The sequence below is a fragment of the Triticum aestivum genome, chromosome 3D (genome assembly GCF_018294505.1).
Source record: "Triticum aestivum cultivar Chinese Spring chromosome 3D, IWGSC CS RefSeq v2.1, whole genome shotgun sequence".
Lineage (NCBI taxonomy): Eukaryota > Viridiplantae > Streptophyta > Magnoliopsida > Poales > Poaceae > Triticum > Triticum aestivum.
In genome coordinates, this window is record NC_057802.1 from 619,350,642 (window position 1) to 619,422,730 (window position 72,089).

Consider the following 72,089-nt stretch of genomic DNA (forward strand, 5'->3'; position numbering starts at 1 on the left):
GCTTCAATCTCAGTTGGGGTAAGAAGATTTTGATGAGGTGGAAGGATGTCTTCTTCTTCTGTTCCTGGAGCTTGGTCCTCCATGGCCTTCTTGATCCCATCCTCCTTATTGATCTCCCCGGATTCTTCTCTCTTCAACTCTATCTTCATTAGCCAAGCATCTTTACCCTCATTTTTGGAGGAGGGAGACGACATGATGCCTGGCCTTGACAACTCTAGCAGAAAACAGCTCGAAACAAAAACAGAGGTGCGTGATACGTTGGTAAAAACCTTCGGGAGATTATATAATGAATTTTTACCAACCAAAAGAAGTATCGTGCAAGAAAACAGAGTCCGGAGAGCGCACGAGGTGCCCACGAGGCAGGGGAGCGCGCCCAAGGGGGTAGGGCGCGCCTCCCACCCTCGTGGAATCCTCGTGTCCTTCCCGGACTGCTTCTTATTTTCCTATTTTCTTAAATATTCCAAAACGGATAAAAATTGCCATTAGGACTGTTTTGGAGTTGGTTTACTTACCGTACCACATACCTATTCCTTTTCAGAGTCTGAAACGTTTTGGAAAGTGTCCCTTATGTATTCCTCCCGGGTTACGGTTTCAATAACATTAGTTTCAACATTTATTGGATACCTGAAATATAATGTTTGATTCTTTGACCGTTTACCACCTTCGGATTTGTGCCTTCGAAGTTGTTGATTTTTTATGGCACCGAGACGATAGACCTCCTCGATAATGTAAGGACCTTCCCATTTAGAGAGAAGCTTTCCTGCAAAAAATCTTAAACGAGAGTTGAGTAGCAACACATAATCACCTACATTAAACTCACGCTTTTGTATCCTTTTGTCATGCCATCTTTTAACTTTTTCTTTGAACAACTTGGCATTCTCATAGGTCTGGGTTCTCCATTCATCAAGTGAGCTAATGTCAAATAACCTCTTCTCACCGGCAAGTTTGAAATCATAATTGAGCTCTTTAATAGCTCAATATGCCTTATGTTCTAGTTCGAGAGGGGAGTGACATGCTTTTCCATAAACCATTTTATACGGAGACATACCCATAGGATTTTTATATGCAGTTCTATAGGCCCATAATGCATCATCAAGTTTCTTAGACCAATTCTTCCTAGATCTATTAACAGTCTTTTGCAAAATTAATTTGACCTCTCTATTACTCAATTCTAGTTGACCACTAGACTGTGGGTGATAAGGAGATGCAATTCTATGATTAACGTCATACTTAGCAAGCATTTTATGGAAAGCACCATGAATAAAATGTGAACCGCCATCAGTCATTAAATATCTAGGGACTCCAAACCTCGGAAAAATAACTTCTTTAAGCATCTTAATAGAGGTGTTGTGATCGGCACTACTAGTTGGAATAGCTTCTACCCACTTAGTAACGTAATCAACAGCAACTAAAATATGTGTATACCCATTAGAGGAAGGAAACGGTCCCATATAATCAAAGCCCCAAACATCAAATGGTTCAATAACAAGTGAATAATTCATAGGCATTTCCTGACGTCTACTGATATTACCAATTCTTTGACATTCATCATAAGATACGACAAACTTACGAGCATCCTTGAAGAGAGTAGGCCAATAAAAACCAGATTGCAATGCCTTATGTGCAGTTCTGTCTCCAGCGTGGTGCCCTCCATAAGCCTCGGAGTGACACTTGCGTAGGATCTGTTCCTGTTCATGCTCAGGTACACAACGTCTAATAACACCACCTACTCCTTCTTTATAAAGATGTGGGTCATCCCAGAAGTAATGTCTTAAATCATAGAAAAACCTTTTCTTTTGCTGGTATGTGAAACTAGGTGGTATAAATTTAGCAACAATGTAATTGGCATAGTCAGCATACCATGGAGTAGTACGAGAAGCATTTGTGACAGCTAATTGTTCATCAGGAAAGCTATCATCAATAGGTAGTGGGTCATCAAGAACATTCTCTAACCTAGACAAGTTGTCTGCAACTGGGTTCTCAGCTCCCTTTGTATCAATAATATGTAAATCAAATTCTTGTAGCAAGAGAACCCATCTAATAAGTATAGGTTTAGCATCTTTCTTTTCCATAAGATATTTAATAGCAGCATGATCAGTGTGAATAGTTACTTTAGAATCAACAATATAAGGTCTGAACTTATCACAAGCAAATACAACTGCTAAGAATTCTTTTTCAGTAGTAGCATAATTTCTCTGGGCACTGTCTAGAGTTTTACTAGCATATTGAATAACATTTAGCTTCTTATCAACTCTTTGTCCTAGAACAGCACCTACAGCATAATCACTAGCATCACACATAATTTCGAAGGGTAAATTCCAATCAGGTGGCTGAACGATAGATGCAGAAATCAAAGCTTTCTTAAGTATTTCAAATGCTTCTACACAATCATCATCAAAGACAAAAGGGATATCTTTTTGTAATAGATTAGTCAGAGGCCGAGAAATTTTTGAGAAGTCCTTAATGAACCTCCTATAAAAACTGGCATGACCAAGGAAACTTCTTATACCTTTGATGTCCTTAGGACACGACATCTTTTCAATAGCATCAACTTTAGCTTTATCAACTTCAATACCTCTTTCAGAAATTTTATGCCCCAAGACAATACCTTCATTAACCATAAAGTGGCATTTCTCCAAATTCAAGACAAGATTAGTTTCTTCACATCTCTGCAAAACTCGATCAAGGTTGCTCAAGCAATCATCAAAAGAGGATCCATAAACGGAGAAATCATCTATGAAAACCTCACAAATCTTTTCACAAAAATCAGAGAATATAGCCATCATGCATCTTTGAAAGGTAGCAGGCGCATTACATAATCCAAAAGGCATACGTCTATAAGCAAAAGTACCGAAAGGGCAAGTAAAAGTGGTTTTTCCTTGATCCTCAGCTGACACAGGTATTTGAGAGAAACCAGGGTAACCATCTAGAAAGCAAAAATGTGTATGTTTGGATAATCTTTCTAGCATTTGATCAATAAAAGGCAAAGGGTAATGATCTTTTTTAGTAGCTTTATTTAATTTGCGGAAATCAATTACCATCCTATAACCTGTGATAATTCTTTGCGGGATCAATTCATCTTTATCATTAGGAACGACAGTAATACCTCCCTTCTTAGGGACACAATGGACAAGACTTACCACTTCTTTCATCTTAGGATTTAGCCGTCGTTGGTGATCAATAACCGGTTTGGCATCTTTCTCCAAATTTATTTTGTGTTGACGCAGAGTGGGACTAATGCCCTTAAGATCATCAAGAGTATATCCAATAGCAGCACGATGCTTCTTCAGAGTTTTCAATAATTTCTCTTCCTCCTTCTCTAAAAGGTTAGCACTAATAATAACAGGATATATCTTCTTTTCATCAAGATAAGCATATTTAAGAGTATCTAGTAATAGTTTAAGCTCGAACACGGGATCACCCTTGGGTGGAGGAGGATCCCCTAGGATTTCCACAGGCAAGTTGTGTTTTAGAATAGGCCCCTGTTTAAAGAATACTTCATCTATTTCCCTTCTTTCATTCATAAACATATCATTTTCATGATCAAGCAAATATTGTTCTAAAGGATCATTAGGAGGCACGGCAATAGAAGCAAGACCAATAATTTCATCCTTATTAGGCAATTCCTCATTGTGGGGTTGTCTACGAAATTTGGCAAAGTTAAATTCATGAGGCATATCTTCCAAACCAATAGTAACAATATCCTTTTCGCAGTCTATCCTAGCATTAACAGTGTTCAAGAAGGGTCTACCAAATATAATGGGACAAAGTTATCTTGTGGGGAACCAAGAACAAGAAAATCAGCAGGATATTTAACCTTCCCACACAAGACTTCAACATCTCTAACAATCCCAATTGGTGAAATAGTATCTCTATTGGCAAGCTTAATGGTAACATCGATTTCTTCTATCTCAGCAGGTGCAATATCATGCATAATTTCTTGATATAAAGAATGAGGTATTGCACTAGCACTAGCACCCATATCGCATAAGCCGTGATAACAATGATCTCCTATTTTGACAGAAATAACAGGCATGCCTACAACAGGTCTATGTTTATCTTTATCACCAGGTTTAGCAATTCTAGCAGTTTCCTCATAGAAATAAATAACATGCCCATCAATATTATCAGCCAAGAAATCTTTAACCATATCAATATTAGGTTCAACTTTAACTTGCTTAGGGGGTTTGTGTGTCCTAATATTACTTTTGTTGACTACAGGTGAAGCTTTAGCATGATCCTTTATTCTAACAGGGAAATGTGGTTTCTCAACATAGGCAGTAGGAACAATAGGATCATTGTAAGTGATAGTCTTTTCTTCAACTTTGATAGGTGCAACTACTTTTACTTCAACGGGAGGATTATATTTAAACCACTTCTCCTTAGGGAGATCAACATGAGTAGCAAATGATTCACAGAAAGAAGCTACTATCTCAGAGTCAAGTCCATATTTAGTGCTAAATTCACGGAAAGCATCGGTATCCATAAAAGATTTAACACAATCAAACTTACGTGTTATACCTGACTCTTTACCTTCGTCGAGATCCCAATCTTCAGAGTTGCATTTAATTTTTCCAATAAATCCCATTTGAATTCAATAGTCTTCATCATAAAAGAGCCAGTACAAGCAGTATCGAGCATGGAGCGATTATTGAGAGAAAGCCGAGCATAAATTTTTTGAATAATCATTTCTCTTGAGAGCTCATGATTGGGGCATGAATATAACATTGACTTAAGCCTCCCCGAAGCTTGAGCGATGCTTTCTTCTTCGCGAGGCCAAAAATTATACATATAATTACGATCACGATGAACAAGATGCATAGGATAAAACTTCTGATGAAATTCCAATTTCAATCGTTTGTAGTTCCATGATCCCATATCATCACATAGCCTATATACACTACAGGAAACAGGTAATTTGCTGTCTGTGGATCACAGACGGCAAAGACCTAAATCCAGACGGCAAAGATTTTGCCGTCAGGAAGCAGACGGCAAACTCAGACGGCAAAGATAAGTCGGCAAAGAATACTTTGCCGTCAGCTTTTCATCGGGAAGACGGCAAAATCTTTGTCATCAGCCAACTACAAATTTGCCGTTTGGCCTGAAAATACCATACAGCAAAGAATGCGGGGTTTGTCGTCAGTCAAAACGTTTGTTTTACCGTCATCCGGACTAACCCACAGACGGCAAAGATAGTTTTTTTTATTTTTTTTAAAGAAAAATGACGCTAGTCAAAGTGTTCGGTGGTCGGTTGCTGCTCCGGTGAGCTCGAGAAGAAGGGAAGCAGAGAGGAGGGCAGCTGCTGCTTCGGTGGTCGCCGGAGTTGCCAACTCCGGCAACCGCTGCCTCTGGCGGAGGAGCTCTGGCACTCGGGGAAGAGAGGAGGAGGCTGGGGAGGCTCAGGCGCGACGGGGTCCGGCGAGGGGCGGCCACAGCGTGTATCGGCGAGGGGCGTCCACGGCAGGGTCCGGCGAGTGACGGCCGCGGCATAGTCTGACGAGGGGCGGAGAGGAGGATGTACAACATCAGGAGCTCGTCGGCGTCGCCTCCGGACCCGCACCTGAAGCCGTCGTCATCGCCGGCCGCCGCTGCTCTAGGGGTGCTACTTCTCCGACGGTGCCGTTGCTACTTCCGTGGCGCTGAAGGGAGAGGGGGAGACAGAGGAGATGGTAGAAAGAGAGGGAGGAGGGGAGATGCATGGCGGGGTCCGGCAAGGGGCTTCAACGGGGACCCGACGAGGGGCGGCAGCGTGGGAGTCCATCGAGGCAGCGGCGTGGGAGTCCGGCAAGGCAGCGACGAGGGGCGCTGCAGTGCTTCTGTGGAGAAGAAAAAGAGGTCGAGTGGGTTGGGCTGTACGTGCACGTGGGGTTGGTTGGGGCTAGCTGGTGCATGCGATGCGTGGTGGGGGCTGCTGCCCCGCCACGTCATCGATCCAGGGGATGTTGGTTCCAGCCAATAGGAACACAGCAAAACATTTGTGTTTGTTTAGCCTATTAATGTTAACCAAATAAACATGTTAAAATATAGTAAAATTTCCCAAATTTGTTCCACACCTTCTAGGACTTGTAAAGTTGCACCACGCCAAATTTCATATCATTTAGACCTTGTTTACATTTTCAAAAAAATTAAAAAGTCTATACAGTTAACCATGGGCTGTGTTTTCTCTTTGCCGTCTGCGATTTTCCTTACAGACGGCAAAGAGCTCACCTTGCCGTCTGTAAAACAAAAACGCAGATGACAAAGATTTTGCCATCTGCATTTTTTTTAAGGGACGGCAACATAAGCTCTTTGCGTTTGTATGAAAAATCACAGATGGCAAAGATACTTTGCCATCAGCCATTCTTTGCCGTCTGCAGATGTCGGCAAAGTTGGTCTTTGTCGTCTGCCCCGACGAAATGCTGACGGCAAAGAGCAGAACAGACGGCATGATTGGGGCATGAATATAACATTGACTTAAGCCTCCCCGAAGCTTGAGCGATGATTTCTCCTCCGCGAGGCCAAAAATTATACATATAATTACGATCACGATGAACAAGATGCATAGGGTAAAACTTCTGATGAAATTCCAATTTCAATCGTTTATAGTTCCATGATCTCATATCATCACATGGCCTATACCATGTCAATGCCTCTCCCTTCAAAGATAAAGGGAAGACCTTCTTCTTGATAACATCATCGGGCATATCTGCAAGCTTAAATAATCCACAAACTTAATCCACATAGATTAGGTGTAAATCGGGATGCAATGTTCAATCTCCTGTAAAAGGATTAGCCAGCAGTTTCTCTATCATACCCGAAGGAATTTCAAAGTAGACATTTTCAGTAGATTCAGTAGGTTGAGGAGCAACTATTTGCTCTACTGGTCGGGGTGAAGATACCCCGAACAAGCCCCTCAAAGGATTACTTTTCATAGTGACAAGTGACAGTAAATTTCAGCACACTATAAAAAAATTTCCTTACCAAATTCCACTTACCAAAGGCGCTTCACTCCCCGGCAACGGCGCCAGAAAAGAGTCTTGATGACCCACAAGTGTAGGGGATCTATCGTAGTCTTTCGATAAGTAAGAGTGTCGAACCCAACGAGGAGCAGAAGGAAATGACAAGCGGTTTTCAGTAAGGTATTCTCTGCAAGCACTGAAATTATTGGTAACAAATAGTTTGTGATAAGGTAATTTGTAACGGGTAACAAGTAAAGAGTGTAAATAAAGTGCAGCAAGGTGGCCCAATCCTTTTTGTAGCAAAGGACAAGCCTGGACAAACTCTTATATAGAGAAAAGCGCTCCCGAGGACACATGGGAATTATCGTCAAGCTAGTTTTCATCATGCTCATGTGATTCGCATTCGGTACTTTGATAATTTGATATGTGGGTGGACCGGTGCTTGGGTGATGTCCTTACTTTGACTAGCATCCCACTTATGATTAACTCCTATTGCAAGCATCCGCAACTACAAAAGAAGTACTAAGGTTAACCTAACCATAGCATGAAACATATGGATCCAAATCAGCCCCTTACGAAGCAACGCATAAACTAGGGTTTAAGCTTCTGTCACTCTAGCAACCCATCATCTACTTATTACTTCCCAATGCCTTCCTCTAGGCCCAAACAATGGTGAAGTGTCATGTAGTCGATGTTCACATAACACCACTAGAGGAAAGACAACATACATCTCATCAAAATATCGAACGAATACCAAATTCACATGACTACTTATAGCAAGACTTCTCCCATGTCCTCGGGAACAAACGTAACTACTCACAAATCATATTCATGTTCATAATCAGAGGGGTATTAATATGCATAATGGATCTGAACATATAATCTTCCACCAAGTAAACCAACTAGCATCAACTACAAGGAGTAATCAACACTACTAGCAACCTACAGGTACCAATCTGAGGTTTTAGAACAAAGATTGGATACAAGAGATGAACTAGGGGTTGAGAGGAGATGGTGCTGGTGAAGATGTTGATGAAGATTGACCCCCTCCCGATGAGAGGATCCTTGGTGATGATGATGGTGACGATTTCCCCCTCCCGGAGGGAAGTGTCCCCGGCAGAACAGCTCTGCCGGAGCCCTAGATTGGTTCCGCCAAGGTTCCGTCTCGTGGCGGCGGAGTTTCTTCCCGAAAGCTTGCTTATGATTTTTTTCTCGGACGAAAGACTTCATATAGCAGAAGATGGGCACCGGAGGCCTGCCAGGGGGCCCACGAGGCAGGGGGGCGCGCCCAGGTGGGTAGGGCGCGCCTCCCACCCTCGTGTCTAGGGTGTGGCCCCCCTCTGGTAGTTTCTTTCACCAGTATTTTTTATTAATTCCAAAAATGACTTCCGTGGAGTTTCAGGACTTTTGGAGCTATGCAGAATAGGTCTCTAATATTTGCTCCTTTTCCAGCCCAGAATTCCAGCTGCCGGCATTCTCCCTCTTCATGTAATCCTTGTAAAATAGGAGAGAATAGTCATAAGTATTGTGATACAATGTGTAATAACAGCCCATAATGCAATAAATATTGATATAAAAGCATGATGCAAAATGGACGTATCATTTGACCGATAAAGATCTTCGTAGAATATGTGGGAGCCAATATGAACATCCAGGTTCCGCTATTGGTTATTGACCGGAGACATGTCTCGGTCATGTCTACATAGTTCTCGAACCCGTAGGGTCCGCACGCTTAACGTTCGGTGATGATCGGTATTATGAGTTTATGTGTTTTGATGAACCGAAGGTAGTTCAGAGTCCCGGATTTGATCACGGACATGACGAGGAGCCTCGGAATGGTCGAGACGTAAAGATCAATATATTGGAAGCCTATGTTTGGACATCAGAATGGTTCCGGATGAGTTCGGGCATTTTCCGGAGTACCGGGAGGTTACGGGAACCCCCCGGGGAGTATATGGGCCTTATTGGGCTTTAGGGGAAAGAGAGAGGGGCTGCCTAGGGCAGGCTGCGCGCCCCCCAAGGCCTAGTCCGAATTGGACTAGGGGGGAGGGGCGGCGCCCCCTCCTTCCTTCTCTTCTCTCCTTCCCTTCCTTCTCTCCTACTCCTACTTGGAAAGGGGGGGATCCTACTCCCGGTGGGAGTAGGACTCCCTAGGGCGCGCCATAGTAGAGGGCCAGCCCTCCCCCTCCTCCACTCCTTTATATACGGGGGAGGGGGGCACCCCATAGACACACAAGTTGATCATTGATCTCTTAGCCGTGTGCGGTGCCCCCCTCCACCATAATCCACTTTGGTCATATCGTAGTTGTGCTTAGGCGAAGCCCTGTTCCGGTAGCATCATCATCACCGTCATCACGCCGTCGTGCTGACGAAGCTCTCCCTCGACACTCTGCTGGATCGTGAGTTCGTGGGACGTCACCGAGCCGAACGTGTGCAGATCGCGGAGGTGTCGTACCTTCGGTGCTAGGATCGGTCGATCATGAAGACGTACGACTACATCAACCGTGTTGTCATAACGCTTCCGCTTACAGTCTACGAGGGTACGTGGACAACACTCTTCCCTCTCGTTGATATGCATCACCATGATCTTGCGTGTGCGTAGGAATTTTTTTGAAATTACTGCGTTCCCCAATAGGGAGAGCCCCTAGAGGAGGAGGGGAGGTGGGGGAGAGGCACCCGGGGCAAAAAACTCTGGGCCGTGTCCGAAATAGGAGGGTCTTCTTTGATGCCCTCCTATACTGAGGCACCTTCTGAGTCTGAGGAGGAGGAGTATGTTCCTGATGGAGAGGAGGAGGAGGGCGAGGAGGAGGAGGAGGCCAAGGAGGAGGAGGCCGAGGAGGGTGAGGAGGAGGAGGGCGAGGAGGGTGGTCGAGGGGAGGTTGACCCCGAGTTGTGGGGTGACTTGCCGCCGGGTGCTCCAAAGGGGTGGTTGCGTGGTACTGCCGGAGTACGTACACCACCTTCTATCGAGGCACACAAGTGGCTCATTGAACCTGCAGGGACAGAGTAAGTGCCTCTCAATCATATTTTCAACACATGACAACATTTTCTTATTGTACACATGCCAATCCTTTGATTCTTTTGCAGGAACTGGATCCTTCACGAAAAGGGCCGTAAACCGAACGGCCTTATCACTGTCCTATTGAAGGAGTTTTGGTCGGGCCAATTCTGCCCGCGGCCAGACAGGGACCCAGAGCTGCGGGTTTTGGCCACGAGTTGGGCCCACTACGAGGCTTACAGCCACGCGGAGTACGGGACGGCCGCTAAGGAAGTGATCACCAAATTTTGGGTAAGTTCTCTTCTGAATCACTTGTCTTCAGTTTCGTTCATAGTTTATCATTGAATCACTCAACTCATGCCTTGTTTGCTTCTGGTTTATGCATGCTTGCAGCAACTCTATAGAGTTCTTGACAAGCACAAGGCCAGAGCCGACGTGGTCTTGCTTGCGGCTGCGAAGAAGAAAGCTCATCAGTTGCAGTACGAGGTGCACTGGGTTGCCGTCTCACAGTACGACCACACCTACCTTCATCAAAAGATGACCAAAACTCAAGCGCAGAGGCAACGACTTACCTTGAGCAGGGAGCAGTTCATGAAGGTAACTATTACTGACTTTTCATTGTTCAAGCAGTCAATTATATGTTTCCTGCTCACAAGTCATGCTTCCAAAATTTGCATAGGTTATTCCTCGTTGGTGCTATGGAAAGGATGATGGATGGGCGAGTTTGGTGGATAGGTGGCTCGGCGACGATGCAGAGTTTGCTGCCAAGAGCAGCAAGGTCCGGGCTAACCGTGGAAAAGACGGGACACACGGCCAAGGAAACAGGAACCACTCGGACTTCAAGGCCATGAAGGTATATCTATATGCATGTTGCATTTTTGTTCTTCTTTATCGTCATGTTCTTATGTATGGCTAACTTCTGTTTGACATTGTAGGAGGACAAGTTGAAGAGGCCGCTCTCAGACATTGAGTCGTGGAAGCTGGCCCGCGAGCGGAGTGATCGCAAGGACGGCGAAAGCCAGTACTACGGCAAGACCGAGGAGCACCTGCAGTCTTACACTCACCAGTTTTAGAGGTTGCATCCGGATGTTCCTGACGTCACCCAGTCTCAGATCGACGACACGGCGCTGGTGGCCATCCAGGGGAAGTCCCATGGCCGGTATCCGTGTTTTGATGGCTTGATCACTCCTTCGGTCTTGTACACACGGCTTCGGGCTACCAACCCGAGCGCGTTAGAGAGTACGGGGCATTCGCAGCCTCCCTTAGCCCGCCAGCATGTTGTAAGTACTTCCCCTTTATCTTCTTTCTCTCTAACTTTCTCAGTTTATTTTCAGCATTGCTCACTTAGAAACAACCTAAATTTTGTAGGCATATAAGGCCTTTGTCGAGCATAGGAATCTCAAGGTGCGGGAGTACTTGCAACGAGTGAAGGCAAACGATGATTACAACCGTCAGATGATGACGGTTAGTTTTGCTCTCTTAAAACCAAGCTAAATTTTTGCACTTTCATTCCTTCTGACCTTCTAGTTTGCTTGTTTAACTAACATCCAGGCTATGTTGGCGTCTTGGAGTAACCGCACGGATCCACCACAAATGGGACCCCCACCACCACCTGCGGGAGAACCCCCACACGTGCCCACATTCGATGAATGGGTGGCACTAGGCAGTGATAGTCCGGTTAGTACATTTTCCTAACTACTGACAAACTAGTTCTCGTTCATTTAACACTATCATATCATATTTACCGTCAGAATCTTCTCTCAAACATGTAGGGGACCGGTCACTCCGATCTGGCAGAGTGGTGCTGGTCTTGGCGGTGGTGGTTTTAGCGGAGGTGGTCTTGGCGGTGGTGGTTTTGGCGGAGGTGGTCTTGGCGGTGGTGGTTTTGGCAGAGGTGGTCTTGGCGGCGGCGGTCTTGCCTGATGTCGGTCATGATACCTTTCATTTGTGGTGGTCTTTCATATGGCCGTCGTGCCATACATTTCATGTTCCTACTTGTTAGTTTCTTTAGATGACGATGATGATGTTCCATGTCTTGCACTATTTATGTTCATGAAGTTTCGCCGATGATGATCTTTAGATGATGAACTTGAGTATGTTTAAATGATGATGATCTTGAGTATGTTTAGATGATGAACTGTCATATTTCTACATAATCTCATATTTTCTGTTTTGAAATGCCGTCAAAATGAATTGAAAAAGAGGAAAAAAAGGGAAAATAAAAAAACACAGATCTATCCCGCGGCAAAGCCGACGGCATAGATATGCCAAAACAGCCTAGTGACTGCCACGTGGCAGGGATATGCCGACGAATTGGCCGTCGGCATATTCCTGCTGCCAGGTGAAACCAGAGGCTACCACGTGGCAGAGCTGTGCCGACGGCCAAGCCGTCGGCATAGATGGCTCTGCCACGTGGCAGGCTCTGATTTGTGAGCGCGGTTGACGGCGCCGTTCGTTGCCGTCAGGCGAAAATCACTGCCGACGGCGATGTTATGCCGACGGCCGTACGGAAGCCGTCGGCATTATGCTGACGGCTTTTCTATGCCGACGGTCTGACAAGACTACGCTGACGTGATCTATGCCGACGGCTGCCGTCGCATATACCTAAGCCGACGGCAAATGGCCTATGCTGACGGCCCGTGGCCGTCGGCTTAGAGGGCGAGTCCGGTAGTGAGAGCACCCGTCCGCCACATCTCCGGCAGACAAGCCAAGACACTGCAAGCCAGCCATTCACTGCTTAGGGCCAACTAATTTGAGAAGGCAAGACAAGCCAAGCTCGCTGTGCAGGCTCCACGCCAAGCCAGCCGTCAGGACGCCGGAGCTTGGCCAGGTGATGGATGGCGCCATTGCCTGAAGCACTTGTTGGCTCTCTGCTAACTGACTGTATGGATGCTCGCTGGTGTGCACACGGCCGGCTAACCATGGTGGCTTATCATGGTGTGAGATCGTTTGAAATTTGTAGGGGCCGATAGCCGCTTGCCCTCGCTTCGCTGAAACAGGACATGGCCGCCCCGCCGGCCGCAACACTTGCTTCCTCGTAGCACTTGGTAGCAGCCTGACCACGCGAGCTCCGCCCAAATCCACGCCCTAACCAAGTCGTAAGGTCCTGCATCTCAAACGTGGATCCCAAACCTGACCACGCGTGGAGACCTTAATTATCCGGGAAGATCGGCAACCTGCGTGGATCCCAAACCAAGCCGTAAGGTCCTGCATATGATTGATAGCGAATGGGAACTAAAGCACTTTTTTCCTGCAATCATATGATACTATTAAGCTAATTGACATGCCTTTTTGGCTTAGATACTTATTACGCAACAGAGTTTGCCCAACGCCATCCACCCTAATTAGTTTGAACAATCATTTACTAAGTAAGGCATTATTCTTGACTTGAAGGCCATGAATACTAAGACCACCTTGGTCATTCGGCCTATAAATCATCATCCATTTGGCAAGCATGTACTTTGTCTTTTCACTAGCTCCTTGCCGAAAGAATCCGGGTTTGAAATAGTTCAGCCTTTGCAAAAAACCCTTTAGGGAGTTAGGAAAAAGAAAGCACACAGAGAACTATATTTGTGAGGTAAAATTGATCCAGACCAGCCGTACTCCAACGTAGTGTAACTTGCCTCGCCAACTGCTTAATCGTTTCTCTAAGCGCTCCTCTATATGTTATCAGTCTGCATTAGTGAGACGCCGATAATGTACCAAAATTCTCAAATATTTAATCAAAATTAGCCTTGCACACAACCAAACAGTCCAGCGTAATCAGCACGCCGCCTCACTGGCTTCTCCAAACCAGAATTCCCAAATATTGAATCAGAAACATCAGTTTTGTTTTGATTGCTTAATGTTCTCACTTGTGGCTTGACACTTCGTTTTCGATTGGCTACTGTTGAACACGCCCCAAAGAGGCCAAATGCACTGTCAGTGTCACATGTGCGTCCACCATAATGCACAATACTCATCGCTGGGTAGTAGTCATTTAGTGTAGCATCGCTAAGACGCCACAAACTAATCTCCCCTAACTGGTTGTCGACGCAATGTCTAGGTATTCATTTACAAGGAAAATTTATTCAGATGCAACGTACATGGACCGCTAGTTATAGAGACGTCAATTCCTGTATCTATGTGTTCGTAATATCATCCTCTTTCAGCAGTTAGGACAATTCGAAATGACAAAATTATCTTAGGCAACACATTTTGGACATTTCAGGATATACTCCACGGCATGTCAGAGGAGACGGAGTAATGCCAGCTACTACCTTCGTCTGGGTTCCTGAATTATTTGTCACAGAAATGGATAAAAATAGATGTATTTTAAAATTAAAATACGTCCATATACATCCATGGGCGGAGCCAGGATTGAGATATGTCTGGTAATATATTAAAAGCTACATTTCTACCAGTTGCATATCAACACGATTGGGGTTGGAATTATCATCTATCTACAACCGGTTGTTTCTCAGGTGGTTTTGCATTTTCGTTAACGTTTGAGTTAGAAGCAATGGCCTTGAAAAACAAATTATGTTAGGCTGGAGAAAAAACGAATATGTTTTTGTTGTATCCTTTCTCTTCATCCTTCAGTGATTGAGACATAATGTTTGAAATGTTAAACGAGTAAATTTAGAATCCTAGATTGTAATTTTCCCGCCACTGTCTTCAACGGAATTGTATTTTTTTTCGATAAAGGGCGATTTTATTAACTAAAAAATGTAGCATCAAGTGGATACAAAGCATTATGAGCAACACCCGGCCTCTGTATAACTAGGATGCACACAGCCGAACACCAAAAGTCTGACAACCAGATGAAAACAAAAACCGACAAATCAACGGAATTGTATTAATTCACAAAGATTATTATTTACTAATGACGTACCTAGATTCTTTGAAGTTGATCCTGTGATGCATGATGCCCGTGCAGCACACAAGCTGGCATGGTCTCCATCGTGGATTCAAACGCCGCAAGAGTGGAGTGCCCTCTGCCTTAACTTGTGCACCAGCGGCGGACGAGGCAGAGGCGACGACCGCGTAGGGCGCACGGAGCCATCAGCCCTAGAAGCCATGATGCCCACGAACAAAATTACCGGAAGGACAGGAAACAGACTGCCTGATCTCAGGATTGCACTTTACGTATATGTACAATTTATATCAGTACCAAGTAACGAAAACTCAGAGAGGAGGTCTGACCCCTGCCTCCGCCTCTGGATACATCCATTTCTAGGAGAAGTAATTTCGAACGTAGGGTGTAGTATATACAGTAATGGTAGCACACCGGAAGCAGAGGACGGGCAGGCGGTGGCCCGATTCACGACGAGATGAGGTATCAAACCACATGTAAAATCCTGGTGATGCGGGTCGCCTCAGAGCTCCCATCACAAGTGGCCACATACGTCAAAACACACACACACACACAAAAAAATAAAATAAAATGGATGCAGTCCATGGGAGACTGTTAGGCCTTCCCAAGGTCATAATAAAGAAACAAGGAAAACTCTCCAAGATCCAGTCACGGTAGCGTTTCATTGCTCATTTCAGGGTAGGTACAGTCCAGTCCACATCTTCTTCAGCCTGCAGCCCCGTCCACTGCTCCAGGTATGTACACATCTTCTCCAAGATCCGCTGAATCTCTGTCTCAGCAGCATGTTGCTTTGGTTTGATTTGATTTGCCTAACTATAAGTTGAGATCTAAACGGCAAGCCGCGAATTTAGCCTGTAGAAATAAGTAGCAACAACACCACCCAAGTCAGCCTGAATGGAAGGGATCCGTTCGGGAGTTGGTGTGCGAGAGAGACATTGGGGAAGACATTGTATTCGTATCGTGAGTGAGATTAGTCAGTTATACCCCCTTTCCCAGTACGGCTATGTTGGGTTAAACCTCTCTTGAGAGGTTTCAAGGGAATTGAGGAGGGGGATTTAATCCTCCCCAATCCACTTCAATCCCCGTCAAACCCCTTGCAACCGAACAAGCCCTACAACAAACAGGTCAAAGGATTGGGGTTCAGAGTTCACCGAAAAAGGCTTTCGCCCCGCTTTATAAATAAAGCAAAATTGGGGTTCAGAGTTCAAGGTTCAGATTACGTCTCAGCATCTTCTTGTATTAATATGTAGGGTTGTTTGATCCCTAGTTGTTTGGTACGCAACTCCTTGTTTGGATCCATGCTTCGTCTCTCATGGTTCATGATGAATTGCATTACATTTACTAGGTAAGTATACATGTCGAATTAAGCACACTCTGTACTCTACTTAGGATGGACGAGGCAATCAATGGAACACAACGTATTGGAGCGTATATTTGACGGAAGCATCAGACCGACAGATCTAAAGTTGTCAGCTCTAGAGAGCATCACCAGAAATTTCTCAGAAGAGCGAATAGTTGGTATGGGCGGATTTGGAACCGTTTACAAGGTAAACTTCACTCTTCAGAGATTTTTTTTGTTTAAACAACCTAAATACCTCACGTGGTTGGTCATACTTTCTTTTTGTTTCGACATAAGCGCCAAAATAAACTACTACCTGAAAAAAGTTCCATTGGTAGATGCAGAATTTTATCAATATTACCGCTGTGTCTATGTGCTATACTGCCAGGTAAAATACTTTGGGGTGGTATGTTGCCAAAACAAATTGTTGCATTGCATCTTCAGATAATTTCTAATGTCATCCAAGTTTAAACAGGGTGTCCTTCGAAATGGACAAGTTGCTGTGAAGAGGATAAAGAACAATCATACAATAGATGAGAAAGTATTTCAACGCGAGGTTAATAGCTTATTTCATGTCAGCCATAAGAATATAGTTCGGTTTCTTGGCTTCTGTTCTCACACAGAACATAAAGCAATCGAAAATGAAGGATCAAGAGCTTACATTTACGCCGAGAATAGAGAAAGAATACTCTGTTTTGAGTACATCAACAACGGAAGTCTTGAAAATTATATTACAGGTACACTCTGGATATGAAACTTTTCTCTCTCTTTTAAACTTCTACTCTTCAATAACAGGGCCACAGATTATAAGGGACTGACTAACAATTATACTATCATTTTTTATGTCTAACAGTGCACAAATAAATGTTGAAAGACCTCACGTTCTTCTTTCCTTTTGGTTCTGCAGATGAATTAAGAGGGCTTCAATGGGACACTCGCTACTTCATAATAAAGGGAATATGCGACGGTCTGCAGTATCTTCATGTGGAAAAACAAATTATTCATATGGATCTGAAGCCAGCAAACATACTAATAGATCATAATATGGTAGCCAAAATAACTGATTTTGGCTTATCAAGAATGGAGGAAAATGCACAAACCAAAAGTACAACCCGTGTTTCATCACCGTAAGCAATTTCCAAAACAACAAAACTTCTTTTACCTTCGTTACAATTCATTTTCTATCTTCCATAATTAATATATTCTCATGCAGAGGATACACCGCTCCAGAATACATAGACAAAGGCAAAATGTCAGTCAAGTATGATGTGTATAGCTTGGGAATCATAATAATCGAACTGGTGACAGGACATAGGAGTATTCCCGATAGTAATAATGTAAGTGTTTTTCATATTGTAGGTGGCCTCTTTTTAAAGGTTTAGCAAAACTATTTATGTTGCATGCAGTTAGAAGGTTTGGTATGCCTATGGCTTGATTCAAAGATAAAAGCATACTCTTTCGATAAAGAAGGGTAATACAGTCGCATGTATATGCTGTAAGACCTTTGTGATGATACTTTCTGGATTTTTAATAAAAGGGCCGCATGCATCGTCATGATGCAGAGGCCGGGGTATACCTCCATTTCAAAAAAAATGTATATGGATATTTAGCTGCATGATAATCCACAAAATTCCGCACGTGAGACAACAAGCACCTGTTTTGTGCCGCTCGTTTTTCTTCTTTGTGCTTCCTGTAAAAGGGGTATTCCCAGAGTCTAGACAAGGTACCCCCGGTCCGAAACCTTGTAACTTTATTCATCTTGTGACATGTTTAATATGTGCCCAATTACAGATCTAATGTCGACTAACTTGGTCAACAACCAAATATACTCTTTCAACTGTTTAAAATCCATTAATTTAATCAAAGGGGAAATAAGCTAAGTAGTGATTAAGCACCCAATAAGTGTTTTAACGGAATAGGAATTTGCATCTCTATGTACTTCTTCTTAATTTGCATTACAAGCATCGGATGGCATATTGAATTTTTCATGGTGCCACAGTTTATAAGAGATCTAAAAACATGATGTGTACATACCTGTTGGCATAATGATGTCTTGATTCCAGAACCGTGCCCACATGGTTTGTCAACCCTATGCTTCTACAAATCATGGGGATTGAATATTTTGTCACTATATCAGCTTTGTCAAATGGCAGGTATGTAGAAGATGGAGGCACAGATTGCATAAATCAGGGAAAGAAACTCTATTCAGATGCCAACAGATAGAGAAACTCATCGAGATCGGGCTACTCTGCCAACAAGATGATCCCTATAAGAGGCCTTTTATATCAGATATAATACGTGTTATTAATGAACTGGAAAGCACAAATAGTAAAATCAGCAATACAAATGAAAAAAGTAGAATCAGCAATCCGAACGAATCTACGATAGGGCAGGTAAGCTCATGCGCTCCTCATAACTTCAATAGAAGTAACACTCCAATTGTTCCTACATTGTTCTTTAGATATCATTGTTTTGTTTCGAAGAGAGAACATGGAAGCAAAGTGTACGTGACATGGTCCCTAGGGAAGCCCTATGTACATGTAAATGCACACGAGAAACAAACCAAGAAAGTGGATCCTACATTGTGGGAGAGGACTGTTAGATATATGTGTGGATGCATTCTTTCTTCTACGCACTCCTATATGAAAAACAATTGAAAGTGATATTATACAGGCAAGAGAGTGTGCCTATTACCATGACCTGGTGTTTAATTTCCATCAATGCTAATCCAAACATTTTATTAAATTAGAAAAACCATTACAATTTGCCTACTATTCTAATCGTAGAAGTTTCCGCCTTAATGAACACAAAGCTTATGAGATTTTAGGAAAAGTACATCTCACTGTCGCAAGGCATCTTGGTTTGTTCTTACAGATAAGCCCCTACTTGGAGGATGACATGCTTGGGATTGAGCCGCTCGAGTTATGCTTTCCTTTTGAGCTCAATAGTCAGATATCATGCTCACTTAAGCTAACCAATGAGACAAATGATTTTATTGCATTCAACGTCGAAACGACAAGCCCCCTGCCATACTGTATACAACCAAATAAAGGCTTTGTGGCTCCACGATCGAAGTTTGGTGTCAACATAACATTGCAACCACTAGACAAGGCACCACAAGACAAGTACACTGGTGATTTCATTGTGCGGAGCACCAGAGTGAATGAGAATCTTGATGACATAACTGAAGATATATTCAAAAGAGAGGAGGGTAAATTGGTGGATGAGGTGAATCTGACGATTACATATAAGGCCGAGGAACCCCAAGTGGATGTGCCACTTGGGTCGCCTATAATTTCAGACACAGGAATTTTGCACGGTCCACACGTATCCACAGTGCTGTCAACCGAGGCAGAATCCAAGGTGAGCATAGTAACTTAATTAAACTTGTGAATAGTTTAATCACCTTCATTAGCAGAACATACAATTGTTTAAGAATTTGATCTACTCGGCTTGGGTATAACTACACATGCACATTAACCTAATTAATATTTTACATAGAGCGTCCAAATATGTGCCATATTGGTTTTCTCGTTGACAACAAAAGTCTAATCCTCATTGCGATTTACTTGAGTTGACTATGCCATTTGTGGGTTTTTTGCATTTCAAAACGTAGATAAATTAAAAATTATCATTGGGGACACTAAATATGTGTCACTTTGATTTTTTTGGCTAAGAACATAAGCTTGAATGTTATTTATTTGGTTTTATTATATCATCTATCAGTTTTATACATGTTTAGATTACCTTTTTAAGTAGACGAGCTGACTAGCTGCTAATTAATTCCAGTGCATCAATATTTTGTTAAGAATAAAATAGCGGATGTACCCTAAACCTGAAGCTTCAAATGGTTCGCATCATTAGTCTTGTGATGCCTGATGATTAGTGTTCCAGGAATAAAAAATGTCCTGTTGTGTTCACGGTCCCAGTTTTGTCCCTGGTTTTTACTCTAATTTGAAAGGAACCACCGATGTGCAGGCGATGTTTTCACAAATTGCACTTAGCAAAAATAGATAGAATGACCCCTATTTGACAGGATAAGGGCGTGTTGCTTATTCATTCTACTATATAATAATAACAACCATTGGAAACAAAACTTGAAAGTTAGAATTGCCAATTTAAATATAGATACTAATTTAGCTGCAAGTTAATGCTCTACAATTGCGTGTTTCTAATAGGCCCATTTATCCGGATGAAAGTTAATGTGGTATTCTTTTGCAGATAAGTGCATCTACCTCCGATGAGGTGATCCAGTTTGATCCCCCCGAGCTCTGCTTTCCCTTAGTCCCAGATAAAAATGTGTTATCCTCAGTTAAAATAACCAACATTACAGATCTGTATGTCAGTATAGCCTGGTCTTCACCAGAAGAAAACTCCGCAATGTACGCCGTAACCAGTTCCTTATTGATCATGCCACCACGGTCCACACGATGGCTCACAGTAACAAGAGAAGAAAAGGAAGATGCAGTAAAAGACATGCAGTACAATGACCAAGTCTTTGTGTGGTACACAATGGTGGCCGAAGATATCAAAGTCTCCGACCTTGGTTCGGAGGATTACAAGGAATATAAGAAGTTGCCTGTCGTTCTAACAAACGTAAGTACACTAATTTTCTTTTGAGAAAGTTCACTAATTAGATTGAAGGGCACTTTTTTACTCTAGAATTCTTATAGTCTGGTTATTTTCGAAAGGAAGGATAACCCCTGGCCTTCTGCATCAGGACGATGCATGCAGCCATATCTATACCAATATAAAAAGACACAAAGGGGCAGATTCAAACCATCTCGACCGTCAAATCATATTATCTAGCGGTTTAAATCGCTCCAATGTTGAGCACCAAACACGTTTAACGCTCTAATTACCCACCACTGTCATTGGTTATAAACACGTTTTGACTCAACGCTGTCCCATGAAATCTGCCATGTAATTAATATCCTACCATTCCCGCAAAAAAAGTAATTGATATCTTACCACATACTAACATGCAACAGATATATCTTACCTAATATAACGTGCAACTAATTTCCTACTTAATATAAACGTGCATTGCAGTACATTATTATTAGTATTATTAAGAATGCAAAATCCAGCAGCTGAACAACGTCAACGCGGAAAATAAAGCGAAAAGAAAACCTGAGGAGCACCCACCGCCACGCCAGCCGTTGTTGTCGCCCATACAACGGCAACCGCTGCCACCACCATCAAATGGGTACTAGTGCCCGAATCCCACACACGTCGTCCCTTGGTCAGCCATGCTCGGCGTATCGTCGCGCTGTCGAGTACGCCGCTACCAGATCGGCATCCGGGTCAACAGCCGCCGACCAATCCCCTCCCTCCAGGCCGAAGCCAGGAAACACTAGCGCCATGAGCCGTACCTCCGCCGCGGCCGCCGCACGCCCTACCTCGCCATGCTACCCAACCTGCCAGATCTGTGGCCGATCCGTGTGCCACGCACCAAGGCGCATGCCCGCGACCAGTCGGAGAAGGGCCTCGCCACTGCCTTCCTGTAACACCCCGAGAATCATGCTACAGTAACTCTCTGAGATTAAGCTAATCATGTTGCTAAACAGGGCTTGATCACAATTGCATCAAATTTCATTTCAAACTCCTAGTTCAAACTTCAATTAAAATCAAAGTGGAAAATAAAAGTTTTCAAAAATTTGAACAAAAATGTTCGGTGGGTGCAAAATAATACACTGGTAATTATGGTGGAGAAAACACAATTTTATAAAATACCTAAATACTTTTAAATGAAATAAAACAGAAAAGAAAATAAACAAATAAAAAAAACAGAAAACAGAACAGGCAAAGAAAAAGAAAAAAAAAAGAGAAGGCCCTCCCCCCCACTGGACCGCTGGCCCAACTGGGCCGACCCCCGGCCCAGCCGGCCAGCCCAACTCTCCCCCTCGCCTCCTTCCCTGTTCCCCCGACCGGGGTCGGAACAGGGGCCGTCCCCGCCGCACCCCCTCGCCGGCGACGGGGAGGATAAGGGCGCCAGCACCCCCGCCTCCTCGGGCCTCTCTCCCACTCACCCCCGCTCTCCCTCTCGGCCTCTGCGCCTTCCCCCGCCAGATCCACCTCCCTCTCCCCTTCGATCCCCTCTGCCCGAGCGTGCTCGCCGCCGTTCACCGTCGTTCCCGCGGCCACCGTGCCCCGATTGCCCCAACGACGTGCCCGAACGACTCCCCGCCGTCGACTACGTCGACTACGCCATCGGGAACGAGCCGAGCGCCTCTGCACCGACCTCCCCGAGCTCGTCTTCCCCGCACGGCCGCCGTCGATCGTCGCCGATTCCGGCTACCCCGCGCCCTCCCCGAGCTCACTGCCACTCCCTACGGCTCCGCTGTGAGCTCCCGCTTCTCCTCCCCCTCTCTGTTAGCTCGCCCGCGTACCGTAGCCGCTGTTTCCACGCGCGTCCGAACGCCGCGCCGCGGAGCTCGCCGCCGGCGGGTCTCCGGTGACCAAATGGTCACGGGCGTAGGCCCGCTAGTTCGACCGCATCGTGCCGCACCCGCCTAGCTAGATAGTTTGGCCGCTCGCGCGCTCTAACGCCGCACCCGCCCCCAGCCCGAAGCACCTCGCCGCCGGCGAGCTCGAAGCACTCGCCCCCGCCCGTTCCAGCCCCTCCGGCCACCACCGTTGGACGCGCGGCGCCGAGCCGCGTCGAACGCGCCCAGCCACGACCCCGCAAACCCACTGTGCGTGAAACCCGCACCCCTCTCGTGCCGCGCCGCCGCGTTTGGCTCGCCGGAGTCGCTCCGGCGCCGGCCGCCGACGTGGCTGGCCTGGGCCCCCCCAGTGCCACTGCCAGTGGGCCCCGTGGGCCCCGTTGACTGGGTTGACCCAGTCAACTGCTGACTGGGCAGGCCCAGCCACTGACATGCGGGCCCCGCCGCAAAATTAAAAGAAAAAGAGAAAAGGAAAAATGTTTTATGAATAAAAATAATTAATTAACTTAATCATTCACTGACAGGTGGGCCCGGTAGTTAATTAACTAAAAATTAATTAGTTTAATCTTCTGTTTAACCCACTGTCTATGACAGGTGGGTCCCCCGTGTCAGTTTTGACCAGTCAACCGGACTGTTGACCGCTGACGTCACTCATACGTCATGCTGACGTCATATCCCTTTTTCTGTTAATTAAATAATTCCAGAAATTCAAATATTCTTTGAAAATTCATATCTTTTAAACCGTAACTCGGATGAAAATGTTTTCTATATGAAAGTTGCTCAGAACGACGAGACAAATCCGAATGCGCAGTCCGTTCGTCCACCACACCTCCCTAACCTATCGAACTAGCAACTTTCCCCCTCCGGTCCGTCTGTCCGAAAACGCGAAACATCGGGAATACCTCCCGTATGTTCCCCCCCTTCACCGGTACCACCTATTGTCGCGTTAGGACACACCTAGCACCGCTCATTGACACGTCACGCATCGTCATGCTTATGTTTGCATTGTATTTACTGTTTCTTCCCTCCTCTTCTCTCCGGTAGACTACGAGGCCGACACTGCTGCTGCCCAGTTCGACTACGGAGTTGACGACCCCTCCCACTTGCCAGAGCAACCAGGCAAGCCCCCCCCCCCTTGATCACCAGATATCGCCTATTCTTCTCTATACTGCTTGCATTAGAGTAGTGTAGCATGTTACTGTTTTCCGATATCCTATCCTGATGCATAGCCTATCCTTGCTACTACTGTTGTTACCTTTACCTGCAATCCTACATGCTTAGTATAGGATGCTAGATTTCCATCAGTGACCCTACATTCTTGTCCGTCTGCTGTGCTATACTATCAGGTCGTGATCACCTGGGCGGTGATCACGGGTATATATTTATGTACTACATACATGACACATGTGATGACTAAAGTCGGGTCGGCTCGTAGGAGTACCCGCAAGTGGATCTTTGTGGCGGAGCGACAGGGCAGGTTGAGACCACCCAGGTGAGAGGTGGGCCTGGCCCTGGTCGGCGTTCGCGGTTACTTAACACGCTTAACGAGATCTTGGTATTTGATCTGAGTCTGGCCATTTGGTCTATACGCACTAGCCATCTACGCGGGAGTAGTTATGGGTATCCCGGCGTCGTGGTATCAGCCGAAGCCTTCGTGACGTCAGCGACTGAGTGGCGCGCGCCGGATTGGACTGGAACGCCACTAGGCTAGGTCTGCTTCCGGCCGCGTACGCAACGTGCAGGTGTGCATAGGGCGATGGGCCCAGACCCCTGCGCGCATAGGGTTAGACCGGCGTGCTGACCGCTCTGTTGTGCTTAGGTGGGGCTGCGACGCGTTGATCTTACGAGGCCGGGCATGACCCAGAAAAGTGTGTCCGGCCAAATGGGATCGAGCGTGTTGGGTTATGTGGTGCACCCCTGCAGGGAAGTTTATCTATTCGAATAGCCGTGTCCCTCGGTAAAAGGACGACCCGGAGTTGTACCTTGACCTTATGACAACTAGAACTGGATACATAATAAAACACACCCTTCCAAGTGCCAGATATAACCCGGTGATTGCTCTCTAACAGGGCGACGAGGAGGGGATCGCCGGGTAGGATTATGCTATGCGATACTACTTGGAGGACTTCAATCTACTCTCTTCTACATGCTGCAAGATGGAGGCTGCCAGAAGCGTAGTCTTCGACAGGACTAGCTATCCCCCTTTTATTCTGGCATTCTGCAGTTCAGTCCACTGATATGCCCCTTTACACATATACCCATGCATATGTAGTGTAGCTCCTTGCTTGCGAGTACTTTGGATGAGTACTCACGGTTGCTTCTTTCCCTCTTTTCCCCCCTTTTCTTTTCTATCTGGTTGTCACAACCAGATGTTGGAGCCCAGGAGCCAGACGCCACCGTCGACGACGACACCTGCGGCACTGGAGGTGCCTACTACTACGTGCAGGCCGCTGACGACGACCAGGAGTAGTTAGGAGGATCCCAGGCAGGAGGCCTGCGCCTCGTTCGATCTGTATCCCAGTTTGTGCTAGCCTTCTTAAGGCAAACTTGTTTAACTTATGTCTGTACTCAGATATTGTTGCTTCCGCTGACTCGTCTGTGATCGAGCACTTGTATTCGAGCCCTCGAGGCCCCTGGCTTGTATTATGATGCTTGTATGACTTATTTATGTTTTAGAGTTGTGTTGTGATATCTTCCCGTGAGTCCCTGATCTTGGTCGTACACATTTGCGTGCATGATTAGTGTTCGGTCCGGATACGGGGGCGTCACAAGTTGGTATCAGAGCCGACTGCCTGTAGGAATCCCCCTTTCCACACTCCTTGGCCGAAGTCGAGTCTAGACATTACAAAACTTTTACTAACATGGCTGTGTGTCTTACGGGCCCACGTCGCCATTGGGTGGTACTAGTATCTTTTACTCCTCGACCTTTACTCTGGGACTCTGAACTCTCTTCTACTCGGGTTAAACGAATTTACTAACTCTAACACTAGGATCCCGTGACCACATTCACCCCAAAGTTGGATAAGCCATAGTTGTTTCTTAGAGTAGTATTTTGAACAATACACACACTGGCATTTGACTCCTTTGAAACATCTTTGCTTTCAGATGGAACCCACGAGGCAGGTCGTTCGACACACGACGGCCATTGGTGCCTCGGGATCACCTGCGGTGCTAGCTGAGATGATGACCTATCTGGGTTATCGCTGGCACCCTGAGTTCACCGTCTACGAGGAGTACCAGGACTTTAACCAGGAGCAGTACCGTGCCATCGTCCACCTCTACTCTCGGGAGTACGACTCCACTACTGTGCTGCACACCGCACATGGTGTTGGTGTGACCACCGATATGGCTGTCCACGATGCTGCCTATGCTGCTCTGACACGTCTTCGTGGAGAGTATCAGGAGTTGGACACCTCCCCTTTCAGGCACATTGCTATCGCATCTGATGTTGGTGCGGAGGGATACTATACTGCTGCCTACTCCACTGTCACCCGAGAGCCCTTCTACCATCAGCACCTGGTTCTGCATGCTGATGGGCTGGATCGAGCTAACCGAGCTCTTCGCCACGAGATGTACACCACCCGTCAGCACCTTTACCGTGCTCTGACGCTGCTGCACCCATTTGTCCGACCTGGACAGGTACCGCGTAATGCGATCTACCCAGCCAGGACCGTGATGCCCCACGGTGTCGGTTGGCCAGAGGTGGGAGGCTACTCTCCCGCACTTGGTCCTCTTCTGCCACCTGAGTGTCGGGCTCTACACCTGAGTATCCGCGGCCCCCAGTCTGCTGACGTGGAGGGCTATCCGTTGCCTCACTACCAGCTGTCGGGCTACGATTACCTCCACAGTACCTCTTGGGACTGAGGTAGGCTTGCTTGTAGTATTAGATGCATTCGCCGCGAGCCTGTGTGCCGCCTATGATGTTTTAGTCTATGTACTGAACTCTATGTACTGAACTCTATGCAGGACCCCTTTTGTAAAGTTATGTCGACTACTATGTAGTAGCTATCGTGCTCCTTTCATTATGCATGTTTCATCATGAATGCTTCTTGTCATTGCAAATTTCCCAATGCTGAACTACCCCTGTTATATATTAGCAGGATGGTTAGACCAGGTGGTCGTGGTCGTGGTGGCGATGCCCCACCACCACCTGAGTACATGGCTGGTATGATCCAACAGTTTGAACTGAACCGCCAATTCATGGAAAATATGATGGCTCAGTTTCCTCGCCCCAATATGAACCAGCAGCCAGCTCAAGTGACTCTTCAAGATTTCATACGCCTCAACCCAACCATCTACCGCAGCTCAACTCAGCCTCTGGATGCTGATGACTGGCTCCGTGACATCACCTATGAGATGGAGTCTGCTGATGTAGCCCCTGCCAGCTATGTCACCTTTGCTTCCTTCTTCTTGAAGGGACCCGCAGCTCAATGGTGGGACAGCCACAGGCGTACTCTGCCAGCTGGAACAATCATCACCTGGCCAGACTTCCAAGCTGCTTTCCGTGCCCGCTTCATTCCTCAAGGAGTCATGGACCGGAAGAAGCGTGAGTTCCGCAACCTCACCCAAGGCAACAAAACTGTCGAAGCTTATCAGCGGGAGTTTCTAGACTTGTCCCGCTATGCTGAAGAAGACATTGCAACTGATGCACGCAGACAGGAGAAGTTCCGTGATGGCCTTCAAGCTGACATCAAGCTCGCACTTCTAGTGCATGACTTAGCTGATTTCGCCACCTTGGTGAACAAGGCCATCAATGTCGAAACTGGTCTGCAGGAATACCAGAGCTCTCACAGGCGCAACCGTGACACGGGCTCATCTTCGGGCCCGCCCTCACAGAAGCGTAAAATATGGATCCCGAACAGCATGTACCGTCCAAATGCATCTGCCCCAAGGCAGACATATGCTGCACCTCGTCTGCCTCCACCACCATCTAGGCAGTCAAGACTTCCAGCTCCACCATCCCAAGCTCCTGTTCCCACTCCGAATAATGGCTTGTGCTTCAGGTGTGGTCAACCAGGACACCGTGCTAGAGAATGCAACCAGAACCAGAATCAACTGGCCCTTCCAGCAACTGGCCGTGGTAACAATCAGCCCCGCAACAACAATGCTAAGTCTTATGGTCGTGCTCATGCCAACCACGTTGATCTCAACGAGGCTCAAGACCAGCCTGCTACTGTGATGGGTACACTCCTCGTAAATTCAGTACCAGCATCCGTTTTATTTGATACAGGTGCATCACATTCATTCATGTCAGAAGATTTTGCATACAAGCACGACGTTAAATGTGAGGAGATGAACACCTCTGTATTGGTCAAAACCCCCGTGGGACAGTGTCAAACCTCCTTGGTTGGCATCGATGTCCCCGTGGAAATCGAAGGGCTGGAATTCTATGCCTCTCCCATTATCCTGAAGACGTCTAACATCGACCTCATTTTGGGTATGGATTGGTTGAAAGCGCATACTGCTTCTATAGTTTGCGCCACTAAGACCGTCCATCTGCTACACCCTTCAGATGAAATAGTTGCTTACCAAGCTCATCTGGTGCAAAATGCCGAGGCAAGGCTCTATGCATTGAATGCATTGAACGCTGCACCACTCGAGGGCATTGAAAACATTCCCGTCGTGCGTGAATTCCTCGACGTCTTCCCTGAAGAACTTCCAGGGATTCCCCCTGCTAGAGCTGTCGAATTCGTCATCGACTTGAAACCAGGCACCACTCCTATAGCCAAGCGACCCTACAAAATGCCGCCGCATGAACTCCTTGAGCTTAAGGAGGAAATCGACAAATCTCTTCGCAAAGGATTCATTCGCCCAAGTTGCTCTCCTTGGGGAGCACCTTCTCTCTTTGTCAAGAAGAAGGATGGGACTAACCGATTGGTTCAAGACTACCGTCCTATAAACCAAGCTACCATCCAGAATAAATACCCCCTTCCTCGGATCAATGATCTGTATGATCAACTGGCGGGTTCGTCAGTGTTCTCTAAGCTCGACTTGAGGTTGGGCTACCACCAGATCCGTGTTCGAGAAGAGGATATCCCAAAGACCGCCTTCGTGACTCGCTATGGTTCATACGAGTACACCGTCATGTCTTTCGGTTTAACCAATGCTCCAGCCACCTTCTCTCGTCTGATGAACTATATATTCATGGATTACCTCGACAAGTTCGTCGTGGTTTATCTGGATGATATCCTGGTATTTTCCAAGAACGAAGAAGAACATGCTGAACATCTTCGACTTGTGCTGGAAAAGCTACGAGAGCATCAACTATATGCCAAGTTCTCCAAATGTGAATTCTGGCTACCGGAAGTAACCTATCTTGGGCATGTCATCTCTAAGGATGGTATTGCCGTCAACCCCGAGCGAGTTCAGGCTATTCTTGATTGGACTCCTCCCAAGAACGTTAAGCAAGTCAGAAGTTTTCTCGATCTCGCCAGCTATTGCCGTCGATTCGTCGAGAACTTCTCTAAGATCGCCAGGCCTCTGACTAACCTATTGCATAAGGGTGTCAAGTTCCAATGGACAGACAAATGTCAGGAAAGTTTCCAGGCACTCAAAGACAAGTTGACTTCTGCTCCAGTTCTAGCTCCACCTGATACTAAGAAGGACTTCGTCATTTACTGCGACGCTTCCCGTCAAGGATTAGGCTGTGTCCTAATGCAAGACCGCAAAGTGATTGCTTATGCCTCTCGGCAATTGCGCCCTCACGAAGAGAACTACCCAGTTCACGACCTCGAACTTGCTGCTGTCATTCATGCGCTGAAGCAGTGGCGACATTACCTTCTCGGTAATCGTTGCGAGATCTTCACTGACCACCAAAGTCTGAAATATCTGTTTACTCAGCCAGATCTGAACCTCCGTCAACAGAGATGGATGGAGCTTGTTGCAGACTTTGACTTGGGTATTTCCTATACGCCAGGCAAGGCTAATGTAATGGCTGATGCCTTGAGCCGCAAGTCTTACTGCAACCACCTCCAGGTTCATAAAGTTCAGCCCTCGCTTGTTGAAGAATTCAGGAAGCTGAACCTCCATATTGTTCCTCCGGGTGCACTCACTCCCCCTCCTAGGGAGTTTGGCAAGGTGAACCTCCATGTTGTTACCCAGGGTTCCCTCAATACCCTAGTTGCTAAACCAGATCTCGTGGATAGCATCAAAAGGCTACAGAAGTATGACTCTGAAGCCCACAAGATTAAGCGCTACCTCGCAGAAGGAAAGCCCTCATTCTTCACTATTGCTGAAGATGGCACCCTATACTTCAAGGGCCGCCTAGTGGTGCCATGTGCAGAGAAAAACCTGGATATGACACAGGAAGTTATGAAAGAAGCTCATGATACACCTCTGTGTATCCACCCTGGTAGTACAAAGATGTACCAAGACATCCGTCAGAGATTCTGGTGGTCTAATATGAAGCAAGACATTGCTCGTTATGTTGCTGAGTGTGACGTTTGCCGTCGTATCAAAGCAGAACATCAAAGGCCTGCTGGAACTCTGCAACCTATCTCTATTCCTGAATGGAAATGGGACCATGTTGAGATGGACTTCGTCACTGGATTTCCCAAATCACAGAAAGGTAATGATGCTATTCTTGTCGTCATTGACCGGCTTTCCAAAGTTGCACATTTCCTGGCGGTCAAAGAAACGATCACTGCTAGCCAGTTGGCAACGCTCTATATGTCCAGGATTGTTTCACTCCACGGTATTCCATTGGTTATCAGCTCAGACCGTGGCAACTTATTCACTTCAAGATTCTGGGCAAGTTTCCAAGAAGCTATGGGAACTCATCTGTCATTCAGTACTGCGTTTCATCCTCAATCGCAAGGACAAGTTGAACGCGTCAACCAAGTTCTCGAAGACATGCTTCGAGCTTGCGTTATTTCCTTCGGCAAGAAATGGGAGGAATCTCTCCCGTATGCTGAGTTCTCTTATAATAATAGCTATCAAGCTAGTCTGAAGATGGCCCCCTTCGAAGTGTTATATGGACGAAAGTGCCGAACCCCTCTGAACTGGTCAGAAACTGGGGAACGTCCACTCTTCGGTCCGGATATTATCCAAGATGCCGAAGAACAAGTCCGCATTATTCGCGAAAATCTCAAGACTGCTCAGTCACATCAGAAGAGTCAGTATGACCGTCATCATAAAGACATGGTCTATCAACCTGGTGAAAGGGCTTATCTTCGAGTCACACCTATGAAGGGTGCTCACCGCTTCGGGATCAAGGGCAAACTAGCTCCTCGCTATATTGGCCCATTCACTATTCTCGAAAGGCGTGGAAAAGTGGCATACCAACTGGAGCTACCGCCGAACCTTTCTCAGGTTCACGATGTGTTCCATGTGTCACAGCTCCGCCGTTGCTTCAAGGATCCAATCCGAGCTGTGGATCATGAAGTGCTCGAATTGCAGCAAGACCTCTCCTATAAGGAACATCCGGTCCGCATTCTCGACCAAGCTGAACGCCGCACACGTCAGAAGGCGATCAAGTTTCTCAAAGTCCAGTGGTCGCACCATTCGGAAGATGAGGCCACTTGGGAACGAGAGGATCGTCTGCGCGAAGAATACCCCGCACTGTTTCCTTCTACCTCCTAAATCTCGGGACGAGATTTCTTGTAGTGGAGGAGATTTGTAACACCCCGAGAATCATGCTACAGTAACTCTCTGAGATTAAGCTAATCATGTTGCTAAACAGGGCTTGATCACAATTGCATCAAATTTCATTTCAAACTCCTAGTTCAAACTTCAATTAAAATCAAAGTGGAAAATAAAAGTTTTCAAAAATTTGAACAAAAATGTTCGGTGGGTGCAAAATAATACACTGGTAATTATGGTGGAGAAAACACAATTTTATAAAATACCTAAATACTTTTAAATGAAATAAAACAGAAAAGAAAATAAACAAATAAAAAGAAAACAGAAAACAGAACAGGCAAAGAAAAAGAAAAAAAAGAGAGAAGGCCCTCCCCCCCCACTGGACCGCTGGCCCAACTGGGCCGACCCCCGGCCCAGCCGGCCAGCCCACCTCTCCCCCTCGCCTCCTTCCCTGTTCCCCCGACCGGGGTCGGAACAGGGGCCGTCCCCGCCGCACCCCCTCGCCGGCGACGGGGAGGATAAGGGCGCCAGCACCCCCGCCTCCTCGGGCCTCTCTCCCACTCACCCCCGCTCTCCCTCTCGGCCTCTGCGCCTTCCCCCGCCAGATCCACCTCCCTCTCCCCTTCGATCCCCTCTGCCCGAGCGTGCTCGCCGCCGTTCACCGTCGTTCCCGCGGCCACCGTGCCCCGATTGCCCCAACGACGTGCCCGAACGACTCCCCGCCGTCGACTACGTCGACTACGCCATCGGGAATGAGCCGAGCGCCTCTGCACCGACCTCCCCGAGCTCGTCTTCCCCGCACGGCCGCCGTCGATCGTCGCCGATTCCGTCTACCCCGCGCCCTCCCCGAGCTCACTGCCACTCCCTACGGCTCCGCTGTGAGCTCCCGCTTCTCCTCCCCCTCTCCGTTAGCTCGCCCGCGTACCGTAGCCGCTGTTTCCACGCGCGCCCGATCGCCGCGCCGCGGAGCTCGCCGCCGGCGGGTCTCCGGTGACCAAATGGTCACGGGCGTAGGCCCGCTAGTTCGACCGCATCGTGCCGCACCCGCCTAGCTAGATAGTTCGGCAGCTCGCGCGCTCTAACGCCGCACCCGCCCCCAGCCCGAAGCACCTCGCCGCCGGCGAGCTCGAAGCACTCGCCCCCGCCCGTTCCAGCCCCTCCGGCCACCACCGTTGGACGCGCGGCGCCGAGCCGCGTCGAACGCGCCCAGCCACGACCCCGCAAACCCACTGTGCGTGAAACCCGCACCCCTCCCGAGCCGCGCCGCCGCGTTTGGCTCGCCGGAGTCGCTCCGGCGCCGGCCGCCGACGTGGCTGGCCTGGGGCCCCCCCAGTGCCACTGCCAGTGGGCCCCGTGGGCCCCGTTGACTGGGTTGACCCAGTCAACTGCTGACTGGGCAGGCCCAGCCACTGACATGCGGGCCCCGCCGCAAAATTAAAGAAAAAAGAGAAAAGGAAAAATGTTTTATGAATAAAAATAATTAATTAACGTAATCACTCACTGAAAGGTGGGCCCAGTAGTTAATTAACTAAAAATTAATTAGTTTAATCTTCTGTTTAACCCACTGTCTATGACAGGTGGGTCCCCCGTGTCAGTTTTGACCAGTCAACCGGACTGTTGACCACTGACGTCACTCATACGTCATGCTGACGTCATATCCCTTTTTCTGTTAATTAAATAATTCCAGAAATTCAAATATTCTTTGAAAATTCATATCTTTTAAACCGTAACTCGGATGAAAATGTTTTCTATATGAAAGTTGCTCAGAACGACGAGACAAATCCGAATGCGCAGTCCGTTCGTCCACCACACCTCCCTAACCTATCGAACTAGCAACTTTCCCCCTCCGGTCCGTCTGTCCGAAAACGCGAAACATCGGGAATACCTCCCGTATGTTCCCCTCCTTCACCGGTACCACCTACTGTCGCGTTAGGACACACCTAGCACCGCTCATTGACACGTCACGCATCGTCATGCTTATGTTTGCATTGTATTTACTGTTTCTTCCCTCCTCTTCTCTCCGGTAGACTACGAGACCGACACTGCTGCTGCCCAGTTCGACTACGGAGTTGACGACCCCTCCCACTTGCCAGAGCAACCAGGCAAGCCCCTCCCTTGATCACCAGATATCGCCTATTCTTCTCTATACTGCTTGCATTAGAGTAGTGTAGCATGTTACTGTTTTCCGATATCCTATCCTTATGCATAGCCTATCCTTGCTACTACTGTTGTTACCTTTACCTGCAATCCTACATGCTTAGTATAGGATGCTAGATTTCCATCAGTGACCCTACATTCTTGTCCGTCTGCTGTGCTATACTATCTGGCCGTGATCACCTGGGCGGTGATCACGGGTATATATTTATGTACTACATACATGACACATGTGATGACTAAAGTCGGGTCGGCTCGTAGGAGTACCCGCAAGTGGATCTTTGTGGCGGAGCGACAGGGCAGGTTGAGACCACCCAGGTGAGAGGTGGGCCTGGCCCTGGTCGGCGTTCGCGGTTACTTAACACGCTTAACGAGATCTTGGTATTTGATCTGAGTCTGGCCATTTGGTCTATACGCACTAGCCATCTACGCGGGAGTAGTTATGGGTATCCCGACGTCGTGGTATCAGCCGAAGCCTTCGTGACGTCAGCGACTGAGTGGCGCGCGCCGGATTGGACTGGAACGCCACTAGGCTAGGTCTGCTTCCGGCCGCGTACGCAACGTGCAGGTGTGCATAGGGCGATGGGCCCAGACCCCTGCGCGCATAGGGTTAGACCGGCGTGCTGACCGCTCTGTTGTGCTTAGGTGGGGCTGCGACGCGTTGATCTTACGAGGCCGGGCATGACCCAGAAAAGTGTGTCCGGCCAAATGGGATCGAGCGTGTTGGGTTATGTGGTGCACCCCTGCAGGGAAGTTTATCTATTCGAATAGCCGTGTCCCTCGGTAAAAGGACGACCCGGAGTTGTACCTTGACCTTATGACAACTAGAACTGGATACATAATAAAACACACCCTTCCAAGTGCCAGATATAACCCGGTGATTGCTCTCTAACAGGGCGACAAGGAGGGGATCGCCGGGTAGGATTATGCTATGCGATACTACTTGGAGGACTTCAATCTACTCTCTTCTACATGCTGCAAGATGGAGGCTGCCAGAAGCGTAGTCTTCGACAGGACTAGCTATCCCCCTTTTATTCTGGCATTCTGCAGTTCAGTCCACTGATATGCCCCTTTACACATATACCCATGCATATGTAGTGTAGCTCCTTGCTTGCGAGTACTTTGGATGAGTACTCACGGTTGCTTCTTTCCCTCTTTTCCCCCCTTCTCTTTTCTATCTGGTTGTCACAACCAGATGTTGGAGCCCAGGAGCCAGACGCCACCGTCGACGACGACACCTGCGGCACTGGAGGTGCCTACTACTACGTGCAGGCCGCTGACGACGACCAGGAGTAGTTAGGAGGATCCCAGGCAGGAGGCCTGCGCCTCGTTCGATCTGTATCCCAGTTTGTGCTAGCCTTCTTAAGGCAAACTTGTTTAACTTATGTCTGTACTCAGATATTGTTGCTTCCGCTGACTCGTCTGTGATCGAGCACTTGTATTCGAGCCCTCGAGGCCCCTGGCTTGTATTATGATGCTTGTATGACTTATTTATGTTTTAGAGTTGTGTTGTGATATCTTCCCGTGAGTCCCTGATCTTGGTCGTACACATTTGCGTGCATGATTAGTGTTCGGTCCGGATACGGGGGCGTCACACTTCCCCAGAGCCATCCGGACTATGCCGGAGGGCACCTTAGCGACAGCGATGGAGGAACGTACAACGGGGGAGGGGGTGGCGGCGGAGGAGGGATCCGACGGCGTTGTTAGTTGGCGGCAATGCTTGGACGCGAGTTACCCCTTCAATCTGTGTTTTTTTCTTTCTAGAATCTTTTTTTGCCAATCAAGAGCAGGGAGTTCCCGCATTACATTATGAGAAGAGTTGTCCAAATCATTTTGGAAAACCATGCGAAAACCCAGAAAAGAACAACAAGCTGGCTTAGTTACCAGGCCTCGAGCATAGCATGCCTACCAAGCCGAGGCAAGAAACATAACATATACTCAAAATACACTAAAGAAGGCTGCAAGATGTCCAACACCGTGTCATCGTCATCACTCACTGCGCAGGACCTCTTATTCGGCGACCCGCGCGCCGGAAACCAGTCGCGCACGCACCCCTCTCCCCTTCGCGCCCTTCTGGGCCGGCCAATGTGTCGGCAGGACACCCCCTGTTTCTGTTCCTTTAGTTTTTTCTCTTTAAAGTACTAAATTTAAAAAAAATGATAAATTTATTAAAAAATGTTCACGATTTAAAAAAGATGTTTCAGAATTCAAAAAATGTTCATGAATTGAAAAATTCTTCATGATTTAAAAAAACATTCATGATTTCAAAAAATATTTGCGAATTCAAAAAATATTCATGGTTTAAGAGAATGTTCACAAATTTAAAATTGTTCATGATTTCGAAAAATTGATCGTGAATTCGAAAAAATGTTCACAATTTAACGGAATGTTCATGAATTTCTACAAAGGTTCATGATTTCAAAAAATTGTTCTTGCATTTTAAAAATGTTCGTGATTTCCAAGCATGTTTATGATTAGAATGTTCACAAATTTGCGATATTTTTATGATTTCCAAAATATGTTCGTGAATTTAAAAATTGTTCATAATTTCAGAAAATGTTCATGAATTTGATAGATTTTCGCAAAATGAAAAAAAAAGAATATAATTGAAAAAAAACAGAAAAGAAAAGAAAAAGGAAACAGCAAAGGGAACCTAAAAGAAAAAGGGAAAACAAAAAACTGAAAGAAACCAAAAAAACCAGTTGGGATGTAACACGAAAATGGGCCGGCCCATACAAAAGAAATAGGATTCCCCCATCGCGTCTGTAAACTGGCGACCTTGACTCCGCTATAGCTTCGGAAGTGCCAAACCCCGCAATGGCAGCAGAAAGCCCGAGAGGGCGACGCTGCTAAATCCATAGACCACAGAAGCAAAAGTGATGAGCCTTGTCACCGTCTTAGGAACACCTTCGTCTGCACTGCCTCAGACAAAACCACTCAACTGGAGCAGGCCCAACGTCGGTCGAAAACCACTCAACTAGTGCCAAAGCGTAGACCACACAACACAGATGGCAGCTCACCACCCATCAAAACCAATCAGCGTTGGTCATTGTCGCCACACAAGAAGCCACCCATGGAAAAATGCATCCATGTTGGGCCAACCTTGGAACCCGGGACTTCGCCCCGACCACCATGCACGACGAGCCTGTGGTCACCCAACCAAGCCAGGGACAGCCGCTGCTACATAAATAAAATGTCAGCTGACACTACTGATACTTAGTAAAACCTTCACTAAATCACTGTTCATTTGTATATGAAGACCCATCGAACTTTTGTTCTAGCTTCGTCTGACTTAGGAACACCTTCGTCTGCACGTGTTGTGTTGAGTTGACACGTGCAGACAAAGGTGAGGTGCTGAGACCTGGAGCAGTCCCAACTAGCTAACACAGCCCGGCCGGCACTTTTGAGACGACCCGGCACGCCATCGCACCGGATGGGAAGTGCGAAGGCCCACCGCCCGCCTAACACATGGTCTTCACCCGGCGGTAATCACCACCGGCAGTGAAGGGGAGGTGGGAGAGGAGGGGATGGGAGGGTTGGGTGATCTGACTTGTCCACACATTAGCATACATTCACATACACATTCACATTGGCAGAGGAGGGGATGGGAGGGTCGTTGTTGGTGGCACACATTCACATACATACATAGATCATCTCTTCCCTTCCTTGATTACCTAATCCCACGTGACATCTCATTGGGACTGCCGATGTTCTCTGATCAATTCACCCCGGAGATGAACAAATAATGTAGGTTCTCTGATTGTTTTATTCTCTGAGTCAGACTAATCCACGATTGATTGCCTTCATTTTTGTAGATAAAGGACTCTTGTACTACCTCCACTGAACTGATCCAGTTTGATCCACCGGAGCTAGGCTTCCCTTGCCCGAAGAAGACTTCACTCTCCTCGTTCAATATAGTCAACATTACAGATTGCTACGTTGGTTTCAATAGTTGGAGCTTCATGGAAATTGATGCCTGGTACACAGAGCCATGTCGAGGAATTCTGCCACCACGGTCCACTCAGAGAATGGTTGTACAATGTGTACCCAAGGAGAATGAGGCAGAAGAGGACATGCGGTGCAAAAAAAGCATATTCCTGTGGACCATGATTGTGGCTCAAGGTGTCGAATCCAGCTGCTTGATAGATCAACTCAGTGACGAAGACAGTAAGGAGCTGCCCGTCATTTTTAACAACAAAGTGAGTTCCCTAATGAAGCAATGCATTGTTTGTAGTACTCTTTTTTTTTTACTAGCTCGTGTAAAACGACTTTTGCCTCTCCGATAAAGGAGCTTGGTAACTAGAATCATGAGGTGGATTTGGGTTATGTGGCATCTGGTTTGACATGGCATCGTAATTATTGGTGAGTCCCACTCCCACATGCCATCCCCCGTCATTTGATAAGCCTAGCTAGTTCCTAGCTAGGGATCATGAGGGATTAGATTAGCTGGTAAGTTAGTTGGTTGGTTGAGCTTTGCATCCGACGTACTGCGCGAGAGGTGAGCGGGCCTAATGCACACTTGTGTCCATTTTGTTTTTGCAGATAAGCAGCCCATTTACCTCAGCCTCAGGAGACAAGCTGATCCGGTTGGACCATCCTGCAGGTCTTGCCTTTCCGCAAAACAAGACAGGCTTGTCCTCAATTAACATTGTCAACGTTACCAATTACTATGTTGGTTTTCGTCTATTTAGTAAGCCTGGAAAAGATGCGGCTGTGACCTACCATATGTTTACTCAAGTAGGAATTTTGGCACCACGGTCTGATCAAAGACTCGTCGTAGCCAGGCTAATAAATGAAAAGGAAACACAAGATAGTACAACATACAACGACGACAAGCTCTTTATATGGAATTCCATTGTCAGCGAAGGCGTCATAGTCAGCGACCTTGATTGTTACATATCTCTCCAGATAGAGCAGAGTATCGAGTTGCCCTTGATTTTTGATAAGGTAAGTTCCCTAGCTAGTAGCTACGTACAGAAACGCATTACTCTTACTCTTTTTTTCCATTCTTGTACCACCATTGCTCGGAGTTGACGTCTCTGAAACTGATGTTAGAGAGTCTTGCCCACCGCGTGATCCTTATTTTGATGATGGTGGCGACGCCCTGAATCTCTGGAGATATACTTTACGCGGCATGATTACGTTCTCTGATCGGCTGTTTCTTTTGTCCCCAATTAATCTAACACCCATGTTCTCCTCTGCAGATAACTTCATCTACATCAGTTGAGGTGATCAAGTTTGAACCCCCCCAAGTCTGTTTCCCCTTCCTGCCGAGTAAACGTCTGTTATCTTCAATTAAGATAGTCAACATTACAGATTATCACATTGGTTTCAATACGCAAGTGGAAGAAACCAATGTGGCGTTGTACATCACGGAGCCACCGTGTGGAATCCTGCCACCAGGGTCCACACGAGAACTGGTGGTAACAAGGGTCGCCAAGGAAGATGCACCGGAACTGGAAGACGTGCAGTGCAAAGATAAATACTTTGTGTGGAGCTGCGTTGTGACTCAAGATGTCAACGTCAGCGACCTCATACGATATATGCCCGAAAAGGAGAGAAAAGAGTTGCCCATAGTTTTTATGGAGGTAAGCTTCATAATTTTGTAATGCATCGGTTTTAAATTTGATTTACTCTTTTGCGCTCGCCACCACCGGATAAGAAGATGTAAAGCAATGGAATCCTGTGTTGACGACTCGATGAAGCTTCTTGCACCTTTATAATACTATACTATGGTGTTAGTAAATATTGTAGCTTGTGCGCCTCAATAAAGCTCGTATTAAAGGCAAATTTTAATATGGTCCCTCCTCATTTCACATGAGATATAAGAAGGTAAAATATATCTGAGCCATTAAGTAGTTTGCAATGTTAGTTTCAAACTACTGCCATTTCTTGTAAATTTCCAAGGAACGAGACTTTTTACAATACTGTATACATTTTTTTAAAGATTAAGTTGCACCATATTTTCCCCATACTTATCCTGAATTTCATATTTTGAATGTAAACGGTACATCTCTCAAACACCTAAACTAGACACTCTCAACTGTTAAAACTAGACAGGATACGCACCTGTTGAGACCACTCCAAAACGTTTTGCGCGCTGAGATGGGAGTGTTGGATTAAACAAATACCAAACGTTCTCTGCCTGAATGTTTCTCAGGCACCAACTAATCCGCAGCTATATATGTTCCATTTTGCAGACAAGCTCAAACGAGTTGGTTCAGTTTGATCCTCCCGAGCTCAGCTTTCCCCTGTTGCCAAACCAGAGAGTCTTGTCGTCAACTAAGATAGTCAATATTACATATCAGTGTATCGGTTTCAGAGTATGCACCAAGAAAAGCAATTCAGCAAGGTACAACGCAAATCCATCGGAAGGAATTTTGCCACCACTGTCCACGCAAGTAATCCTGGTAACAAGGATAGCAGAGGAAAAGGAACTAGAAGGCACTCAGTGCAACGGCAAGTTTTTGCTGTGGAACGGCATTGTGACTGAAGATGCGAAAGCCAGCGACGTTATTGATAACATGTCTGAGACAAAGTGTACCGATCTGCCCATTGTTCTTACACAGGTGAGTTCTCTATATGTAATGAATATGTCTTTTTTTTACCTTTGTGTTTTTCTTCTCGACTACATTAAAAGAGCTAAATTCCGCATCAATGTCAACTCCCATACCTTTTACTTTTGCTTTTGCTACTGAGCTCCTTGTCACTCAACTAGAACACTTTTGAGCATATTTATTTCGATTAGCCTCCATTTCTAAAAATATGAATCGAGGCAAACGGAAATAGAACACTAGTAGATTCATGAAGGATAAGAAGAGCCATATGTAGTTGTGAAGAATATTGAACCAAATGTGGTGCCAATGACTACAACTACTTGCTTACAACTACCTCCGTTTCTGAAAAGAAAGCCTATAAGTTGTCTAAAAAACCAAATAATGTAAAGTTTGACCAAGTTTTTAGAAGAATAAAAAACTGTCAACAACTATATCACACTAAAATATACGTGATGATGTATTGTACATATTAATGTTTTCTTTCTGAGTTTGTAGGTATGAGTGGTGGCTTCGGGTGGATTTATGTATGTTCCTGTCAGACCTTTGTGGAATAATTAATAAAGATGGCTGCATGCATCGATTGATGCAGAGGCCGGGGTTTAACCTCCTTTTCAAAAAAAAAAAGTTTTCTAAAAAATCACATAATGTAAAGTTTGACCAAGTTTCTAGAAGAAGAAAAAACTGTCAACAACTATTGTACATATTAATGTTTTATTTCTAAAAACAATGTAAAACTTTAAATTGTTTGATTTTAAAAGAATTACCGGCCTTGTTTTCAGGAACATGGGTAGTAGTTCCTTGAACAGGAGTAGCATATAGTGTTTGACTGTATTTACTGCAAATTTGGGTACATATATACAACTATTATGCTATGTTTTGAAAAGCGGAACAAACGCTGTCCATTGCACCAATTGATGCACACAGCCATTTTATTGCATTTTTTCCCTTGTGATCAAACTCAAGTTGTGTTATCTAATTGCATATTTTACCTGGCCTAATTTATACATATGCTATGTTGTTTTCAACAGACAGGTTCGTCTATCTCAGAGGAGTTGATCCAATTTGATCCACCAGAACATCACTTTCCCATTTTGCCAAACAAGAAGGTGTTGTCCTCAATTGAGGTCGTGAACCTTACAGATTACAATGTTGGTTTCAATACATATAGCAGGCAAACAAATGTGGCATGGTACCACACAGAGCCACCGAGAGGAATCCTGCCACCACGATCCACACAAAAACTTATGGTAACAAGAGAAGAAAAGGAAGATGCATTAAAATATAAGCAGTTCAATGAGAAGTACTTTGTGTGGACAGGCATTGTATCTGAATGTGTCAACGACAACGAGCTTAGTGATTGCATGGCTGAACAAGAGAGCAAAGAGTTGCCCATTGTTCTTGACAAGGTTAGTTAACTATTTTTCTTGAGGAGAAATTCATGATTATTTACTTGGTTTATTATAAAAACCGATGAAACATGATTAAGTCCACCTTTGCTTTTCCCATGGTTTTTTATTTTGAAATGGATAATATCTGGGACCCACTAAAATTTGGTAAATTATCCAACATTCATAAAAAAAATAGATGAAACATGATTAAATTTAGTTCAAATGAAAACTAAGAGCAAAAAAAAAAAGAGAAACAATATTGAAACAACTCTACATATCCATCCCTAATACGGCAACCACTCTCACCCCTAAAAGGATGCTACTCTTGCAATCAATGCTTCACAACCAGCTCTCAAAGATATTTGCAACACAACAAAGGTGGATAAAGGCACATCGTTGGCCATATAGAATACACAAACTTTTACTAGAAAAAGTAAATGTTCAATATTCTTGTCATGATGACAAAACCGACACTTTGTACTATTTTTTGCATAAAGATAATTAAGTTAGTGCTTTAATTTTATTACAAACATAGGTGCTTCTCGGATGTTACATCCTACCAGGTGCTGCAGATTTCATTGAATAAACGGCATATGGTTGCCAACATGCTATTTTCACTATAATTTCAGTTTGAACTTGTAGAATTGCAACATTATGTAAATTCTTATAATTACTTCATGCATATTTCTAATTAGCTGTATAGAAAATCCTAAATTTCAAAAGGCAATGTTTTTCTTGTTGATACCATCATCAAACTAACAACACTTGTATCTTTCTTTAGCTCTAGTGATCTACTTCAAAGCCCATTAAAAAAACTAGCCTGCACGGCATCACAGTCTGTTTTCTAACTCAGACTAATGTGTTCTTTTTAATAGCTATTGCATGATTTAGAACTATATTTTGAGTACACATGGCGTCATGGCCTAATATTGCAATGGTAACTTTTCAATATTGTATTGACAATTTGACATAGATTTAGTTTTGTGGATATTTTAAACATGGCAAAAGATTTGCCATTCCATTAATTAAGAAGAAGAGACTCTCTCAGTTAATTAGCGGAAAACTGGACGAAAACCGATACAACATCCATACGGCCCAGTTCGCTGATCCAACACACACACGCACGCACGCACGCACGCACGCACGCGCACACACACACACACACACACACACACACACACACACACACACACACACACACACACACACATGCGCGCGCGTGCGCGCACACACACACCGTTGAGAACAAAACATCATCAAGGTTGCACATTTCCATCATCGTCATCATTTCTTCTCAAGCAAACAACTCCGACTCCACCACAAACAGCCGTTGACAAAGCCCACACGGAAAGGTCACGCGGAGTCATGAAGATCAAAGACAAGCAATCGGCCATACACAACCGAGGCAATGCAGCAATGAATGGTACTATTCATACGTTGTTGTGTTGATAGTACTATTCATTGTGAAGATAGTAACATTTACATTGTTGTGTTGTGTTGATAGTACCACACTCAACACAACAACGCACCTAAACATGGTGGCCCACTTGTGATTTCTGATTAAACTTTAATTTCATACTACTATCGTCTCTCCCACTCCCTCCCTTAAATACGTACGGGGAGGCCTAAGTACTAAATGATCATGGAATCCATCTCTCTGTGATGATTGATGCGCCACAAACCCACTTGTGCAACTTTATTTATTCCAGCAGAAACGAATTGACCAAGATTTTTTCTCATTCATTAAAAGTCGTGTTTGTTTTGCAGATAAGCTCATTAACCTCCTCAGATGAGCTGATCCAGTTGCCGAGCTCTGCATGCCCCACTGGCCAAACAAGGAAATCAAGTTCATGGTAAATGTAGTTAACACTACAGATTTCTACGTTGCTTTCAATGTATATATCATCCGCAGGAATGCAGCGCGGGACAAGATACCTGCAGCTGGAGAATCGAAAGGAATCCTGCCACCACGATCCACTAAAATAGGAAGACTAAATTGGAGAATTGATGAGACGGAGGAGCCCGTAGAAGATTACTTTGTGTGGAGCCGTGTTGTGACTGAAGGTGTCAAAAGCATAGACATCACTGGTTACATGGTTGAGGAAGAGAGTAAGCAACTGCCCTTTATTGTTAATAAGAAGGTGAGTTCCTAATTACGCAATGTATTTTCTTGTACAGTCAATGATGATCAATTTAAATCAGTAAAAGCGAAACTGATGATGATTTTCTTTGGGCACGGTTGTGTTGTTTCTTGGCAGGCAAGCCTAAGTACCTCAAAGGAGCTGATCCAGTTTGAGCCGCCTGAGCTCAGCCTCCCCTTGATGATGATGCCAAACAAGCCGTTGCTGTTTTCAGTTAATATAGTCAACAGTACAGACTACTATCTTGGTTTTGCTGGATATAACCTGGAAACAAATGTGGCCTGGTACTTCACACAACCTGCGGGTGGAATTATGCCACCACGGGCCACTCAAAGGCTCGTTGTAAAAAGGAAAGGATACCAAAGAAAAAGGAGGCGCTGCTTAGTGAGTGCCAAGACGATAAGTTCCTTGTATGGAGCTGCTTAGTGACTGAAGGTGCCAATGCCAGCGACCTTGATGGTTGTGCTAGATACGAAGGGAGTAAGGAGCTGCCAATTGTTTATACTAACAAGGTAAGTCCCGTAATTATGCAGAATCCTCCTATTAATTATATATAGCAGAATCCTCCTACCTTCAAAGCTCAACGAGCGTGTTGGTTAACTTCCCTTTATTTAATGGGCAGTGATCTGCGCCGGCGCACCGTTTCGGCCGGTCGCGCGCGGGCCGTCAGATCAAATCGCGGAGACCGTCAGATTTAGGTAAAAAACTATTCGCCCAGCTTCCTTCTTCCTCTCGCAGAAACGTTGTCTCCTCCCCGAGCGCCGCCGAGACCACGCCATACCCTGCGAGAAAACGGCCGAGCTTGAAGCACCACCGCGGCGTTCCCTCGTCGCCGGTGGGCGCCCTCGCCGGCCTTCTGCGTTTGCCCAAGAACAGCGGTCGCCATGGATGCAGCTCCGCCGCCCGCGCTCGTCGGAGATCCGCGCTCGCCATGGATGTAGCTCCTCTGGCCGCGCTCGCCATGGATGCAGCTCCGCTGGCCGCGCTCGCCATGGATGCAACTTCGCCGTTCGCGCTCGCCATGGATGGATCCCGCCTGCGCACGCCATGGATGCAGCTCCGCCTCGCTGGCGATTGACTGGTTCCAGCAAATATAATTGGCCGTTGTAGCATTTTTCGTTGTTGGTCGTAACAAAATGAAGACACGGTTGCAACAAAAAAGAAAGGTCGCCATTGTCGCTGGTTGTAGCTCGCCGTTGCAGGTAGCAAACATTTGCATTCTAAAAAAATGAACGGATGTAACAAAACTCGTTGCCGGCGTAGCAAATACCTATGCCAGTTGTAACAAAAAGCCGTCATCGTCGTCGCGGGTCGCAGCTCGGCCATGATGGATGTAGCAAAACATTATGCCGGTTGTAGCAAAAAACGATGCTAGTTGTAGCAAAACCGCGACGCCGGCTGTGTGTTATAGCAAAACGTGACGCTAGTTGTAGCAAAAATGCTATGCCAGCGCAAAAATCTATGCCGGTCGACGACGGCTGCCAGTCAATCAACGCCATTTGAATGAATGTAGCAAAAAACTTTTGCGGTAGTAGCAAAATCAAACTACGGATGCAGCAAAAACGCCGTCGCCGCCTTCATGAGGTCGCAGCTCCGCCTTACATGGATGTAGCGAAAAACCCCAACGTAGTAGCAAAATCCCGCTACGGTTGCAGCAAAACATCGTTGTCGTCGTCGCGAGGTCCGAGCTCCGCCTGATGGATGTAGCAAAAAGCTTCGCCGGTAGTAGCAAAATTCAACTACGGCTGCAACTTCCCCTTTTTGTGCAGTGCCATTGAAGCTTTCTATGTCTATGTTTGAAGCTTTTTTCAATGGCTGTTGAAGCTTTTCTAGGTGACGGTTGCAACACTTCTATACGTGGGTGGATCCGGGCATGGCGGGCAGGCAGCCATGGCGGGTGGCGAGGGAGCGCCTGGCCGCCGGCGACGGAGCTTGTGGTGGCCCAGTCGCTACCCGGGAGGAGGAGGGGGGGAGGGGATGCGCGCGCTTGAAGGCTGTAGGAAGGGTATGGATCTGGCCATGGCAGCAGGCAGCCATGGCAGCTGACGAGGGAGCGCCTGGCCGCCGGCGATGGAGTCTGTGGTGGCCTAGTCGCAGCCCGGGGAGGGGAAGGATGCGCGCACATAGGCTGGAGGTAGGGGATGGAGGCGCATAGGGAAGGAGGCGGGGATGCGGGGCCACTGCGCGGGCGCGTTTGCCAGCGTGGCGTGCGAACCGGCGCAACGTTTCGGCCGGCGCACCGCGCCCAAACGTTTCCCTTATTTAATTGTTAGCTTTGCACCATTTTTCTCTCCTACCGCCTCCATTTTGAAATTAAAAAAAAAACATTTGTCCTGCTACCCGCACACATTTCGACCTGTCTTATATTTTTGTCTTCCTTGAAAATCCTCGGACTTGTTGAATTGAAACAGCTGCATTCCTTTTCTGCAGACAAGCAGCTTATGCACCTCAGACGAGTTGATCCAGTTTGATCCTCCACAGCTCCCCTTCACCTTCCTTCCCAACATGAGGGTGTCCATGTTGCGCTTGCTTAAAATAGTCAATGTTACTGACCACATTGTCGGTTTCAGCGCATGGCCTCATGAAGACAATTCTGCGTCCTACATAATCGAACCAGATGCAGGGATCCTGCAACCACAGTCCACGCAAGCAATCAAGGTAAGAAGGACCCCAAGGAAAAAGGACACGGAAGACATACAGTGCAAAGACAAGATTTTTGTGTGGAATGGAATTGTGACTCAAGGTGTCCAAGTTAGCGATGTCGGTACGTACTGGAAGAATGAAGATAAAGAGTTGCCCATTGTTCTAACAAAGGTGAGTTTCTTAATTAATTTCTCAGTCTTAAGTGTCGATTTACCCATGTCAGTTCCAATAAATCATCCCATTGGGATTCTCTAATGAGTTCAAATTTGAACTGAAACATTTCTGCGACTGCTTGCTGCCAACCATGATATTGCATTTCCGTGAAAGGCATATTTGGGGCTATGCCCATGAATCCCACATAGTTTGTATCTGGGAAAATGTTTAACCAAGGCCTAAATTAACAGATGTGTTTTACAAGTGCAGAAATATTAAACGGTCTTTAGTAAATTATTATAGGGAAGGGCTGGCAAAGCAATTGTTTTGTTTAGGCTGCTGGCAAAGCAATTGTGATTGACCTTGTTTGTTGTCTTTTAACTCAATTATCATTTTTTTTAGTTATTATTAGCTCAATTGTCGTGTATACTACTTTTTTGGCTTTTAAATTTCTAACTTAGAGCATGGTTATCTATGTAGGCCCATCATGGGTTTGTAACACAACAGAAATCCTGGATATTGACATGGCAAAATCGATATATCTACTGTAAAAGAAATAGTCGGCAATGAGCTCGAGGACGAGGGACGTTTGCTCGTCATGGATGGAATCATTTAATTATTATAAATAGAAATTTGATACAATAATCTCAGATTGTTTCTGTAGCTTGAAATTCCTCTGTTTCTGGTAATTTGTGCAAACCGACATAACTTGTAGTTTGTGCGTTGGCATGTTCACCCATGCCCTCACGTCATTTGTACTACTCATTCAGGTGGATTCACACTATCATGCGATTTGCTCAACTATTTATCAAGTTAAGTAAATTCTACTCCACTTCTCGGGCTCCACTATACCTATCCAACTTCAGTAAATTTATAGGAGAACGAAGAACAGCAGTCAGCAGTGTGCCCATCTCTTGATAGGTAGTGTCGTCTCTCGGGCTCCACTGTGCTTCTCCTTCGGTGTTGGATATATGTATTCCTTCTCTACGAGTAGCAATTTTCATTCTATCAAAGATGAAACTTCTTTTGTGAAATACTCCGTTTTACTTCCATAATTAATTTATTATCCACTTCAGCCACACAGAACAATTAGAATATAAATTGTATTGCTAAAAGGATCTATGGGTGTAAACAACTGGGTCATAGACTTTTAATTTGGACTAGTACACGCGAAAGGTAAATGAGAATTCACGAGACAGCCGCATCGATAGATTAGGGAGGCAGAGGGAATCCTGTGGCTCAAGATCATTCGAAAATGGGCAATTCTTGTCAATGACATCTTGTTTGGGAAGGATTGGTCGCTACCATGGAGGGTCGCGTGTCCCAGATGAAGATTGGTCACATGCAGGCCAGCAAATGAGTCGTTGTCAAGACACGGAATTAGAGGTAGACAGTTACTGATATTGATCAGTGAGGCCTCTTGATCAATCATAGACCGGATTTTATTCGCAAAATGTTTGTGATTTTAGAAAAATTTCACGATTTCAAAGATGTTCATGAATTTTGATAGATGTTCGGAAATTGAAAAATAAAAATGAAAAGAAAAAAAATGAAAAAAACTAGAACAATGAAAAAGTAAATGGAAAAAAAGAAAGGAAAAAAAGGAAAATACAAAATGATAAAAGAAAAAACAAAAGGAAGAAAACGGTTCAGGGAAGGTTCTAAAAGCTTCCCAAATCCGCAAATGGGTCGGCCCATACAAATACCCCATGCGTGAGGGGGTACGTGTCAGGTCGCTCGTGGGTGACCTGCGCGCTAAATAGGAGGCACCCTAATAACCAGTGACATATCGGGCACTGTTTTTGTAAATGCTCAAGGTTTGGGGGTTTCGGCGGACTTTTGATGGTGTTCCGTAGTTGATTTGTGGTTTTTCTAGTATGAGAGCATAATGGAGAACATCCAAGGACTCATGAAGGGACTTAGGATCGATGTCTGCAGTGGAGAAGAAGGGGGTCAAGGTGGCTGCGGAGAGCCAAAGAAGGTGTTAGCCTGGGGGGCACAAGCAGTGGGGAAACTTTTCTCGGAGAGGTAGACGCATGCAGGGGCCATGGGGGAATCACTTTGGGAAGCATCTGGTGTCTGGTTAAGGGGTTGGGCTGGAGGGAGCTAGGGGACCATATTCCTGATTACTTCCAGGCAAGCGCCCATGGTGGTTTGAAAAAGAGATGTTAGATGAGTATGAACTTAAGATCATCCCGATGTGGATTAGGGTTTTCGACATGCCAGCGGAATACAAAAACAGATATGAGTTTCCATGTGTGTGTGTGTGTGTGTGTGTGTGTGTGTGTGTGTGTGTGTGTTTGTGTGTGTGTGGACGCACACGCGAGAGAGAGCACTAGAGTGTGTGTGTGTGTGTGTGAGAGAGAGAGAGAGAGAGAGAGAGAGAGAGAGTTAGATGGATTCCTAGCTAGCTAGGGAGAGAGGGGAGAGAGAGAGAGAGAGCGCACGCCCATGCGTCTGGGAGAGTCGTACATTGTTCTAGCTAACTAGGGAAAGAGAGGCCTAGGGAGAGTTTACCGGAGACCTAGAGAGTGAGAGGGAGAGAGGAAGAGTCATATGGAGTTCTAGCTAAATAGGGAGAGAGAGAGAGAGAGTAGGTGTGAGAGTAGAACCCGATCTTTTCAGGCCATCTTGCATCACTCCTATCTGTGCTTTTCAGGCTAGGGGCAACAGAGGTTTTATTATATTCATGAATTTTTTGCACTGCGAAAAACAACTTAAGGAAATATCTACCAGTATTGTGATAACTATCGTTGAGGATGAAGCTAATGGCAGACAAATAAAGAATGCTTTCTCTGCACGTCCTATTGGTCCTGACACCTTTGTGATGTGGTTTCCTAATAACAAAGAAGTGACTAAAGTATGTTATAAAGAAAGAACGAGCTTGAAATCATGTGGAGTTGTTGTTAGGGTTACTGCATGGTCGGCTTCTATCGTTGCTAAAAGTGTGATGGAAGTTTCCTGGATGAAAGTTGGCAATGTGCCAATTGAGGAAAGAAGTGAAAGAAACCTTGCGTATGTCTCCTCGACTCCTCGTTGGTGGGTGTGTGCCTCTAGAGACCGATAATGCAACCTTACATTGTCCTGACTTCGCATTGGCTGTAGAAATGTGGATAAAAGACCTCATGTGGTTGAAGTTATCTAGGGATATCATTTCTATATGATTTCTACTATGAGGCTAAAAAAGTTTTGGCGCGAGACCCTGAGAGAAGAAAAGGTGCTGCTCAAATAATGGATGCTTACCACATTGGCCTCGGTCGCCACCTCCTCAAGCCCAAGCCTAGGCCCCGATCCCAGGCAGCAGCACCAGTAGCATCGGCTCCTCCACCCTTCCCCGCATGCCCACGCCTCCGCCCGCGACCCTCTCTCGTGAGCAGAGCAAAGCACCCTCTCACTGCCTTGCTTATTTTAGGTTGCTTGCTAGGTTTTCGCTGCATTTGGGCGGGGATCACTTGATTCTTGTTCCTAGCGAGCAACTAGTTTATGCTCCTCTACTAAGTAATCCCTCTGGAAAGAAATATAAGAGCATCTAGATCACCATTTTAGTGTTTTAAAAGCTCTTATATTTCTTTACGGAGGGAGTAATTTGTAAGAACTAGCTGGGTGACCCAGGTTTACTATATTTTTGTCCTTACTTCCCTATAGGTTTGATACAAATTGACTGATAACTTATATTCAATTTTGTTCTTGACCAAATTAGCATTTTTTATATCACTTAAAATATAAAAAGATATCATGGCTAAGATTATATCGCGTTATTGCTTGAAATAAATCTTTGTCCACCAATATTTTGTAGGCATTTTCTCCAAGAAATAAATATGAAATCTTCACCCACCAGTCTTCAAGTTGGCTACACTGTAATGAAGGTTTTGAAGTAGTCTAATGCTTTGCTTTTAATTGCTTCCAAGCATTGCCACCTTTCAGTTATTCCTCTGAAGTAATGTAACCTATGACTTACATCATCTAAAGTTACAGACACATTTTCTCCCATTCACTACCATGATATAGGTTGGCCGCTTTGATGGTGTCCACGTCATTTTTGTTGAGACTCATTTTACACAACATGATTTTTAAGTTATTTACTCAGCGTTGTCATAACTTTTTTTTCTTTCTATATGAGCCAATCATGATCTGCATGGACATATAGGAATATATGTTAGTGCAACAAAACTATTTAGTAAAATACTCTCTTTTCACCCACTCTTATCATAGCTTACTATTTTTTTATCATGGCATGTTCCTTCCGTCGACTTTTTCCGTTATAGGAAAACTAAACCAACTTAATTATTGCATCTAACATGTTTTTTTCTTTCAACTTCCATTATTGTAGACACAATGACATTTTTGTATGATGATATTATGCATACTGCACTGAGGTTTGTCCTTCTATTATTTATTAGTCTCTGTCACCTCCTGCGACTGTTTTGGTAATCCAATTCTTTAGGTCTGAAGTTTTAGTTGTAGATTTATTATCACTTTGTGAAGGACATATAATGAAATTGTCTCATGTCCAACTCATGAAAGCGGCCAACCACACACACAAAACCTGTCGGCAGATAGCAAAGTCATATAAGCCAAAGCTATGCCTACGCATGGAAAAATAAAAAAACCTGATGTGGTCAAATTTGCATCAATCATCTCATGACACCACAAGGACAATGAGATTCTTCAACAGATCCGACCACTAAAAGCCAGAGTCTAGGTTTTCACCGTCACCCTGAAGAACTAGTACGCACATATTCGAGCAATGCCTTCAACAAGGTAACGACACAAAAACATCGCATTGCCAGGTACAACCAACTCGGCTTAGACCTAGGTTTTCACACCGCAGCTTGAGACTGGGTACTCAAGGAGCACCACCATCAGAGTCAATCATGTGTTGTCGCCATCACTTTTCCAGCAGCCGCATGCTCTGGACTAGAAACCAACCGTCGCTATTGCACAACCATACCCTCTGTATCAAGTCATCGTCAACAAAATGCATCTACCCGTCGAAAGCAACCACATGATCTAGAGAGAGTACCCCTCACAAAGATCTTCCGGTCGCCAACGCAATCCGTGGCAAGGTTGGCGCCGTAGGACGGAGTGGTCATCATGAACCAACACCTACAACGGAGAGCCTCACCACTGGCTGCCACCACGCCAATCCTGAGCACCAGCGTGCAACTCTGGCCAATTGCGCATGACCCATGGCTGGACCCTCACACATACTGGATTTGGCCGCAAACCATGCCACACCCGCCGATCTATCCAAGTTCACGGTGGAAGTTTCGCGGGAGCCTAGTTGGAGGATCTTGGTCCAAATCGGCGACCTAGGACAAGCCATGAGATTGAAACCCTGGCTGGCAATGCCCACGTACGTGCCCATGGCCACCACTACCAAAGGAGTCGATTCCTCAATGCACTAACATGTGGGACTTGGTAGGAAGAGAGGGAACACAACAAGCTGATGAGGTGTCACCTGGACTGTTTGACCAGTCAACTAGACAAAATATGAAGCTCTACGGTGAGGCAGTGACCGTATAATCACCAACAGACGTATATAGTTATTGTATTCTTAAGTATAGTGCCTAAAGTGAGCTATCAACACAAGTTCAATGACTACTAATGCATTTTATTCAATCCAACATTATAGTCTTCGTGCAATAGTGGAGTACTCCGCTTTTTTATTGTGGCAGGGTGGAGCCCTAAATTAATAGTGCTAGATGATACCTCGCACGTTGTTGCCAGAATGTTTTACAATATATTTATTGGCATTTGGTTGTATGGGACATGAATATTTGCATCAATAACATTAGAACTAATAACTTACAGTGTTGGACTGCAGCGCTGGGCGAGCCAGGGCTGGGGCGAGAGTTAAGCCAGGGCGAGCTGGGCTGCAGCACTGGGAAGCTGGGACTACTCTTCTTTTCCTTTTTTTCTATGCCTTTTCGTAATTACAGAAATTGAGAAGAACAAAGGCAAGGAAACAAATGTCTAGGACTTCTAGAAAAAAGGTGAAACTTGTTGAGAGTGCTTTCTGGAATATTTCCAAACCTATGGAGGTGTTTCCAGCAATTTTGGATGAAGTTGAATTCAAATTCATTTGAATTTAAATAAAAGGATTTGAACTAGAGGTACAGTTTAGAAGTGTCCAAAAATCAAGAGATTTTGGTGGAGATTGGAAAAAATATATACGAATTTTGGGCAAGGTTTGGGGGCCAAACTTGTAGAAAGGCATGCGAACTATGGAAAGCTTTTAAAGGCAAAGGAAAAGCAGTTAAATAAAATAAAAATAAGGCTCAAAAGATTTTCTAAAAATGTTCACTATTATTTATTTGATGTTAACTATTCGATGTCATGATGACATGTTGATTCAAAATAAAATAAAATAAATATTACATTAACAATTAAGGAAAGAATCAGAGAAATTGGTCTCGGGCTATTACAACACTCCCCCACTTATAATAGATCTCATCCCGAGATCTAGAAAAGAAAGAGGAAGAGGTTTAGCTATATAGTTGCATCATTTTTTGGTGGGGTTATATAGTTGCATCATTGACAAAAGTAGAGATACCAAAGAACATTGGAGGTTGAAAGACATGAAAAAAGGCCACAGGGAACAAGAGAGAACTTGGACAACACTCTGGTTGAAAAGAGAAACAACGGATCCAACATGAAGTTGACAAGATTGAAAGAACTTCAAAATAAAGGAAGAACACGATGCTCCCAAAACAATTAAATGGAAGGTAGATACTTGGAACCAATTGAATGAAGAAGGAAACATCACCTCCTACGACAAGGAACATGAAAGGGCATCCTTGACAAGGAAGGCATGAACGTAGTTGTTGACAACTCAACAACCAAAAGATATGCTTCTTATGGGCTTATGAAGAACATCCCAAAACTATGAGGTGAAAACCTGCAGTAACGGAAATATGATGCTTGAGAGCAACAAAGAGAGGAAAAAACTTTTTTTCATTGAGAGGATAAAGGGAAACTTGGATTATCTTGAGATGTTTGGTGTTTGTTTGTTGGACAAAATCACGTCCACTAAAGATATGGTTGTCAAGCGCACTGACGGACGTGGGTAGGTATACTACGAGTATGAGGTGATAGGAGCTGCCACACGCACAATCATCTATGCAACATGTATATCGAGCTAGCTATTTTGTTTTCTCATGTTTCAACGCACATGCATGTTTTTTGAATGAGAGGTGTTTCCCCCTAGTTCGGTTCAACCCCCCCCCCCCCCCCCCCCCCACACACACAAACCGTATATGGGCAGCACGGGCATGAATCAAACTCAAGACCTCTTAGTCTAAACAGAACCACACTAACCAATTAGGACATCATAATACGCTTGAGCCTATTTACTTCTTTTTGTTGTTTTCTTCTACTTCAGCTCGCGGCTGGGGCGAGCCATTGTTGAACCGAACCTTTTATCACCATTTCTTTTTTCTTTTTCAAAAAATGCTCACACTTATAAAATTTTGTTCAAAATATCAAAAAATGTTCACTTTTTGAATTTTTTGTTATAAAATAAAAATATTCACATCTCAAAAAAAAGTATAGATATGTCAAAAAATTGTTCTTTAAATAGAAAAATGCTCACATCAATATAATTAAAATTTTGAACATTTAAACAGAAACTGCTCACATAAAAAATCGAAACCTTTTAAAATTTCTAAACATGTATTAAATACATATATAAAAATAAAACATATCATTCAGCGACTAGTTTATTGTTCTTTTTTGTTTCTTTTTCATTCTTGTTGTTTTTCATTTTTTATTTTTGTTCCTTTTCTTTTTCAAAAAATGCTCAGATCAATATAATGGACCCGAATTTTTCCACACACGAGCGCACTACCATGCCAAGCATCCATGATAAATTTCATGCATGGCAAGAAGCACACCATGTTCAAAGGTGGTGGTTCGGGTAGGCCAGCAGGGCAAGTCTAGATGCATTTTTTTTCACATCAATAAAATGGACCCAATTTTTTTTCCACACACTAGGATCACCATGCAAAGCATCCATGATAGATTTTATTGATTTCTGACATTTTATGCATTTTCTAGGGTTTTCCCAGTGAAAAAACTCAAAACCCTAGCCGAACATGACACAACGTGTGTTCGGTGTTCGAATTCCTTCAATTTTTGCATGGCGGACTACCATGAGCGTCCCCACATTCTAGCAAAATTTGGCGTCATTTCATGCATGGCAAGAAGCACACCATGTTCAAAGGTGGTGGTTCGGGTAGGCCGGTAGGGCATATGTCTGAAGCACTTTTTCACTTTAATAAAATGGACCCAATTTCTTTCCACACACTAGCATCAACATGCCAAGCATTCATGATAAATTTCGTTGAGTTATGATATTTTTATGCATTATATAGGGTTTCCCTGGTGAAAAAACCCCCAAAACACTAGTCAAACATGACGCAATGTGCGTTCGATGTCTGAATTCTTTCAAATTTTGCATGGAGGCCAACCATGAGCATGCCCACATGCTGACAAAATTTGGGGTCATTTCATTCATGTCAAGAAACACCTCATGTTCAAAGATGATGGTTCGGGTAGGCCGTTCAGGTTGGGCGGAAGGTTCCGTCTCAAAGTACCTTTTTTCAACACATCATTCAAATGGACCAATTTTTTTCTAGGGCCTTGTATCACCATTTCAAGGCACCATGGCAAGTTTTTGTGTTTTTGACAATTTTGCATTTTCAAATAATGTTCGTGCTTTCAGAATTTATTTGGAATTTAGAGAATAATCTTATATTCAAAAAATTTCTACACAAAAAGAAAAGACGTTCAGGGAAATTTGAAATAAATTGGTTTCAATTTTTTGCTCTTATTTTCTGATTTATGCTTGAAAATTTCAAATTTCAAAAATTTGTTCGGCTTTTTGAAAATATGTTCGTGTTATGACATTTTGAGCAATTTTCAAATACACGAACATTTTTGACCTATTTGTAAAAAAAAAATTCAAATGCAAATATTTGTACTTCGTGAATAAATTTTTAAAAAGCGAACATTTTTTAAACTGTTCAGCAAGATTTAATAAGCGTGAGCATTTTTGGAAAAAATCAAAAGGAACAAAAATAGAAAAAAGAAATAGTGATAAAAGGACGGATTCAACAATGGGCTGGTCCAGCCGCGAACTAAAGTAGATGAAAACAAAGAAAGAAGTAAATATGCAAAAGCATTAGGATGTCGTAGTTGTTTATTGTGGTCCTCCTTAGATGAAGACAAGAGGTTTTGAGTTTGATTCACGTTAAATGCCCTCTTTTTTTAGAAAGAAAGTAAAAAATAGCTGAGGCAGCCGGTAAATCTTTTTCTTTCAAAAAGAAATTGAAAAACAGCGGAAGGCGCCACGAGAAAAAAAAAGACGCCGCGAGGAAAAAAAGGGCGCCACCTATATGTACATAGGCCGCGTATCGGTGTGGGTGAAATGACCCGCCTATCCTTTATTACGAAGGGATACAGAGAGATCTCAGTCGTTAATGTTTTATGGGGTGTACCAAAGCAAAAGTATAAAAAATAGAGCAAACGAAACAGTCCACAACATACGGGCCTGACAGAACACGCACGGGCATGTTCCCTAGTTCTTCTAATTAGTGGACCGAGAAACAAGACAAAACAATTAATTTTGCAGGGATGGACTTAATTTTGTTTTGGAAATGCAGGCGTACCCCCGGCCTCTGCATCATAATGATGCATGCAGCCATATTATTAAAATGTCGCAAAGTATCACAAAATCGTCAAAGTATTACATCTCGCAAGTGGAGCGAAAAATAAAAATAACACAAAGTTCATGCTAACAATCGCAACCGGAATGGCAATAAGAAACATAGGCTCCCTAGACTCCTATCCTGTTATGCGACCGCCATCCGAACCGGTTGAATATAGCCCGTGCGACCATTTTCCACTGGTTGCACCCAGTAACCAAAGGCTCCCTGGATTCCATAGGAGTGAGTAAGGACCACGTACGGATCCAAGCGGTAGCTCTGAAGATGACCTGCAAGAAAGTTAAATTGTGTTGTCTTTTAAATATCAAATCATTCCTACAATTCCAAATAGCCCACAAGAGCGCACGTATTCCAATCCGAATACGAGCCGCTGTAGTATGTTCGACCCCAGTTAACCATATTCCAAACAACGATGCAATGTCAACTGGAGGAGTAATGTTGAAGGCTATATGAATCGTTCTCCAAAGCTATTTGGCTAATGGGCATTCAAGAAATAAATGTGTATTGTTTCATCATGATCACAAAAGCAACATCGTGGACTACCTACCCATCGCCTCTTGATTAAGTTGTCCTTTGTAAGAATTACTTGTTTGTGGACAAATCACTAAAGATTTTAATGCGCAAAGGAACCTTAATCTTCCAAATATGCAACGATCTCGAGACTGGGCCAGAATTAATCAAATCTAGATAGAAAGATTTTACTGTAAAAATCCCATTCTTAGCTAGTTTCCATTGCGTGGAGTCCGGTTGATCTGAGAGTTGAACATCTATCAGTCTCCGAACCAGGTGCATCCATGCATCCCATCGCTCACCAACTAGAGCTCGTCTAAATTAAATATTTAAGGGGATCGTATGTAAAACTGTGCCTACGTAATCCTCCTTTCGTTGCGCAATGTTATACAAGGTGGGATATTGTATGACCAGGGGCGTCTCTCCTAACCACATCTTCTCCCAAAACCTTGTTGACATCCCATTGCCAACTAGGAATTTGACCCTCCGAAAGAACAGGTCCTTCACTCGCATAAGCCCTTTCCAGAATGGCGAGTCCGTTGGTCTCATGGTAACCTGAGCGAGTGTTTTGGACTGGAGATACTTTTTACGCAAAATCTTCCCACATGCCCTCCGGCTCTGTCTCTAACCTGTAGAGCCATTTGCTCATAAGGCACTTGTTCTTAATTTCTAAGTTCTCAATACCGAGACCGCCCTGGTCTTTTGGTCGACAAAGAATGTCCCATCGCGCGAGACGGTATTTCCTCTTGGCCTCATCTGACTGCCAGAAGAACCGAGATCTGAAAAAATCAAGTCGTTTCTGTATCCCTTTCGAAATTTCGAAGAACGATAGTAGGAACATCGGCATACTAATCAGTACTGGGTTAATCAACACTAACCGACCTCCATAAGACATTAGCTTACCCTTCCAGCAGCTAAGCTTTTTTTCTATTCGATCTTCGATACATTTCCATTCTTTATTGGATAGCTTACGGAGATGAATCGGTATACCCAAATAACTAAATGGTAAAGAACCCAATTCACATCCAAACAATTGTCTATATGTGTCTTGTTCGTCTTTGGCCTTCCCAAAACAGAACAACTCACTTTTGTGAAAGTTTATCTTTAAACAAGACAATTGTTCGAATAGACATAATATAAGTTTCATATTACGTGCCTTAGCGATGTCATGTTCCATGAATAGGATGGTGTCATCAGCATACTGTAAGATGGATACTCCTCCATCAACCAGATGAGGAACTAACCCCTCCACTTGCCCATGCTGCTTGGCCCTGCCAATAAGAATGGCTAACATATCGGCCACTATATTAAACAGGAGAGGAGACATGGAATCTCCTTGTCTCAAACCCTTGTGTGTCTGAAAATAATGACCGAAATCATCATTAACCTTGATTCCGACACTACCCTTCTCGACTTGAGAACCCACTTGGTTCCGCCAGACCTCGCTAAATCCTTTCATGCGCATTGCCTGTTGTAGGAAAGGCCACTTAACTTTATCATACGCCTTCTCAAAATCCACTTTGAAGATAACCCCATCTAGCTTCTTCGAATGAATTTCATATAGCGTTTCATGCAAAACGACCACCCCTTCAAGTATATGTCGTCCTGGCATGAACGCTGTTTGGCTCGGTTGTACCACTGAATGCGCAATCTGTGTCAATTTATTAGTACCCACTTCTGTGAAGATTTTGAAACTCACGTTAAGAAGACAAATTGGCCTGAAATTGTTCAATTCGAACTGCCTCTTCTTTCTTTGGCAATAGCGTAATCATGCCAAAGTTAAGATGAAACAGCTCTAAATGACCGCTAAAGAAATCATGAAACATAGGCATAAGATCATCCTTAATAATATGCCAACATTTCTTATAGAATACAGCTGGAAACCCATCTGGTCTCGGTGCTTTATTCGATTTCATTTGTGAGATTGCATCCAGAATCTCTTTCTCAGTAAACGGTGCAGCCAAACTATCGTTCTCTTCTACCTGTAGCTGAGGAATATCTTAAGCACTTTGGCACGCAGTGCCCATTTGAGCTCCTCTTCTCTAAGAAGCGCTTGAAGGTTTAGCTCAGCTTCGGACTTGGATCTGTGCTCATTCACCGTAAGCAGGTTACTTTCTGCTTTTAAATCTAAAGCTTCGATCAAACGAGTAAGTCTCTCTTTTTCTTGTTTGTAAGTCCCACTTTCGTTTCTGGCCCAACCTCGCAAAAACTTTCTCAAATGATGGATCTTATTTTCCCATCTCCCAAGACTAGGGCTTCCACTAACCGGAATTGCCCATTCACGTGCGATGATCTTCAAGAAGTTTTCTTTCTCGAACCAACTAAGTTCGAAGAGAAAGCATTGTTATTCGCAACGTGCGTGGCCTCGCCCGAGTCTACAAGCAATGGTGTATGATCTGAGATCGCTCTTTGCATCGCATGAACCGACACCAAAAGGTATTTTTGTTCCCATTCCACACTAGCAAGTACCCTATCCAACTTCTCATACGTTGGAGTGGGCAACAAGTTGGCCCAAGTAAACTGTCTACCGGTGAGTTCAGTTTCTCTCAAATTAAGACTCTCGATAATCATATTAAACATCATAGCCCACCGACCATCAAAATTGTCATTGTTCTTTTCATCTCTCCTCCGAATTATATTGAAGTCACCACCGACAAGGATCGGTAGAGTCTCATCTCCACAAATCCGCACCAAGTCGGCTAAGAAATCTGGTTTATGTTCAGGTTGTGCTGCTCCATACACAGCCACGAGAGACCATCGAAACCCATCCAATTTTGATCTCACCCGAAACTTAACCGCAAAATCTCCCCGAACCACGTTAAGGACCTCAAGTGTTTCACATCGAACTCCTAGTAAGATCCCACCAGATCTTCCTCTAGGAGGTAAGACGTGCCAGTTAAAATCAATTCCTCCGGCAAGAGTTCCAAGAAATTGTGAGGTAAAATTATCCCGTCGTGTTTCTAAAAGTGCAATAAAATCTAAATGTTGCTCCACTGTTGTTTCTGCCAAGAACCTTCGTTTAGCCAAGTCAGCTAGACCTCTGCTATTCTAAAAGATTCGTTTCATAGGTCACCATGGAATTTTTTCTTAAGTTTAACTCTAATGCTTCTACGTACCGTGGAGGTAGGGTAAATCTTTTGTTTCCAGGGATGGACTTAATAAGGAGCCTAAATAAATGTAATGTGAGAGGAATACCCTAATAGATATGTTACCTTGGCTACGAAGAGCAGCAGCATGCAATGCATTTTGCCCATCCGGTCCAGAATACGAGAGATGCCCACCGCTCTTGTGAGTTGTGATACAGTGTGTGTGCAATGTCGGGGCGATCATGCAAGACGGCGAGGTACAAGGGCGAAGTACCGCCGTCCTTGGGAAAACAAGCCAATTCCGAGTCGGCCCCCATTAGCAGCTCAACGATGTGGTCGCTCCCAATGCGGACAGCCTCATGCAGGACCGTCTGTTTACACCCATTCTCCGTCCTCACAAGTCACAAGCTCCCTGAGCCTGTCTTCGTCATCGCCTCGAGCTAGCGCGACGAGGTGGGAGACCATGGAAGATCTCCCGGCCTTGGCGGCGCAGTGGAGGGGCGTGTCGCTCCGTGTAGATGAGGTGTCTGGCCTTTCCGTGGACGAAGCTGGCGCTGCGCAGGTATCTGGCGCCATCTCCATTGGTGGCCACCACATGCAATGCGGTGTCCCCTTCAGCGGTGACTCCGTCTAGGAGAGAGGGCGAGAGCGGGAGCGACGTCGCCATGCCAACGCCCTCCTCGTCGTCGGTGCCCCCATGCTGGAGCAACTCAAGGAATGCTGGAGTTGGCACCCCGTCTGCCCACACGGCCGGACCTTCCCCGTCCAGAAGAAGGCGCAGTGCTACCGGGGAACCAGAGAATGAGGCTGCAAGCAGCAGTGGATCCATGGTCGCCATTGCCATTGGTGTTCTCCCAAGAGGGACTACTGCATCTGCCATTCTGCATGCATGCCCATCTATGTAGCCTGCTGGCCAATATAGTTGGGAACTTTCATCATCACCCAAAGCAAATTATTCCCTGTCCCTGGTTCGTACTCCTCCTGGCAAATAGCAAGTTACATTCATCATCACGCCAAAATAAAAGGTTAACTTCATCATCACGCAAAGCAAATTATTCCCTTGTCCGTACTACATTTGTGCAAGTGCCAAGATGCACTTTGGATGCTACTTTTTCTTTTGTTCCATGGCAGCGATAGGTGCCGTACATCACTACCAGGATCTGGTTTTGTGCTGAGTTCCAGAACTTCACCGAGTTCATTCTATCGGGAACTCGGCAAACTTTCTGCCGAGTTTGATTTAAAATTAGACTCGGCAGAACTGTGACTTTGCCTGGTTCCAACGAAAAACGACTCGGCGAACAAAAACAACTCGACAGAATCTGAAGTTCGCTGAGTTCCAGACCGAAAAAACTCGATGAAGTATGACATGTGGGGCCTACTGTAGAGCAGGCGACGGAGCCATGCCGGCGGTGTTTCTTTGCCGAGTTTCAGTCAATGAAGACTCGATAAACCTTTTCTATTTTTCATTTTTTTAAATCGGAATGCCAGGGGGTCACGCTTTGCCGAGTTCCCGGCAGAATGAACTCGTCAAAAATAGCTAGTGGTTTAGTCTCACCTCGGGGCTCAAGGCACGCGCTGTCCGACTTAAATAGCCGTGTCGGCGGACTGCGGTAAGCTTCTCTGTTGCTGCATTAGGTTCATCGATTCTCGCTGTGTGAACGAGGTAGCTTGACACTAGATTTCATTCCATCAACTGATGATTGCTCATCGAGTGTCAAGTTCATCTCGTTCATGTACGCTGATAGACCTAATACAACGAAAAAGATTTTAAAATTTTCATTATATATTAAATAAATTGTTAATTTTTCTATTTTACTCATTTCTCTTTAATGGTTGCCTGGCTTTTTTTTTCTTGAATCGTTTCATCAAGCTCCGTAGGTCCATACTGCCCGTCTGGGTCATTTTTTTTTGCCGGGCCGTCCGCTCGACAGTTTGAGCGGGTTTGAGACGCCCGGCTGTAGATGCTCTAAGAGGATGCGTGAAAACAAGTTATTATTGTGAGTGTGGGAGAAAATAGAGAAGAAACGATGAGACAATATAGAAGATAGCATTTTAATTTTCTATAGATATAGTATATATGTGTGTAAAGTTTATATAAAAAGATAAAAATAAAGAAAATGAAAGAAAAGCACCGTGGTCGAGCAACTGAGAATGGAGAGGACCAATTGAATGATGAGAATGACAAAAGCTGAAGAAACGCAGCAGGCCTAGTGCGGGACCTCAACTGCGTGCAGCACGCATATCAACACTTAACTCGCGGCTAGGATGTCGGCTACGTACATACGAAACCCGGCGAAAAAACCAGTGTCCGGCCAGTCCGTGGACGATAAGAATGACAAAAGCTGTAGAAAATGATCGATTTTAGAGATGCAATTCTTCTAACTAAGGACGAGGAGGTAGCACCTTCCAGTATGGCTACCTTGTTACGACTTCACTCTAGTCGCAAGCCTAGCCTTAGGCATCCCCCTCCTTATGGCTAATGGTAATGACTTCAAGCATGGCCATCCTCTATACTGTGACAGGTAGTGTGTACAAGGCCCGGGAACGGATTCACCGCCGTATGCTTGACCGGTGATTCCTAGCGATTCCTGCTTCATGCAGGCGAGTTGCAGCCTGCAGTCCAAACTGATGATGGGTTTTTGGAGTTAAAGATGACGAAGAGGGTGGACGAGTAGGAGAGAAGCAGCTGAAGCAACCATGTATCACCTGCATGCATTGACCTTGACTTATCTCGGTCCCAACTGACCAGAGCCAGAGGGGGTACATGTAGAGTACTAAGTTATACTAACCTTAAGTTGAGTGTACGGCCAGACTTGTGGATACTCTAGTTTTTTATGAAGGGCGCTTTTAATAACCCATAATGTAGCATCAAGAGAATACAAACCATGATGAGTAACACCTGGCTTCTGCATTGTTAGGATGCATACAGCCAAACAGAAACAGTCAGAAAATAAGATAAGAAGCTGACATATAGTAACCAGTAGAGTCAAATAGGACCATCACTATTCCTATGTCGAAGGAGGTGAAGGGCCGATATGGAGGATATGCTGCCACCCATGTTAAGAAAAAACCTCCATGGCCACTCGCTCCAATTGCATACACACCACCTTAAATAGTAGTTGGATATCCGTACGATGAAGCATAGACCACGTACGAAGCAATCACGTACAACGGAAAATAACCTGCAAAGCAGAAGAGTTTTTGTCATTAAAAATCGGATCATTTCTACATAGCCAAAACGATTATAATAAGGCATACGCTACCACCCTTATTAGCGTTTTGAACCTATAAGGAATATTGTCCAACCAATGACCAAAAATATTGGCAACACCTGCAGGCGGATACATATTAGATGCTATTTTGATGATTGACCACGTAGAACGCAAACTTGCACTGAAAAAAGAGGTGTCTAATTGCCTTGTCATGAGTACAAACGCTACACTTCTTGCTTCCTTGACAATTGCGACGGGCCAGAATCTTTGGTTAGCACCACTCCCCTATGAAGATACCACATGAAGATCTTAACTTTTAGTGGAATCTTTGACTTCCAAATTTTCTTGTTATTATCCTCTAGGACCTCTGAATGCGTGAGTGGACGGTACATAGAGTTGACTGTGAAGGACCCAGATATAGTGAGGTTCCAGTGGAACACATATGGTCCTTGTGGCAGGTTAATCGTATCCAATCAGGACAAAAGATGTTGCCATGATACAAGAATGGGGCCAATCAAATCCCGCCTGAAATAAATATCATGTGGAGAAGAACTGAGAACCTGCGCAAGAGTTTCGTTCTTTTTGCTAATAATCTAGTACAAAGCTGGATATTGCTCTTGGAGACTGACATTGCCTAGCTAGTTCTCCTCCCAAAAATGAATCTTAGACCCGTCTTTAATCGCGAAGGATGCAAACCAGAAAAGATGTTTCTTTGCCGCCATTAGACCTGCCCAAAATTGTGAATCATTAGGTTTCTAGTAGGCCTAACACATAGCGTTTTGGCATAGATACTTGTTGCATGGCAGGGTTTGCCAAATGCCATCTTTAGTAAGAAGTCTGAACAACCATTTACTAAATAAGGAATCATTCTTGACCTGCAGGTCATGAATGCCAAGAGCACCTTGGTCTTTAGACCTACAAACCACGCTCCATTTTGCCAGTCTATATTTTTTCTTTTCGTAGTATCCTTGCCAAAAAGTCTAGATCTAACATAATCCAGCCCTTTGCAAGACCCCTCTTGGGAGTTGAAAAAAAAGCATATAGAGAACCATATTTGTGAGAACCGAATTGATCAAGACCAACCGTCTTCCAACAGAGAGTAACGTGCCTTTCCAGCAGCTCAATCGTTTCTCTAAATGCTCCTCTACATGTTTTCACTCTGCATTAGTGAGATGACGCTCGTGGAGGCAAACCACCCCTCACAACTCTTTATTTCCTACCGGTTCACTTTTTTTAGGCTGGAAGGTTAGTGTGAGAGTACGATTGGAAAAAATGATAGGCGTAAGCGAGGCGGTTTGCCTTCGCCTAGTGCCTAGGCGTTTCTTAAGCGCCTAGGCGTGGCGTAGGTGGTAATATGATTTAAACTATTAGGGTGTATCTTTGATTATTATATGTGTATTGATATTAACTAGCAAAAGGGATCGTGCATTGCAACAGAAGAAAAAAAATCATAATCTTTAATGGCCATGATCACATTTTGCTGCATCACTAAGATACACTATCACTCTCAATTTCGTGAACTCACGAACATTTTTTTAAACTCGTGAACATATTCGAAAATTGAAATTCATGAACACATTCACAATTTTTTGAACATTTTCTAAAATGAAGAACATTTTTATTATCTGCAAACATTTGTTAAATTTGTGAACTTTTTTATGAATTTTTGTGAATGAGCGAACATATCTAGAATGTATGAATATTGTTTTGAAAATTGGTGGAACAATTTTTGAAATTAAACAACATTTTTTTATTTAATGAACAATTTTGTGAATCAGCAAATATTTTATGAACTAATAACCTATTTTGTATGTCACAAACAGTTTTTGAAAAAAAATTAGTACATTTTTTCCTTCATGAACATTTTTCGAATTTGCGATTTTTTTTCAATTCATTAACACTTTTTAATAGATGAACTATTTATATTTCCTAAACATTTTTTGTGATAATTTCGAACATTTTTGAACAAGCAAAAAAATTATGAAATAGCAAACATTTTTTAAATCCTCAAACATTTTATTATTTATTCAATATTTATTTCAAAATTATTATTTTTTTGAATTTTCGGAACTTTTTTGAAGTCCTAAATTATTTTAAGTAAAAATAAACGAAAACAAAAAAGAAAAATATAAAATATAATTTTATAAAACAGGTTGTCCGTTCATGGGCCGGCCCAAACAGGCACACTGCATCTACTACTAGTGCGCAGAGCGCGGTATAGGAGGTCCCTACTGCATGAGCTGGCCAGACAGGAGATTGCCTTGTGTGAAACATTTTTTTGTCATTTATAGGTGGCATTGGTGGGTAATTTTTTAGGGTTTTTTATTTCTGTGCCCTGGTTCATTAGTTGTACTCATTCATCCCCACGCTCTTAATTTTTTCTCATGTTTCCCCACTCCCTTGCCCAAAACCCTCAGAACAGGTTACAACGAACATTGCCGTCGGGTCAATGCCTGACCGTTAACTCTGACGAGTGGGGCCGCATGGGGTCGAGTCCACCTTTGACGTTAACTCTGACGAGTGGGGCCGCTCCCGCGCCGCCCTGGAAGGACCCGTATAGTGGTTTCGTATGCTGACCGTACAGTGGTATTCGTATATGTGGGCGCATGCAACTGACTGCGGTCGTTGGGTAGCACGTGTCCATGGGACATGCCCGAGACGTCCCATCGTATAAAGAGGGGGAACCACCTCCCGGCGCCCACCCACCGTGCCGGAGAGGCTCTACCCTACCGGCGTGTACGTTGAGCGCACACTACGTGTGTGGGCGATATCAAGGTGGAGGACAACAAGGAACTTCATCAAGTTCTTCCTCGCGGCCGGCTACTGCCACCTCCCGCGGGGATCTCCAACGATGTTCCGCGTCGAGGAGGTCATCCAAAACGGGGTGGTGGTTGCTCTCCTTGCCCACTTCACCAACACATTCGACGCCTTCTACCTCCTCGACCAGGTGTTTTGGTGTGGCTGCGAGTTCATCGCTTTCACCATCCACAACATGTTCACGGAATACACCAACATCTTCCCCACCACGTCGCGCATGCACACTCTTCCGTACCCCATCGACAACGCCCCGGAGGAGCAGTGAAGGGCGCCCAGAGGAGGAGCGATTTGGAGAAGGCGGCGGCTAGGGTTCTAAACCCTCTATCCATTTTTTTTGTCTATGTTATGTTAAGTTGTAATTGAACTATGTTGGAGATGCTATGGGCTTGTTGGCCCTTTATTAAGTTCTATTATTAAGTTTTCTATCTATTCTATCTATTCTATTATTAAGTTTTTCCTAGTTTGAACTATGTGATCGTATTATGGGCTTGTTGGCCCTATCTACATATTTGTTGATTGTTTTCTTAGAGAGCTCGCTTTGTTAGTAACCACCTAGTGCATGCAGCCACAACGAACCCTTCTCTTTTTTTACACAAGCCACAAATATGTAGCCATCTAGCTAGTGCATGCACCCACAAAAATATAAAACATATTGTTCAATTTATTTGTCGTAGCAAAACGGGTGTAGATGCGAGTGGATCGAAAACGCTGAAACAGATCGTAAAAATGATGCTCTAAATCGAGGAGACAAGCGTGCGAGAAGAGAGGAACCAGTGGCAGCGACCGTCGCTGCATCCGTGGTGGCTGGCGTGCACGAAAGCGGCTCAGTCAGTGCATCGTGGCGGCACGCATCGGCGCATGTAGGCTCGGTCGGCGCATGCAGGCTTAGTCAGCGCATCGTGGTGGCATGCATCGACGCATGCAGGCAGGCTTGTTGGGTGCATGAATAGCAGGCTTCTGTCGTGGCGGCGCGCGCAGGCGTTTAATGTAAGGGACGGCCCAACGAAACCACGGCCCAACGGTCGAACAGCGACACCGCCCAACGTGGCCCCACTTGTTAGGTCCAACGGACGACATAGTCCAGTGCGGCCCCACTCCTCTGAAGGAAATATGCCCTAGAGGCAATAATAAAGCTGCTATTTATATTTCCTTATATCATTATAAATGTTTATTATTCATGCTAGAATTGCCTTAACCGGAAACTTAGTACTCCCTCCGTTCCGATTTACTCGTCATGGTTTTAGTTCAAATTTGAACTAAAACCACGACGAGACTAAAACCACGACGAGTAAATCGGAACGGAGGGAGTACATGTGTGGATACATAGACAAACAGAGTGTCCGTAGTATGCCTCTACTTGACTAGCTCGTTAATCAAAGATGGTTAAGTTTCCTAGCCATAGACATGTGTTGTCATTTGATGAACGGGATCACATCATTAGAGAATGATGTGATGGACAAGACCCATCCGTTAGCTTAGCACTATGATCGTTTAGTTTTTTGCTAATGCTTTCTTCATGACTTATACATGTTCCTATGACTATGAGATTATGCAACTCCCGAATACCGGAGGAACACTTAGTGTGCTATCAAACATCACGACGTAACTGGGTGGTTATAAATATGCTCTACAGGTGTCTTTGATGGTGTTTGTTGAGTTGGCATAGATCGAGATTAGGATTTGTCACTCCGAGTATCGGAGAGGTATCTCTGGGCCATCTCGGTAATGCACATCACTATAAGCCTTGCAAGCAATGTGACTAATGAGTTAGTTGCGGGATGATGCATTACGGAACGAGTAAAGAGACTTGCCGGTAACGAGATTGAACTAGGTATGAGGATACTGACGATCGAATCTCGGGCAAGTAACACACCGATGACAAAGGGAACAATGTATGTTGTTATGCGGTTTGACCGATAAAGATCTTCGTAGAATATTTAGGAGCCAATATGAGCATCTAGGTTCCGCTATTCGTTATTGACCGGAGATGTGTCTCGGTCATGTCTACATAGTTCTCGAACCCGTAGGGTCCGCACGCTTAACGTTCTATGAGGATTTGTATTAGGAGTTATGTGATTTGACGACCGAAGGTTGTTTGGAGTCCCGGATGAGGTCACGGACATGACGAGGAGTCTCGAAATGGTCGAGACATAAAGATTCATATATTGGACGATGTTATTCGGACACCGGATAAGTTCCGGGGGTTACCGGATAAATATCGGAGTGCCGGAGGGTTATCGGAACCCCCCCCCCCCCCGGGGAACTAATGGGCATCTATGGGCCTTATTGGGTAGAGAGGAAGGGCCAGGAGGGGCTGGCCACGCCCCCCCCCCCTTGGGTCCGAATTGGACTAGGGGAAGGGGGCGACGCCCCCCTTTCCTCCCCTTCCCCCTCTTCCTTCCTTCTTCCCCATGTTCCTTAGGTGGAAACCTACTAGGACTTGGAGTCCTAGTAGGATTCCCCTCTCCTGGCGCGCCCTAGGAGGGCCAGCCGGCCTCCCCCTCCCTCCTTTATATATGTGGGAAGGGGGGCACCCTAGAACACACAGGTTGATCTTTTAGCCGTGTGCGGTTCCCCCCTCCACAGTTACACACCTCGGTCATATCGTCATAGTGCTTAGGGAAGCCCTGCGCCGGTAACTTCATCATCACCGTCGCCACGCTGTCGTGCTGACGGAACTCTCCCTCGGCCTCAACTGGATCAAGAGTACGAGGGACGTCATGAGCTGAACGTGTGCTGAACACGGAGGTGCCGTACATTCGGTGCTAGGATCGGTCGGATCATGAAGACGTACAACTACATCAACCGCGTTGATAAAACGCTTCCGCTTTCGGTCTACGAGGGTACGTGGACACACTCTCCCTGCTCGTTGCTATGCATCTCCTAGTGATAGATCTTGTGTGATCGTCGGAATTTTTTTTTAAATACTGTGTTCCCCATCAGTGGCATCCGAGCTAGGTCTATGCGTAGATGTTATATGCACGAGTAGAACACAAATAGTTGTGGGCAATAATAGTCATACTGCTTACCAGCATGTCATACTTTGATTCGGCGGTATTGTTGGATGAAGCGGCCCAGACCGACATTACATGACCGCGTTCATGAGACTAGTTCTACCGACGTGCTTTGCACAAAGGTGGCTAGTGGGTGTCTGTTTCTCCAACTTTAGTTGAATCGAGTGTGACTACGCCCGGTCCTTATTGAAGGTTAAAACAGCACACTTGACGAAAAATCATTGTGGTTTTGGTGCGTAGGTAAGAACGGTTCTTGCTAAGCCCGTAGCAACCACGTAAAACTTGCAACAACAAAGTAGAGTACGTCTAACTTGTTTTTGCAGGGCATGTTGTGATGTGATATGGTCAAGACATGATGATATATAAATTGTTGTATGAGATGATCATGTTCTATAAAAGTTATCGGCAACTAGCAGGAGCCTTATGGTTGTCACTTTATTGTATGAAATGCAATCGCCATGTAATTGCTTTACTTTATCACTAAGCAGCAGCGATAGTCGTAGAAGCAATAGTTGGCGAGACGACAACGATGCTACGATGGAGATCAAGGTGTCAAGCCGGTGATGATGGTGATCATGACGGTGCTTTGGAGATGGAGATCAAAGTTACAAGATGATGACGGCCATATCATATCACTTATATTGATTGCATGTGATGTTTATCCTTTATGCGTCTTATTTTGCTTAGTACGGCGGTAGCATTATAAGATCATCTCTCACTAAATTTCAAGGTATAAGTGTTCTCCCTAAGTATGCACCGTTGCTACAGTTCGTCGTGCCGAGACACCACGTGATGATCGGGTGTGATAAGCTCTACGTTCACATACAACGGGTGCAAGCCAGTTTTGCACACGCAGAATACTCGGGTTAAACTTGACGAGCCTAGCATATGTAGATATGGCTAACACTGAGACCGAAAGGTCGAGCGTGAATCATATAGTAGATATGATCAACATAGTGATGTTCACCATTGAAAACTACCCCATCTCACGTGATGATCGGACATGGTTTAGTTGATTTGGATCACGTGATCACTTAGATGATTAGAGGGATGTCTATCTAAGTGGGAGTTCTTAAGTAATATGATTAATTGAACTTTAATTTATCATGAACTTAGTACCTGATAGTATTTTGCATATCTATGTTGTTGTAGATCAATGGCCCGTGCTACTGTTCCTTTGAATTTTAATGCGTTCCTAGAGAAAGCTAAGTTGAAAGATGATGGTAGCAACTACACGGACTGGGTCCGTCACTTGAGGATTATCCTCATTGCTGCACAGAAGAATTACGTCCTGGAAGCACCGCTAGGTGCAAGACCCGCTGCAGGAGCAACACCAGACGTTATGAACGTCTGGCAGAGCAAAGCTAATGACTACTCGATAGTTCAATGTGCCATGCTTTACGTCTTAGAATCGGGACTTCAACGACGTTTTGAACGTCATGGAGCATATGAGATGTTCCAGGAGTTGAAGTTAATATTTCAAGCAAATGCCCGAATTGAGAGATATGAAGTCTCCAATAAGTTCTACAACTTCAAAATGGAGGAGAATAGTTCTGTCAGTGAAAATATACTCAGAATGTCTGGGTACCACAACCACTTGACTCAACTGGGAGTTAATCTTCCTAATGATAATGTCATTGACAGAGTTCTTCAATCACTGCCACCAAGCTACAAAAGCTTCTTGATGAACTATATTATGCAAGGGATGGATAAGACAATTGTCGAGCTCTTCGCGATGCTAAAGGCTGCGGAGGTAGAAATCAAGAAGGAGCATCAAGTGTTGATGGTTAACAAGACCACTAGTTTCAAGAAAAAAGGTAAAGGGAAGAAGGGGAACTTAAAGAAGAACGGCAAGCAAGTTGCTGCTCAAGTGAAGAAGCCCAAGTCTGGTCCTAAGCCTGAGACTGAGTGCTTCTACTGCAAAGGGACTGGTCAAAGTGAAGCGGAACTGCCCCAAGTATTTGGCAGATAAGAAGGATGGCAAAGTGAAAGGTATATTTGATATACATGTTATTGATGTGTACCTTACTAATGCTCATAGTAGCGCCTGGGTATTTGATACTGGTTCTGTTGCTCATATTTGCAACTCGAAACAGGGGCTACGGATTAAATGAAGATTGGCTAAGGACGAGGTGACGATACGCGTGGGAAATGGTTCCAAAGTCGATGTGATCGCCGTCGGCATGCTACCTGTACATCTACCTTCGGGATTAGTTTTAGACCTGAATAATTGTTATTTGGTGCCAGCGTTAAGCATGAACATTATATCTGGATCTTGTTTGATGCGAGACGGTTATTCATTTAAATCAGAGAATAATGGTTGTTCTATTTATATGAGTAATATCTTTTTATGGTCATGCACCCTTGATGAGTGGTCTATTTTTGTTGAATCTCGATAGTAGTGATACACATATTCATAATATCGAAGCCAAAAGATGCAAAGTTGATAATGATAGTGCAACTTATTTTTGGCACTGCCGTTTAGGTCATATTGGTGTAAAGCGCATGAAGAAACTCCATACATATGGACTTTTGGAATCACTTGATTATGAATCACTTGGTACTTGCGGACCATGCCTCATGGGCAAGATGACTAAAACTCCGTTCTCCGGAACAATGGAGCGAGCAACAGACTTGTTAGAAATAATACATACTGATGTATGTGGTCCGATGAATGTTGAGGCTCGCGGCGGGTATCGTTATTTTCTGACCTTCACAGATGATTTAAGTAAGCAGATATGGGTATATCTACTTGATGAAACATAAGTCTGAAACATTTGAAAAGTTCAAAGAATTTCAGAGTGAAGTGGAAAATCATTGTAACAAGGAAATAAAGTTTCTAAGATCTGATCGTGGAGGTGAATATTTGAGTTACGAGTTCGGTCTTCATTTGAAACAATGCGGAATAGTTCTGCAACTCACGCCACCGGGAACACCACTAGTGGAAAATCATCGTAACAAGAAAATAAAGTTTCTACGATCTGATCATGGAGGTGAATATTTGAGTTACGAGTTTGGTCTTCATTTGAAACAATGCGGAATAGTTCCGCAACTCACGCCACCGGTAACACCACAGCGTAATGGTGTGTCCGTACGTCGTAACCGCACTTTATTAGATATGGTGTGATCTATGATGTCTCTTACTGATTTACCGCTATCATTTTGGGTTATGCTTTAGAGACGGCTGCATTCACGTTAAATAGGGCACAATCTAAATCCGTTGAGAGGACACCATATGAAATGTGGTTTGGCAAGAAACCCAAGTTGTCGTTTATTAAAGTTTGGGGCTGCGATGCTTATGTCAAAAAGCTTCAACCTGATAAGATCGAACCCAAATCGGAGAAATGTGTCTTCATAGGATACCCAAAAGAGACTGTTCGGTACACCTTCTATCACAGATTCGAAGGTAAGATATTCGTTGCTAAAAATGGATCCTTTCTAGAGAAGGATTTTCTCTCGAAAGAAGTGAATTGGAGGAAAGTAGAACTTGATGAGGTAATTGTACCTGCTCCCGAATTGGAAAGTAG

At 44.8% G+C, this 72,089-nt stretch overlaps 1 pseudogene; it reads left to right on the forward strand.

Moving 5' to 3' along the window:
- The first annotated feature begins 9,663 nt into the window (after positions 1–9,663).
- Positions 9,664–46,274, forward strand: LOC123076706 (uncharacterized; annotated as a pseudogene).
- Positions 46,275–72,089: the final 25,815 nt, after the last annotated feature.